The sequence below is a fragment of the Haemaphysalis longicornis genome, unplaced genomic scaffold (genome assembly GCF_048455015.1).
Source record: "Haemaphysalis longicornis isolate Haplotype H1 unplaced genomic scaffold, Haemaphysalis longicornis Haplotype H1 scaffold_5, whole genome shotgun sequence".
NCBI classification, from domain to species: domain Eukaryota; kingdom Metazoa; phylum Arthropoda; class Arachnida; order Ixodida; family Ixodidae; genus Haemaphysalis; species Haemaphysalis longicornis.
Genome location: NW_027526385.1, coordinates 208,969,952 through 209,042,040, shown reverse-complemented (window position 1 = coordinate 209,042,040; position 72,089 = coordinate 208,969,952). Strand labels below are relative to the sequence as shown.

The following is a 72,089-nucleotide window of genomic DNA, read 5'->3' as shown; positions in this document are numbered from 1 at the left end:
AGGAGCACTGCAGGTGGGTGCGAGAGGTTCAGAACAAAGCGTGGGGTGTCCTTCGCTGGTACCCCACGTCAGATAACCCCATCTCTTTTAAACAGACAAAGGCTTTTGGGAAGCGAGTGCGTCGTGAGGCGAAAAGGGTGAGTTGGCACACCTTTCTTACTTCCATCAACTCATACACTGACACACACAAAATCTGGACACGAATACGCAAACTGAAAGAATAACAGAGACACAGTCGGGTCCTGGTCAGTACAACAGGGGACACACTGGTGGACCAGGCTGACACACTCGCACAACACTTCCAGCACGTGTCCAGTTGAGCGCACTACACAAACACTTTCAATAAACACAAAACGTCTGTAGAAAAGAAGTCCCTTCTTGAAAACAAAAAGGCGCACACTTCTTACAATTCTCATCTATCAATTCATGGGCTCAAGGCTGCTCTGAGCACATGAGCCTTCAGCCCCTGGTGCAGACAAAATCACATACACATGATACAACACATACACCCAGACACTCTTGAAACACTCCTACATCTCTACAACAACATATGACATTCGGGGCACATTCCTCGCTATTGTAGGGAGGCCATAGTAGTGGCTTTAATGAAGGAAGGAAAGGACTCTTCCTCTCCCGCTAGCTATAGGCCCATCGCCTTACAAGCTGCCTGTGCAAGCTCCTCGAGAAGATGATAAACAGGAGACGTGTTTACTTTCTTGAGTACAACGGTCTTCTCGAGGGCTGCCAGGCAGGCTTCAGGGCCGGGCGATCTAAAAATGACTAACTTGTCGCTGTTGAATATACATCGAGGACCCTTTAATTCACAAACAGTTTTGCACAACGGTGTTTTTTGACTTTGAGAAAGCCTATGACACCACTTGGCATTAAGGGATCCTGAGTGACCTGAAGTCTTTCGGTGTTTCGGGCCATATGCTCAACACCCTTGCTAGTTATTTGTCCGAAAGAACATTTTCGTGAGAGTAGGTAGCGCGCTCTCAAGAGCTCATGTGCAAGAAAACGGCATTCCGCAAGGTGGAGTTCTAAGCTGGACTCTGTTCGTAGTTAGGAGGAACTGCCTTGGGAAGGCATTGCCACCTACAATTTCTTATTCAAGGTATTTAAACGACGTCAGGGTATCTTTTAAATCATGCAATATGTCAATCTGTGAGCGTCAAGTCCAGCTCGGTGTCAAAAAACGTGCCAGCTGGGCAGACAAGAATGGTTATAAACGTACCCCAGAAAAAAGCACCTGTGTTGTCTTCTCCAGGAACCGTGGGATCCATCCGGACCCAGACATTACCCTTAATGGCATATGGATTCCTGTGAGGAAGTAACACAAGTTTTTAGGTGTGGTGTTGGATGAAACGCTTACGTTCATCCCTCGCATTAAACAACTGAAACATAAACGTCTTAAGGATCTCAACATTCTGAAAATCTTGCCCCACCAGTCCTATAGAACAGACAAGAAACTCCTGTTACATATTTTCATAAGCCTAGTGGGTTGTTGATTGGACTATGGGAGTGTTGTGTGTGGGTCAGCCACAAAAACAGCACTCAAAATGCTTGACCCATTGCTTTACTTGGGGCTTCGCCTCTCTATTGGCGCATTCCGTACGAGCCCTGTACAGAGTCCTTACGAAGAGCGTGACAAATGGTGCTAATTACACCAGCTCACCTATGTTCACTTGTTATATGGCTCTAAAATTTCATCAATGGACAACCACTCTTGCTTGGCGCTGGATTACCGGGTTTGCCTATTGGAAAGTTTTTGTGAACTGTCTCCACATCACAGAAGGCGGTGGAAGAGCTGCAACTTCAAGGTAAGCAAAAAGTTTATGTGTTTGGCGTCCCGAGCTATTAAAGGATCTAATCAATTGTACAAAACAGAAGAAACTACGGTCGCAAAAACAAAGCAAAGAAGTCGAACCTAACACGAAATCGTTAACGCTGCAGGCCTGTGGTAAGTCCAGGCGAAATTTGTAAAAAGCAGATTTTAAAAGCAGATTTCATACCATGCGCTTCTCGCCACTAATACGTGGGCACTACGGTGCTGCGCCACATGGAAGCACGTCTGAATGGAAGAAGCAGGATGGGCAAGAGGATATTGTCACGTAGCGAAAGGCGAAGCAGTTTTCTTGAATGAATAACAAGTGTATTGAAGCCAACTTCTCCCCCCTAATCCCCCAAATAATACAGAGCCCGTGAAGGACCAGTACTAAAAGTGACGTGCACATGCTATTGTTGGCGAATCGAATGCCATGGGTTGTGCTTACCAGCATTTGTCTTTTGGCGTTACTGTTTGTCGAACCATCCAATTGAAATCGTGAACACTGGAAATCACATAAAAATATTCTAATGCAGTAACGACAGGAAAAACTGCCCTTAATAAATAAAAAACCTGCGCAGCATAAAAAAAAGACTGGAAAGCTGCCTTTGCTTGACCCACAGATAACAGCACCGGGTGTGGCCGGGTGTTAAAATACAGCACATACATAAACAAACCAATGTAAGGTTTGCGGTACTGCCCCGAGCTCCGTGCAAGAGTCCCCATGCACAAACAAAACAACAGTTCCAACAAACACAAGTCTGTCATGCGTAGTAAGGGTTCAGCCTAACCATGTATATGACTTCGGTTCGCGTGCGTCATCGTGATGTGCCGTAATAACGTCTGGAATAACCTTGTTGGTCAGTTGGCCGACACCACTCAATTATCCGGTAGGGTCACATCGTCTAATCGGGCTCCAGAATCAAACAAGATCACTCGAGATATACTCGGCGTCTCGACGCCGTACTTTGTAGAGTCTTGAATCCACCGCTTGCTCGTTCGTAGCACGTACTCGAGCAAGCTGGGGTGCATCCTCCGCACGGTGTTGGTATCCTTGGACGTCCGTGTGGAGGTTTTTGTTGTGTACATGTGTCAGCATGGCGCCGAGCATCGTCGTCATCGTCTTTAGTCTTCCCCGGTCTTCTTCTCGGCAACGAGGGCATAAATATGCTTTTATAGTGATTAAAAAGGTGGTTAAACGACCATTGTTCTTGCCCTGAGGGCGTCCACAGAGAGGCTGCTTAGAACGGGGCTCCACAATACGGCGGAAGAGCTGACGGATTGGCAATCGTTAAAACCAGAAGCTTCGAATGCGCAGGACTGCGGTGGGTCACCGCTTCTTTTCACCAGATTGGCGGGGCAGCACAGATTGTCTCTCCACTTGATGTACTACCACACTCGTGGCGACAAGAACAAAAGATACCACCTTTGCTTAGAAATATGAACCCCTCACATTACGATGGCTGCCGGCAAGCACGGGCTGAAGCGCTCAACCCCACCCTTAGTGGGGATCATGCAGTTATATACACTGATGCCTCCCGAGATCGAGGGCAGTAGTATGCCATTATTATAGCTACCTCCAGAACCTACCTCCTTGCGTGTCCCTTACTCAATGCCCAAGGCCTAATGGCAGTAGAACAGGCAGCCATCACTTCGGCTCTCAATTTATTAGGGTCCGGATGGTAGAAACCGATTCCCAATGAGCCTACTGGAAGTGCCAGTCGGGTGGGGTGTGCTGACGTGCACTGCATGCGCTAAATTCCTGCTGCCGAAAAGGTTTCATTTAGCTCTTCTGGATTTTAGCTGATGTGAATTTTGCTCATTGAGGGCAGCCTATACGGAAACCCACAAGCCTGCACTTTTATCTTACGCGCTATGGAGCTGCAGGCGGACAGTCACCCACTTGTCTCGTTCAGGGACATAACACAGCATTATCGCTTTGAAAGACAGATCCTACCTTTGCCTTACCCTGACCTTTCCAGAGTAAAACAAAATACCCCATGGCTTATACAATTTGGCTCCTTTCTACACGTGAAGCGTTTTCACCTAATGCAAGAGAGCGGCTACCACACTGACTCTAATGTTGCTCAGAAGTAGGAACACTCGACTACATATTCGGGGTGTGCGACTTTACCTTTGAGCACTCTCCTCTTTTCCGTCAACTACCCAACAACAGAAATGGGATGCGCTGCTGTCCAGGTGCGTCCCTCGTCCTTAGGAGTAGGAGGCATTCGACCCAATTCCTTTCCCATGTCCAATTACGAGACGCCGCAGGGCTCCGTAATCTCCTCATTTTATTTTACATTACCAAGATCAAAACCGCAAAAAAAGCTGGAAACCAATACCGACATAGGCTTTACTGTTTGTGCTGACGATATAAACATCTGGGCTAATAAAGGATTACTGACGGCAAAACAGGAGGCACTTCAAGAGGCAACAAACTTGGTGAAAAACTGGCTGGACACAGTGGATTACAATGCGCACCAGAAAAATACTAAGTTGTCCGAATTTACAGCACCCGCAATGTAAGCCCAGGGGAAATAAACATTTAGTTTGGAGGAACACAAAATTTAAAGGAGATGAAATAAGAGTCTGTGGATATAGACACAAAGTAATTGCAAGGAAACATTAACCATAGAAAAGATAACGAAGGCAACATTGCAAATTGCAAGAATAGTGAGAAGAATACATAAAAACAGAGCCGGCCTCACGGGAGCAGAAACTATGTGCATTATTCAGGCCTCGTTGGTCAGCTGCCTGGTATATATTTTCCCTTTGCACTGCCCTAACAGACAGGAGACCGATCAAGTTAACGTAATACTCCACACGGCTCACAAAGAGGCCTTAAGTCACCCAAATTATACATCAGATAAAGACCTGATAAGCTTCGGTGTATCCAACACCTCTGAAGAAATCAGAGAGGCAAAAACAACGTTTGCTTCTCGCAAAAACAACGTCTAAAAAGTACAAGAGCTGTCAGGGCTATCCTGCAAATAATGAGATCAACCGCAGACGTACACTTCAACATTTACAAAGTGCACATGAGCAGAAAAGTACAAACATGACTGAAAGTGCCCCCACCCCCCTCGAAACACGGACCCCTGCCAGCACAAAGAGAGAAGAATAGCACGAGTAGCCTTCCTACGGAAACAACTTGAAAACCAAAATGTCTTCTACACCGACGCTGCTTTCTACAGCGGCAAAATGCCTACAAAGCGTACTTGATCGCAAAGGAGCCATCAAATATTGCCTCATGCTAAAAACACCACTGCCGACGAAGCCGAAAATGATTATCTCGTCCTGACAATAAGGTGTGGACAGCACAAAAACGAAAGCCTCCAAATAGTCAGAGATTCAAAAAAGGCTCTGAAAAATATTATAAATGGCAGAATTCAGAAATGCCGAATCTGTTCCACAGCATTGTCTGTGCTCCAGGACACCAGCACCTCGAGAGAACCGAGATGGCAACCAGGCTGCGCGAAATATTACAAACCGCGCAACTAACTGTCCTGGCCTCCTGCAGCCCCTCCCAAGTGGCTTTGGTGAATGCTTCACTGTCCAAAGAGGTGAACGAACCTTTTCCCCAGCCCGTACAAGAAATTTTCCGGCGCAGAATATCAAACGCTGAGGCAAATCCAGACGGACACTTACCCTAAGAAATCTCAGCTATCCGAAATGTTCCCTCAAACCCACACAGACGTATACAATAAATGCGGCACCCCTTCCGATTTGTTTCATGAACATGAGCCTGCCCTATCATCTGGCCTTCAGTAAACACCAACACAAACATTATCGCACTATGGGAGGCAGCTCTGGCCAGCTCCAACTTCGGAATTCGGAGGGACATAATTCTCGAGGCCCGGAGAGGAGCAGAAGTGTCTGGGGCCCTGGAAGGAGGGCACCACCAATAAGACAATCGCGACATCGCCTTTTTTGTTATAAACGTTTATCTCTCCTTTTCTCTCTCTGTCATCCTACACACCTTCAGTTCGTGTACAAAAACACAGGAGGTGTGGGCTATATATGGCTTCCAGTAAAGAAAAAACCACTCCCCTGGGCTGCACTCTAGGCCGTTAGTAATCTGAATTGATGTACTTCTTTCTCGTTCTGCTCCTCGTTTTTCTGTCCTCCTGTATCGTCTCAGCCATCGATCGCTTTGCCTGTGTCCGTGAAGGCACACTTGGAGAAGGGAAATCGTTTAACAGAGAGTTTGAGCGTCCTTTTATTTTATAAAAAACTTTCAACTCATGTGCTACACCAATACACCTCAACCAACTACTGTTCATGCATCATCATTGATTTATTCTTACCTATAATATCTCTTTGAAGTAATACAGGGCGTGGTTTACTGCATTCCACTTCTCTCAGGTTTTACTATTTGTAGATGGACGTGACTGTATTTAGGGACTTCGCATTGGTAATCGTTGAGGGTGCCATTTAACAATTTGCTTTCCAACCACATTCGCATGGTGGATTGGCGGAATTTTTTAAAATTAGCTTAGCATGATTTTTTGAAATCACCATCATGCGAAACACACTCAACATCTTTTACTCATAAGTTAGATATCATTTTGAACCAATTATCAAAAGCTGACAGTGCCTATTTTGGCTTTTCTAAAGCATGTGACAAGGTGTGTACCAAAGAAAGCTACTGCACTAACTAAGCCAACTAAAACATGACGCCACCATAAAGTGGATTGACGTTTTGTTAATTACAACTCGCAATTCGTTTCAGTGTTTGATTCTAACTCTTCCCTCAGCCTGGTATCCTCCCTGGTTCACCAAGGATCTGTTCTTGGACCACTTTTGTTTCTTATTTATAATAATGATCTACCTTCTCCTATGTCCTGTATTGTTTTTTTTTGCCGATGACTGCGCAATTTTTGGGGACGGATTCACTGACAATGATTCTAACTATATCCAATCAGGTCTAACTATGGTAAGTAACTGGTACAAGCACTGGTTTAAAAAAATTAACGTCACTAAACGTAAAGTAATGCGGGTATCAAGAACTAATTGTTGTATGACCGTGGGTTACCTGAAAAACAAATCACTAGAATCCGTTTCTTGTTATAAGTACTTAGGTGTGCATATTACTAACAACTTAACCTGGATGCAACACATCGCATACATTATTACCAAGGTGAGTCTCAAGCCAGTATTTTTATGTTTAAAATAGTCCTTGGTCCCGTCTGCTTTGAAACTTCTTATATTCAAATCACTAATGTGGCAAAAATTAGAGTACGCCACGCCATTATGAGATCGGTCCATTATAATTTAAATACCGCACTTAATTTTGTTCAGAATAATTCAGCCCGATTTATTTCATCAAATTATAACAGAGCTGCAAATGTAACGACCATGTAAAGTCGCATTGACCTCCCATCTTTCGCATCACGACATGGCATTTTTCACCTAGCGTTGTTTCACAAATATATTACCACACGTGCCTGCTTTCACGGCCTCAATAGAAATCGCGTCGAATCGGCCATAATTATAAAGTTCGAGTTGATTCATATAACACGAAATATTTTGCCCACTCTTAGATTTCAAAAACATCCCGAGAGTGGGAACGCCTTTCTGCCTATATTTCTGCCATAAGCGATAATCAACATTTCAATCAATGTTTAGGTAACGTTGTATAATCAGGACAATCGGTGTGGTATTTTATTGCGACCCATGCACTGCATTCATAAGTTTGCACAAATTTTATTAGCAATTGCCCTCCTAAATGCCCACGACCCTGAAAGTAGCATAAGACAATTAAGAAATAAAATACCTTCCTCTTCATCGCCACTGTAGCAGACGATGCTATCATCATCATTTCATTGCGCTCACCACGAGCTGTCGCATGCTCATGTGGCTGCGCCGGCTCACGGCTGCTTTTTCTAGTAGAGTGTTGTTGCTGTTGTTATATGGCACATACCCAAATATGGCACATACCCAATCAGGGGACCGGCCAATCAACAGATGTTTAGGAAAGATAATTTAGGCGGTAGGAAGAAGTTTTAAAAGAAAAAAAAACAGGGAAATCAAAAGCGAGGGTGACCAATCGCAATAATAAAAAGAATCGTTTGGAATTTTCATTGTAGCGCAGGAGGGCAGAGCAGACATCCCGGCTGCAGAACCCCGATTCAGATGCCCCGAACGATAGTATAGCCGGTACTGTTAGGGATATCCCCAAACTGTAAAGCGGCACCTCCAGGGACTGACGGCTCCGTTGTGAAAAACGTCCGCATGTCAAATGTTAGTGTTCGACAGACTTGTCTTTGCTGCAGATGCTGCACTGAGCTTGTGGCGCCAGACGAGACATGTGTAAGTACCTATTTAACTGGGGTACTCGACAACCTAAGGCTGTAATAACAACCTCTATGTTGCGTGAAGGGCACCATTCAGGTTTTTATTAAAATTTAAGATGATTAAAATCTCCTACTGATAATAAAACTGATTCTTGTTGTTCTTGGAGTTTCAGCATCCTACGGTACCTAGCTGCTGTTAATAAAGGTGTCGGCTCTACGAGGTCTACCACCGGCCCAGAAAGTGCTATCCTTGCTAGAGAGTCGGCAGTCTCGTTGAATGTGATCACCGCAAGACTAGGAACCCAAAGAAGGTTAATTTCAGTGAAGTGAGGTGGCAGGAGAGACGGAAACGTCCGCAGAAGGGGAGTGTCTTTAGGGGAAGAAAGGGCTAAGGACACCGAGAAAGAATCTGAAAATATGATTGGAGATGTAAATGCTAGATGCAGCTTTCGTAGCACCAGGAAAATTGCCAGGAATTCCGCGAAGAATATAGGGATATAATAAAACAGACGAACCGAAAGGGCCCAGTTAAGGGAGAGGATCTTACGAATAAAGCCTCAACATCTTCAGATATGTCGCTTCTCTTGCTCACTATCCCGCTGCAGCTGCAAGACCCAGTGGTCCAACAAATTGTGTGGGGCCTAAATTAAGCAGTAGAGCAGTGTGCGCGCATAGTTTGGAGACTGAAGGGGCATATACCATAGTGCTGGTTTTAAGTGGAACGTCTTAGCATGCCTGAAGCCACATTAGAAGGTATACCAGTGGTCGATATTGTCACTAAGCCAAAGACGATGCAGTTGTGTTGAAGGAAAACGCGTTTATTGGAGCGCTCCCCTAAGAACTGAAAGAATACACTGGCGGCAAAGGAGCAGTCAACAAAGTGACGTGTTCAGGCGAGCATCGGTGAGTGAAACGACGCGTAATCAGCTCTGCGGGAATTTACCACCCAGTGCGGGGATTTCTCCAATAGTCGAATTGTGTCCAGAACACTACAGTATAATGAAGCTTATTCAAGGCTGCTGGCGCTAGCTCGGAGCACTCTGCCTATGAAAGGAGATAACACGTGCGGCATAAAGAATGGAACATCCGCTTCACTTGTACCAAGGATAATACCGGTAACTTTGCCCAGCACATCCAGGAGGCACAAAGAAAAAAATAACAAACAATCGAACAACTTGGTTCGTAGCATAATCATGCGCACTCTTAAAGGTGGTTGTTCCTGGTACAAGCGAAAAGTTATCTCGTGAGAACTCGTCACCGCAGCGCTCTCGGGAACAGTGCAGTTCGACACCAGACGACGCGTGGACCGAAAGGTGCACGACACGTATGTTTTTCTTGAAGTTGTGACTGCCGCAAGCTGCAAACAGTGCTTCGTAAGCAGAAGTAATATTAATGAGAAGGGCTGGGATTTTACTTACTGAGTGTAGAGTTTTTGCTGTTCTGATTCACAGTACCTGACGTAGTTCCATGCGTACCTAGTTCTAGTACTTTCAGCTCTGCTGGTACAGTGTTCTCCGGCTCCTTCGGTTCTTCGGTAAGCAGCAGGGCAATGCGAGGTATGGCAGTAGATTCGTACTTTCGTTGCTGCATACGACGTCTTGCTCGAAACATTCAAGCTGCCCCTGTGTCTTCAACGAGACGAAACGCAGTGCGCCAGCAGAACGCGGGTGCGTCGTTTTAAGTCTCATCACTGACCCATGGAATCGGTTGTGCAGTCTCGCCCTGAGGTAGAATCATTGCAAACCTGCCCATTGCAAATACCAGTGCAAAGTTCCTTAGATGGGGCTAGGACTCGCATCACGGCCGACGTAAATGGCAGCCCTCATGAAAACAAATTCGCAAACACTGTCGCCACCTCGGCGCTTTCCCGTTTAACTGTGCATTTGTGTGGCATGGATGAAGCGTGAGAAGAGGGCTGTGGCCAGTGCGAGCCCGCGATGTTATCGGTGTAAATTCTGGTTCGATGAGTTGCAAATGCTGCTCTAGAGGTATGGTATCTGGCACGACGATGGCGCCAGCGGAAGATGGTGATGGTGGGAGGGTAGAATGGGCTGACGGAATCTTGCTCCGAATAAGCGGCTACTTCTGCTGCGTGCCAAAAGACATTGTTCCTGAAGCCGTTTTGCACGATCACCGGAGTGGGAATATTGGCCACACGGGATTCAATTTGTCGTGGCGTGGCTAGGACATAGTTGAGGTCCACAGGAAGCTACTCTAAAAAGATCGAGTGCTTGAGAGGCTTTATTTTTGCGTGGTTTGTCTATAATGCAGCCTTGAGCTTGAAATATCAATGGAAACGAAGTCATGCTGGAACGCTGTCATGGCTTGTCCGCATGCGAAACTTCCCAATCACCCCTTCTAGGAAGACGCCGAAGGCTCAGTAGAGCAGGTTTGGCTTTCTACATTTTTTTTTCTGTGGCTAGAAGTGAGAGCTGTGGTGACGAGTAACTGCCCAGGCTTTAAACATGTTTGATTTCTCGTTGTGCAAAAATTAACGCTCCTGTGCACCTGCTATTTAAAATGTTGGTAGAATGTCTTTTACTAAGATTTTAATGTAGCGAATAGTGCGTAGGGTTTTCGTCACCACAATCTAAATATTGACTACATTTAGGGCCCGAGCATGAGCAGTGCATGTCCAAGATACAAATGTATCCTGGGCACATCAATTGTAAGGCACAAAACCAGTGTGTTCGGATACACAGATCTAAACAAACAGTAACTAATCTTCATTGGCGTGCTCAAAGTATACGGAAAGATATGACTAACGAAACTAAGCATCAGTTATTCTAAGAAATGTATGTTCCACGTATAAACACCCACGTGGTAAAATTGCATCGTGCGTTAGTGTATTTTGGTTTGTATGATGTATTTATGTGTCAGAGAAGTAACATATCTGTTGTTTAGTTTTGTGTTTGTGTAGGTACGTTACATTCTTTTTAAGTGAGGTGGCGTTCACAATCAAGTGTGTAGGAACAGCCTAAAATGTTACTTACAGATTTCTGCCAAAAAACGTTTGTCAGTGTATTTATTAATTTTACTCAAAAGTTTCCAATAAAGAGCTGCAAATATTTTACGTATATACGACCTGCAGAAAACCTGACATATAATTGTCCTGTAAAAACAGTTTTGCTGTTGTACCTTACATTCTTGGCCAGTTTACCAAAGTGCAGACATTGCTAATTTAGGCTAGATAAACCCAAATGTATGAATGCGGATGAGGGATGCCTAACGATTGAAACAGGGTAGGAATTTTCTGTGTCACGATTTGCTCCGCGTTCGTGAACTTGGCAGTGTCGCGGTAACCTCCAGCCGAGGGACGACGCGGAGCCTGCAGGTGGCGATGGTGGCTGACCGGGAGCTTCTGCAAGAGGCATGACAATTGTTCCCCCAAATGTACTGCTTACTGAAACGGTGGCCACATCGCATCCAATGCCGGGATCCAGTTCCGACCCAGCAACGTCGGTGACGACCACTTTGTTAGTGTAAAGGGGCAGGTTTGCCTTCCTCTCACCAAGGTGAACGCTGACCTGAGCATGGCCCTTGACCTTAGCGAGCTGTCAGTAGTAGCCGCGCGGCATGATCCCAGTAGCCTCGACGGACAGGCCCAGGAAGCTCCGCTTGAACAAATTTCCGGCCATGACAGACTTGCTGGCCCCTGTCTCCAGCTCCATCGAAATGGGCTGCCCGCAGACTTCCACGGTCAGTTATATTGTGCCACTGACGGCAAAACTGTGCCCGTTGGCCACATGTCCAAAATCTGGGAGTCGTTGGCCACGACGAGCTAGCCCGATCGTTGAGGGACCGATAGCTACTGTCGCACGTCCCCGCCGCCAACCCTTGCGCTGATGTCCGGGACGTGGGCTTGCGTAAAACAAGTGGTTAACTCAAGTATCGGATTGTGGTGTTCGCCTTCTGCCGTTCGGCACACCCCAGCAATCTTCTTAGTTCTCCCACACGCGAAGCACGCTGCTTGCGCGAACTGGAACTTGAGAGGGGAGAGGGTCACCACTGCAACGACTGCACGTAGTTGGCATCTCGGTCTTGAGGTAAGCGTTGGTCTATTCCGTGCATGAGCACGGAGCCAGTGTTTGCTGGTTCGTCGTGTGCAGTGGTTTATTTAGATGTTACAAAATCTAAAAGTTATTTATTCAGGGCACTGGATTACCTAGTTGACTGTTGGACAGGTGTCAATATTTGTTTGGCATGACTTAAGACAGTGAAAAAGCCACAGTGTTAAAGAAAACAAAACGTTTGTGCTGCAGGAACGGGAGTCCTTGAAATAGTAATCCAAAAATTTAAAGAGAAGATAAAAGAAACGCTCTATTGCAGCGAAGTGGTGGATCTAACAACCAAATGGTCAACATGTTCTAAGGCTAGGGAAGGCCACTTTACATTTGTGAAACACAGGCTTCAAACTTACAGGTACTTGTTTCGTGCGCAGCTAGCCACTGATCATACTGACATACGGGTCCACCTCGATAAGAAACACAGCTCTGTAGGGAGAAGGAGACGAGGACAGAGGATATACCAAAAAAATGGACAACTCAGGTCTGATGAGGCCTGTAGCGTGGTCAGCAACATATTTTCCCTCGAACTACAGGGAAATTTTTACATATTTAATAATATAGGATAAGTCGAACGCGTCATGTTGGGGAACAGAAAGACGAGAAGAGAAAAAAATATTCGCAGGTGGCTGGAGTTAGTTTAACGAGACTGTCACGCACGCGACAAATTAGTGGAGGACATGGTGTAATTCCGCTTCCAAGAGGTCGACTGGTGGCTTGGTGGCGTTTTTATGGCTTCCCCGCACACAGTCTATCTCAAATCTATGAAGACATGTGCTTTTCCTTTTATTTTTGCTGTGTCTTAACCCAGTCTCTGTATGTGCGACCATCTCCGGGTGTGTGTTTCCACTGCCTTTGTCCGACTTGCCGCATTCCAATGTGACGTGCTTAACGCTGGGTCTTTTGTTGTGACATGGAATGCAATGACGAAAACGTGGTGGTATGGGTAAGGTGCCATCCGTAAATTTTGCCAAAGCGTCGCACCCGTTCCTACCTCTCATGTCTGGTTTAATGGCATAGCCAGTCCGCAGTTCGCTGAGTAGGACTTCCAGGGCCGCGGAATGTTCAAAGGAATTCGTTGATCACCTTGGGGCATACTCTGATCTAGCGTTATTTGCATAATTTTATGGGGAATTCCCCTCGAAATGGCGTCTGCATTGACTTATAGAGAAGGCGATGGGTCACACAAAGGACATATACTCTGAAGGAAGGTATTGGCTGTAGATGCGATGTCATGAGCGGCCTCCTTGCCTGGGTTGTTTTGGGGCCAAGGGGTGTATTCCAAGAACATGGAGATGACCTGAAGATCGATCAGTCACTGCAGTGTATTGTGAATGGTGCCGGCTTGATGGATAGGGGTTTTGTAGGTCTTGCATTGCGCACGCGTTGTCTTTGTATATATTGATTCACTTCGGTTTGTGTATAGCATAAATTTTTGCAATGTCTCTACAGAGTAATGTGTGAGCTAAGAAAATGGCCTGCAGTTCTGATGTAGTAGAGTCCAGTTCATCTGCAGTGGAGATAGTGCCTACTTCTGAGATTGATGGCTCAGAATCATGGTTGGTGCTTCCTTCTACCGCTCTTTCCGTTAGAGACGCGTCAGTGTAAATGGCATAGTTTCCTGGGTCTGTGCAGCGATATAGCCTCGAAAGCGTGGGTTTCTGATGCCTGTATCTGCTCTTTTTCTTGCAAAATCGCGGTTCATGCGCGAAGTGCGAAGCCCAGGTTAAGTGGTGATGTGGCCGGGTTCGTACGGATCGGTTCTCTGCTGATGTCGCAGGTATTCTGTTAAAGATCCGATTCCTGGAATTTCGTCGTAGGCATATTGGGGATCAGACTTGGTATGTCTTGGAGGACTGGTACTGGATCTGATTAGCATGTGGCGGCCCATTGCGGGTTCCTTCAGTTGAGTGTGAGTCAACCTGCAGGTCCTGCCGTTTGTGATATTGGATGTAAGAACACGTCGACCTGAGAGCTGCATGAATTGTGTGTCGGCCACTCTAAATGTGTTGGGTATTTGTTTTAGAAGGTGCAGTTTGGAGTCTCAGTTTTTCAGTAGGTCTTGAATCTAAGTAGTGGAGTTGCCTTGGCTGTTGATTGGAATGCGGAGAAGTTTGGTGTAGCTATATTGTGGTTCACAATGTTCATGATCACCGATAGAATGGTGATGTTTGTTGTGTTTAGAAGCAGTGCGTTCTATTTTCAGTACCGTAGGCTTCGTGGGGGATATCTTTATGCCAGTTGAAGTTAGGAAGTATTCCAGGATGGGAATAGCAGCCTGCGGTTCTGTGCATGATAATTCAGTGGTGACGTATTCTTCTTTTGTTCAGATGGTGATGTCATCAGCTTTCATCATCATGGGCACACCGCTCCCTGCATAAATTCCCATAGAGCTTTCTTAATGGTTGAGCCTTGGTACGCCTGTATTGGTACCAAAACATGAGTGAGAAGCGTTACCAGACGTGAGCTCCAGAGTACGATTTTTGAGAAAACCTGCGATGTAGTTGTACAGCCACTACCCTGGATAGCCGGAGTCTATTTTTTCTGGAATTGCGGCGTGTGTGACTGCGTGAAATGTTTTAAATGCAGAGTACTTCTTTAACTCACGATGTCACCTGGCGTTGACGTGCCTCGGCGTCCGCAACAGCCATTCCAGGTGCGCCCTTTCCCCCATTCCTCCTATTCCACATCGTGCTACCCTCCTCGCTCTCAACAACAGGTCCGCACCCCTCCTCCTAAACTATATAAAAAATAATACTTACCGGCGCCTGGTTTCGACCCCACGACCCTGCGGGCGGAATGCAAGGTACATGGTGCTCTACCCATTGTGCCACAAAGCCGACACAGAATGGAAGACTACGAACGCGCCTTATATCCTTTACTCATTCAAACTACGTCAAGAAGCTGCTGCTACAACGCACTCACTACCACCAACTCCCCAAACACTAAACGTTAACGCAATACACCCACCCCCTATGCGACGTATTTACTCGAGCCCCCTCGCGGGGTGATGGGCCCTTTTTATTTATATTTCCCGGGCAAGCAGGATATTAGGTATACCGGATGATCTGCCTCTGGTCGTGGCGTTGACAACTCCATGGACAAGCCATCGGCTGCCATGAATACCCATATGAGGCAAACCCACGTTTGGGCTGCGTGAAAGTGTTGTATGCCTTCTCTAAACAATCGGTGAGTCGGCTAGTGGCCATCCGTTCGAGCAACTTCCCAATTGTGGGTGTTAGGAATATGGTCCATAGGTTTTAAATGCGGTCTGAAGGCTTGTGTGGTTCGATATTGGAGAGAGAGAGAACGCCTTTAATGAAAGCTGAAGAGGTCAGCCCCACTAACGGTAGGGCTTGCTACTCCAGATGGGGTGAATACAGTGAGGTGACAGCGAAAAATGGAGAGAGAAAGAAAAGGAAAGAAAGATAGAGGAGGAAGAGCAGAAATGCACACATACAAATTGTAAATGCTCAGAGAGTTCACAGAACCTCTTCTAGCCCTGTTTCCGCAAGAAAAGTAAGCAGTTCTTTTGTACCCAGCACTGCTTCCTCACGATTTCGCCAGGGTCCAAGGGAGTGTGAGAGTTTCAGAGGACATCCGCGCCGTAGTCTCACAAGCGCTTTCGACGATGTTGCCCGCTGACTGTCATATCGCGAGCAGTGGCTTAAAATGTGCCCGACGTTGTCGGTAGTAGAGCACACTGTACACAATGGCGACTCTACCCAGCCCAGCTTAAACAAGAAGCTTCGTGTGTATGCAACATTAAGTCACAGCCGGTGTAACACGCCTTAAGTGCGCTTTGGCAGACCCCTTGGATACGGGGAATCGCACTGAGGGTTATACAGCATGAAGAGGCGCATAACTGCTCAGAGGATCCTGCCAAGCCGGTTGCTGCAGTAGCCATCCTAGGTCAATTGCAGCTGCTTTGCTATCCTCGTTTGAAAACGGGATTTCAACAGTGAAGTTGAAGTCGTGAGCTTCTCTGGCAACCGCATCGGAGATCTTGTTGCCCGTTATACCAGAATGACCTGGTATCCACTGAAGGAAAATTTCATGTCCAGCGCGCACCGCACTTGAAAATATTTTGTTCATATCGCGGACAAGTTGACTGCGACAATCAGGCGGCTTATTTAGTAGTTGCAAGGCTGGACGGGAATCGGAAAGAATTACCCACCGCCGAGCGGGTCTTCCGCTTATGTAAAGAAGTGCTGCTCTGACAGCTGCTAGCTCAGTGGCCGTGGAGGATGTTCTGTGGCTGAGCTTTTCTTTAATGGACCGTCCCGCTGACGGAATCCATACGCCGCTTGCCGAAGACGCCGAAGTCACGGATCCATCCGTGTACACTTGAATGTGGTCTGGATAACGGGTTTGGATATGCTCCAAGACAAAATATATCAAGGCAGATGCGGGCATAGACGACTTTTTGCCTATTCCAGGTACAGTGGTGCACACAGCCCACGCCGCGTACAACCACGGGGTAGTAGCAGGCAGCTTGGGTCGGAGGTAATTAAAAGGCAGGACGTGCACCACGCGAGATGCAGAAGCGGAAGCCAGTGGATGAGCAAAGCATCGAGAAACATGTCGAAGGCCAGTGCGGAGCAACTCTTGTGAACGCAGAGTGGTCGCAGAAAAGCACCTTGCTCACATAAGGTTCCTATCGTGGAGGTGCATTTTGGAAGGCCCAGGCATGTTCGCAGTGCTCGAGCTTGCAAGCCTTCCAGAACCTTCAAGTTCGTCCTGGACACAGCATGTAAAGCTGGAAGGCTATATCGCAGTAGGCCTACGAAAAACGCTTTGAACAGTCGCAAGAGTGCTGCCACTGAGCAGCCCCAGGTGCTGCCTGTCATCATCCGCAAAACGTGAACGAACGAAAGGAGTCGCTCCTTTAGCCGCCTGATATGGGGAGCCCAGGTCAACGAACGGTCAATTGTAATGCCTAGAAATTTGTGATTGCAAACATAGGGTATCTGGACGCCATTTATCTCCAGTGGGTATCGAGATACATCGCGCTTGGTGAATGCCATGGCAGCGCACTTCTCAGGAGACAGAAGCAGCCCGCAGCTGCTGAGGTATTTTTCAATGGTGAACAGAGCCTTCTGCACTTTTGCTCGTATGTGTCTGCGGTTCTTGGCCGAAGCCCAGATGCAGATATCGTCACCATACACCGAGTTGTGAATTCCTTGAGGTAGTACCTTTGTGATGCGGATGAGGCATACACTGAACAGTGTCGGGCTCAGAACACCACCTTGTGGGACTCCCTGCGTGATGGCATGTCGTGTCGTGTCACCGTCTTTGGTTGTCATGTAGACATACCGATCCTTTAGTTAATCACCGATCCATGCTTGCATTCGACCTCGAAGTCCTACAAACGCCACCTCCCTTCGAATTGCTTCGTTGGAAACACTGTCAAATGCTGCCTTTATATCCAGGAAGACAGCAATGGTGAACTTTTTCGCAGCCTTTTGTGCACGAACATCTGTTACCAAGACGATCACATTGTCGATGCTGCTCCTTCCTTGCCTGAATCCTGACATCTCTGGCGGGTAGACATTCCTGTTTTCGAGGTCCCAGACAAGCCGCTGTAGTACCAATTTTTCCATTACCTTACCAATGCAGCTTAATAGAGCAATTGGTCGGTAAGAGTTTATGTCTGTGGGACATTTTCCCAGCTTGAGAACCGGTATCAGTCGGGCAATTTCGCAGCTTGCCTCAACAGAGCCAGTCTGCTACGATGTGTTGTATATACTCAGCAACTGCAGAAGAGCCTTGTTGCCGAGATGTCGCAGAGCCGAATAGCTAACTCCATCAGGTTCAGGCGAGGTGGACAAATTAACAGATTTTAATGCTGCAGATAGCTCATTGATGATAAAGGGCTCATCCATCATCACAGCATTCCTGCTAGGAAGCCACTCGGTCAACTGCGCGGGAATCAGAGAAGGGCTCTGGGGAGCACTGACTTTTATGCAAAATTCTTCTGCGACGTCTACTTCACTGACTCCACGCTTGAGGGCTACTGAAGAAAATGGGTGAATCTGACTAGGTGGGGCTCTCAGGCTGTGGAATACCTGCCATATGCGTGTCAATGGCTCGCGTGGATCTAATTTAAAACAAAACTGGGCCCAGCGGTTTTTGGCAATTGTGGCCATGTGCTTCTCAACGCGCTTCTGCGCGCGCCTGGAAGCTCGTATGTCGTCTGGCAGTAGGGTTTTTCGGGCCCGGCGATCGGCTCTCCGGCGAATAGCGCGAAGATGTTCATAGCCCCCATCAAATGTAGACCATGGCTTGGGAAGTAGAGTTTGCCGTGTTGTTTCTGATTTGGCCCGACCAATGGCAACTGCGAGCTCCTCGCTTGTTGAGAAGGCTCCGGCATTATCTCCTAATAGGTTTTCGTAGGTGTCCCAGTTCACACAGTATGCCTTCCGCTTAGACGGTCCTCCACAAATTCCTTCAATTATTGTGTATGTGGGCACATGGTCGCTACCAAAGCTTTCAATATCGGAATTCCAGGACACGGACGGCAGCAGGGAAGCAGAAGCCATAGTGACATCCAACACACTTGAAGTTTTGCCGCGGAAAAATGTTATGCATTCAGTGTTTAACACGTCCAGGCAGGCTTTGTCGGCCACATGGAGCAAACTGCTTCCCCTTGATGTAGTCTTTGTGCTGCCCCAAGCTGGGGGGTGTGCGTTGAAATCACCTGTGGCCAAGTGTGGTAGAGGTGTAGTGGACAAAATGTCTTCCAGGAGCTTCGTGTTGAATTTTGCCCTCGGTGGGACGTACCCGGTTATTATGGTGAAGGTTGCATGGCCACGCTTTACTGTTGCTGCAATATATTCATTGGATGCGTCTTGTGCGACAGTGTGAAGCACAAAAGTAAAGTCCTGACGAATTCCGAGTAGCACTCTGCTCTGGTCGTAGGTGGTCGAAGACTGATGCAGTGTGTACCCCGACAGACGAATATCCGATCGCAGGCGGGATTCTGAGATGGCAATGACCGGAAATTTATGCTTGTTAACTAGCTGACGCAGGTCGAACAAGCGGGAGCGCAGACAACAGGCATTCCACTGAAACACAGTTGCCCGATTTCAAAGAGTTTGCATGGGCACTGATTCGTTACTCCCGAAATGGTTTACAGCCATTCCCGTAAGAGCGGAGTAATGTTTTTTAGGAGGGTTAAAATGGCTTGAGCAACAGGAGACGAAAAAGGCGCTAGGATTGAACGCACAGCTTCAATGAGCGTAAGAAGGGAGGAGTTTGAGTTTTCCGACGGCTCTCTGTTGGAACGACCCATGCGCAATTGGTTGGAGCGTTTCCAGGCAGGCTGCTGTGGGCCTGCGGGCCGAGCAGGACTTTGAGGAACTTGGTCTGACGACTGGGGTTGTAGCGGCGGAAAGTCAGTAACGTCAAAGGCCATATCCTCAGACACTGGCTGACTTGGCTCCTTTGTGTGAATCTTGCTCGCGTTACGCTTCCCACAGCGTTTTTTAGAGAAGACCGCCGCTTTCGCAGCCTTGTAGTCAACCTTGTTCTCGCTCTTGTACCGACATATGCCTTTCACTTGCAGGAACGTTGGGCAGTAAGGGAAATCAGCTTGGTGTGTTTTGCCACAGTTTGCACATAGCTTTTCAGCAGATTTACATGCCGCAAGCTCATGATCTCCCCCACAGCGCGCGCAACGCAGCTTACGGGTATTGGGAATACCACAGAATGTGTGCGATGCGAAGGTAGATTTCTGGATTTTCATTTATCCTTTAGAAGGCTGAGAAGGTGGTCTTTAGGTGAAAAACACAGAATGCCTAAAAACATTTTAAAATTCCAACAAAGTAGCAAAGGACAGCAAACATTGACAATTTAGTGTTATGCGGCGAAAGCTATACCTAGGATACACAAAAGATAAGTCAACTTTGTCGTCTTCCATATCCTTGCCTGGTTTTTACAACCTAATTTGTGAAGTAATGGAACACAGGGCTACGTAGACGCTGCAATGGTGTATAGATAAACACAGCGTCCTACACCATGGGCAAATATAATCTTGTTCTGGCCTCCGCACTCAGGACATCTGGCTCGAAGTTTACTTCGGCCTACTATAAGCACCCAACAGACATAAAATATGTATGGTCATCGGCGCGTACCATGCCATTCTTAAAAAGCTGCATACACTCTCCATTAGAGTACTCGTGCTCACCTTCATCAAGACATTTCTCAAAAACAGGACTTTCCCGATGCGCGTAGTGGGAGCTGGCAGTCTCTAAAATGAAAATAGCATTGGACTGCCTAAGAGAACTTTAACCGTATGCAGTTTACAGTTAACATGGCAGGCCTACAAATCTACTCGTGCAACTTCTTAACGTGCATTCGGAAAGCTACAAATATGATGTCACCTTGTCGTCTAAAGGATCCGACACTAAACAAGAAGGTAAAAGTAACACAGAAAGAGAACTTCCCTCCGAGTCTTCGGCCAGGTGGTAGTGGAGGCCTCTGTGAGGAAAGGACACAAGCTTCTTTTTTACCGTATGTTTTTTTTTTATACATCAACTGTTCCTTGGGGAGTGAGTGAACTCGAGCTACTGTTGCAAACTGAAAGAGAAGACAACGGGCTTGGCGCAGGTGGCACTGCATCTGTGCAAAAAGCAAGTGAAGGAGTGAACGAAGCCGGAAGGGGTACGAATGGCACGTGTGAAGGGGGTCGTGCCGCGATGTCACGGGTTGGGCGACGTTCCCGAAGAAGGGGTCCTGCCGTCGTTCCGGCTGCATGCCTTCGGCCAAGGCGTACCTACCTTATCCGGTTCTGAGGGGGCTGTCACAGTAGCAATTGGCGGCCTGTCGAGCAGCTCCTGGCAGGCTGTAGTTTCAGAGTGCGGGGCCTTCACAGACGCTACCGAGATGCTCATCTCCGGGATCGTTCTTAGGAATTGCTCTTCGTGAGGTGAGCTGCGAGCAGACACATGCGCGATGTCCCGTGGCAGGAACCACACGCTTTAGAGCAGCCGTGGTCCGGCGACGTTCCAGTCAAAGCAGTCGTGCAACCCCACGCCCTCGCTCTCTTCGACGGCCACTTTAACTAACGACGAGAAACCTGAGAAGGCGTCAGGACCTGTCTGTCAGACGAGCCTTAAAAAGTCCGAAACCCTACTCGCGACAAACGTTGGTGTGAGGCAGAATTGCCAGAAGCCCGAGAATTGTTGAACTGCCCTTCGTAGTCAAATGTCATATGAGACTGACGTGAAATGCAGATGTATTTTTTATTCCCTCCCCGTAACTCACGACTAGTGGGGCAATCATACGTTTTATTTTCGTTTTCCCTCTTCACAGTCTCTGTCGCCTCCTTTCTCGTGCGACAGCAGACAGAAGCTTGACGAACGTCCGTTCTTACTCACAGCCTTCTCTGAAATGACTGAGCTTGCTGTCGTCCCCTGGAGTCCAGAGGTTTCAGATTGTGTACGCAGTGGATTGAGGTCCCAAATCAGTTACCATCCAATTCTGTGAAAATCCAACCTCTGGGTTCTCAAACTGCGCGCAAATTAAGGGGCTAGATCTAAAAAAATGCATGCTTCGTTCGCATTCAGGGTAATATATGGGCACCTCTAGATTTGTATCAGGGCACAGCAAAAGGACTAGTTGGAACGAGACAGTTCATAGGCCGAGTGCATCGCAAAAGGTTTACTCAGACATACTAATGTGCCGCAAGTGCCAATGTGCAACAGTCCTAATTAGCCAGAGCATTTGGAAGGGTGAAGATCCAAGAGCAAATTATTCCTCTTGGCGCCGCGAAGGCTGGCTGCAGCACACTCCAGGACATCAGTGGGGCAAGGAGCCCATGCAGCCTTTGTCGCACCCTCTGAGGTTGTGGGACTCATGGACCAAACACTTTGGGTTTCTTTGGAATCGTTTCTGCAGGCGTACATACTCTCACCAAATATACATTTACGTATAGACGGGGCTAGGAAATCATGTCATATGGGGTATCAAATCATAAGGCCAACACATTTGTTAGACACTACTATGGGGCTTTGCCTAATCCGGAAGCGAACCTCACACCGTATACCTGAGAGGATAAATCAGGTAGCTTCAACCATGCTGGAAAACCACTTTGGTACACTATTAGCACTCCCTTACCATAAAAAGGTTTGGACACCTTAGTATTAAAACTGGCTGACACCTCCCGAGAAGAACCGACAACAGTCATACAAATAGAGAAAAAGAGTGGATGCCAAGAATTAGATCTTGAAGAAGCGGAAGGCCAGCAACACGATAAAGGTACGAAACACGGATTTCGGGGCCAACAGTAGACTCGAGCGGCGAAGGACAGGCGGTCGTTTCAGTTAATAGGGTGATTTCACGACAGAACGAACATGCATGTACCCGGCCATTTTTTGTTCATTCTTGTTTTTCATGATACATGCGTGCAATAAGGAATCCCGCGAAGATCAATTTTGCTCCTATGGTGCGTTAGGGAGAAAACATTGTTTGAATGTGCCCGGAGCGTAGCGGTGGTTCCGGCAAGTGCAGATTTTTTTACGTTTCCGTCTTTGTGTACGGCAAGGAGTAAAAGAGGTGTGTATAAAATGTTTCGAGCCGTAAACTAGACCACAATTCTAATCAGTGTAGCGCAAACGCAGCGTGCAGCAGCGAACAAAAAATTAAAAAACGTATCCGTGAATTTGGCCCAGACGATAGTTTTTTACTGTTTTTGACGCCCCTATCTACATTTCTTTTTTACTAGAAAACTTTTAAGGCAGTCATTTTGTTGGCCATACGTGTCTGAAGGCATCAACAAAAGATAAGGTTTCAGAGAGTTTATAAGTACGCAAAAAAAACTGAAAAACTTTGCCTCTTTTTTAGAAATTGCGCAAATTCAAAACTTACTATAAAAAAAAGAACGAACTCCATTTTCTTCAAAATTGCTTAAGCAAGACTCCTTTACGTGGACAACAAAACTGTCGAAACATATGTTGCATCATTTTGTTGAGAACAAAGTCATAAGGTGCCAAACTTTGGTCTCGCGTGACGCATCTCGGTGCGCAAGCGGAAAGTTCTGGCTGCTGTTGCCAGACATTGCATGGGTGTACACGAGCGGTAATTCACTATACACTACCACATGTCGCACGGTCAATCTCTTTCCAATATTCCCAAACAAAATACACTATTCTGGTGATTCGTCTTCTTTTTTTACCGCGTCTGTTTTCCTACTCTGTTCTTTATCGATCTAAGTTTCTTGCCGATTCCAACTCGAAAGCGCTCCTTTGTGAACGCCACTCTTCTTATAGGGAAAGGAAAGAGGGATGCAAAACCACACGAAATTTTTTTACGGTAGTTATATCGAGTAGAAGTTGTAGGAATGGTCTAAATTGTCTAATATTATGGCGCTTCGGTCAATGCAAGTGTAAAAAACTGAAGGGACTTCACATTTTCTAAACAAGAATATTTATTCAAATAAAAAGACACAAGTTTGGAAATAGGCTGGCCGGCCACCGTGAATAATTATTTACAACCAGGAACACAGCAAAAGGCATACACGTGGGAATACAACTCAAATAAAGTGTTTGTAATATCTGCACCAAAGCTCCTCTCGGGCGCTCATACAGGAAGCAGAGTCAGCAGGCACAAGCGTTCTTGATAAGATGTCGACGCCTCTAAAGCTTCATTAAGGTTTCGCAGCCAATTGGCGCACTTGTGGGAGTCATCGTTTGGAAGGGTGGGATTGATCGCGTTTTCGTAGGCGGTGCTTAGACTAGAATGTGTTTCTTCAAGGACGACCTTTTCCATTTTAGCGCGTTTCCTTTTTCCATAGGATTTTCGGCTGCGTTGAGGTAGAGCAAAAGGCGGTTTCAAGGACGAAACTTCGGAAAGTTGAACATACCTTTTCACTTGGAGGACTGATTCATCTTCTCGGCGAAATGTATCGTCGGCTTCGTCAGGAGAACCACCGGGAGAACACAGTAGTTCGGTCAGGTGACGAAAGCAGTGCTGGCAGATATCATCACTGTCATCAATGTCATGGCGCAGACGTTTCACCAAAGATTCAATGTGTAAATCCTTCACGGTGCGGAAGTTTCTTTGCCGAAGTATATTCTTCTGGTTGATGTGCAAGTAATCCGCACAAACTATCCTATCGGAGTTTTGAAGTTGGTACATTTCTTGCGCAAACCTGACAGCAGCAACCACTTATCGACTTGTTCAGTTAAGTTTTGGACGGGAATGAACTGTGGGTGGGTGAACGGGTCACTATATGTTTTCAGAACATCCGCTACGCTTCTTCTGCCACATCTATCAGGAGAGGAGTGTGCTGGTAGTCGAAGAAGCACACACACGCACAAATGAACGTGCAAACACTTAGGCCCACATGAAAGCATCACCCCATGAAAAAAACAAATTAGGGGAAGAAGTCAAATGCAAACAAAAATATGACAAGAAGCAAGCAAAGGGAAGCATCCGTTGAGAGCCAATCAACCTGTGAGTTGAAGGTCAGAAAAGAACGGGGCAGTATAAGCCTCCTCTTAAAGCAATTTTTGTACGCAAGCGTAGAAAAATAGACAATAATACACTAATGTACGCTTCACCTTTGTGATATGTGAATAAACCATAAATATACGCCAATATTATGACAACAGATTGTAATTAAGTAATACGTCAACCAGCCATGTACCCGGCCGCACCTTATTCTCATTCCAGCAAAATAGGTTCGCACGCACGTGGCGCCACCGAAAAGCCTGCTACCGCCTCGTAAGGAATGGTGCAGGTGTTTGTTTCTTTGTTATTTATTTGTAACGTCGTCCTCTTATGTCTGCTTCAAGAAAGGCGGTAGGAAACTCTGTACTGACACCTACGCACCATGCACGGACACCGGAAATGCGACCGTCGTGGTGAGGCACTGATTAGGATCTGAAGGTTAATCGAATCCCTTCCTTGTAACAACCCGTGCGTAACCTGTTCCGGACGCCTGTGCATCGAAAAAAAATTTGTTTTTGTTTTGCGTCCCGCAAAACACTGGCGCTCTAAAGGAGCGCTTTCGAGCTGGCATCGGCCTGAAATGTAGCTCGTTAAAGAACAAATTCAGGAAACAGAGGCGGGCAAAAAAACAAGAATCTCCAGAATAGTGTTTTTCGTTTTGGAATATTGGAAAGAAATTCACCGTGCCAACATGTGGCAGTGGACTATGAATTACCGCTCGTGTACACCCATGCAACGTCTGGCAACAGCGGCCGGAACTTCCCGCGGCGCGCGGAGACGCGTTATGCGAGACCCGAGTTTGGCATCTTATAACTTTGTTCTGAACACAATGATGCAACATGTTTTCTACCGTTTTGTTGTTCAAATAAAGAATTCTTGTTTCTGCAATTTTGAAGAAAATCAAGTATGTTTTTTTTATTTGTATTGAATTTGGCGCGATTCCTGAAAAACAGCCGAAGTTATTCAATTTTTTTACGTACACACATATTCTCTACAAACATAATCTATTGCTGATGCGTTCACACGCGTATGGCCAACAAAATTACTGACACAAGTTTTTCAGAAAAGAAGAAATGTAAACAGGAGGCGTCAAAATCAGTAAAAAAGTATCGTCTGGTCTGATTTTACGATTTTTAATGTTCCTTTCACTGCTGGAAGCTGAGTTCATGTTACACTGATTAGCATTCTGGTCTAGTTTATGGCTCGAGAGATTTTGTGCACACCCCTTTTACACCTTGATGTACACAAAGACTCAAACGTGAAAAATCTGCAGTTGCCGGAACCACCGCTGCGCTCCGGGCACATTCAAAATTTTTTTTCTTCCTAACTACCCACCTTAGGATAAAACAAACTTGATCTTCGGAACTTTTCATATTGCGCGCATATATCATAAAAAACAAGAATGAGCATACAATGGGCGTGTACACGCAAGTTCGGTTTGTCCTGTTATCCCCCGATAGTAGGAGTGGCCCTCGTCCTGCAGTGGGGCTGGGTAACCCATTGAAGATGGCGCCGATAATCAGGACGATAAAAAAAAATTCCCCGCATTTCTCCGAGGGGATGAATGTGAAAGTGCGAATGCACGAGTTGAATTTGCGCGGTTCGGTAATGTTCGCGAAAGAGAGTTCACACACACACACACAACTACAAAGAAAGAAAGATGCATTTATTCACAGACACCTATTTGTGTTGTCGTTGTACTTGATTGCTAGAGCGGATCTCAGCTTTGAAATTTCGTGTCAGTACTCCTTTAAGCGGGTGCATTAGCCCTTCTCACGCCCGATTCCTGGCCAATCCCCCACGTGGGTATGTGCCGTGTCAGCGGCCAGGCAGCGCGCGCCCATCTCCCCCCGTTGCTAGGGAAGACGAGGAGCGCGCGCACCCGCAGCTGTTGCTATGCGGACTACGGCGGCGAACGATTCAGGCTCGCTTAAGAAGTGCATTCGCACTTAAAACTTACACCATCTTCCCGTGGGAACCCTGATGAGGATGCGTAGCATCATGGGGGTTCTGTGTGGTTCCATTTTGGTGCGGTTACATTGAATTGTCTGGTGTTTAGTAGCGCCAGAGGGAATTCCGCGTCCAGGTCCGCACAGGCAGCAAAGTCACGCAAGTACTGTTGTGTGATGGTGAGTAGGCGGTGGTTCTAGAGACTCCAAAACTCGTCCATTCTATTATTGTCGATGTTGTCGTCTCTCTGGTAGAATCGCAACTTTTCGTAGGCGTTGGTGAGGTAAAGGCTGTTGACGTTGGTGCACCGGCTGAGAGCAACATACACGCCCTACTCTTCACAGCTTAGTCCTTCTCCTTCTTCTTCAGTGGTTACCCTACGGGAAGATGACGACGGTGCTTGAACGCGAAGCTGTCTCGTGATGGATTCTTTGGTTGGTTAATCCCTACGGGCATCCGGCCACAATCATCATCAGAGGCGCCGCGGACGGGGCACAGACAACTGGCATGCCCTTGAGCAAGACATGCTTCGAATTTAAAAGGCTATGTATTCAACATAGCGTCGCACAATCTGTACAAGGCGCACAATGAATAGCTAGGCGCCGACTAGCCAACAACTGTTGGTGGTGTCAAAACTTCTGGCTATCTTCCATGATGAAATTGCATCCCAAGAAATGGCGATAGGAACGAGCAATATAAACTTTGTGTAATAATAATGTGACGACTATTGAGAATCCCAAATGAAAAACATTGAATACAAGACATTCGTGTTAGCAAAGCTGTACACAAGGACATGTCTCTCACTACATGGGGTAGAATGAGTAAACTCGGGGAAGGTGTTGGCGATACCATGGACACAGAGCCCCCATACTTAAGCTGTTACCTGCTGGGATGAGATCTTCGAAGGAGATGAGTTAGAACCCTCGATCGGTAGCTGTCGAAGCACTGGTAAACTTCTAACAATGGACGCCCCGTCTGTGTACCAGCACGGAGGTCCGGGACCTCTGTGAATAACAAGGAACAGTTACAGAAAGAAAAAAGAAAAAAGAAGAAAGAACTACCTTCCTCGGGTTGTTCTTATGCTGTATGGAAAACTCAATGCCGCCTCACAAATGTGATCGATGCTCCTTTCTCGCGTTTCCAAAGCATAAAAATTTGTCGTGCTTATAGATTATAGATTATACAATCTGATTACAAATAAAGGCCCATGTTTGCACAGTTAGGTTTTCTGATTTCTATGTTCCTCGAGAGCGTTTTCGTAATGTCGTTGAAAACCAAGAAACTCAAAACAGAAGAAAGCCTGGTGTAAACTAAAAACAAGCAGCAATCCACCACCCTAATCGCGTAAACCCGCATGGTCAATACAGACATAGAGATCACGTCCCACCAGATGCTGAACAGCTGCCAGGGCGTCATCTCCGTTCCTGATCCAAAAAGGAGATATTCGAGAAAAGCTGCCTTCGAGAGAAGGTATTACGGCAGTGTGAACTTTAACGATGCGTCGAAATGACAATGAAGTACACACAAAACAGTTGATCTTGACATATGACCGCTCGACGTTACCGGAGTCGCTAAATGCAGGCTTCACCGTAATTCCAGCCTGACCGTGTATACCAAACCCGCGCCGCTGCTTAAATGTGTGTTGTCCTTTGTGTTGTCCACGCAACGCGTTGTCCTTTGTTCTCACCAGGAGTACGCGTGACGCACACGGGCTCTTTATTGGCTGGATGACGTCATCCATGAGTATTTCCCGCACGGGTTTGTTGATTGCTTCCCTGTCTTTTGGTGGTGCTCTGTATTTGTGCTGGCGCGTTGGTTTCACAGATTCTTCTGTAATGATGCCGTGTTGCGTCAGTTATATGCGGCACTCACGGGATGATCATTCAAAACATTGAGAAAATTATATTACCAGTTCCAGTAGTGACTCCTTCTGGACGAACTTTAGGTTAGGGTTGGCTTCTAGTGGTAGAAGCAGCACATCTCGGGCCTAGAACTCTGATGCTGATTGCTCCAACACACATATGTTCGTTACGCCAGCAACATTCTCTATTAAAGCCACAGTCGCGTCTTCTGCGCTGTTTCCACTCTATGACGAAGTTTGTCAGCAGCACCGTCGTAGAGTGGTTTTGTAGCTTAACCAATTCACTTGCAATGCAAATGCCTTTGTCAAGCCAGAAACCGACGTTTCGTTCTGCAATTCATTCGTAGTTCTCAAAGGCGTAGTTATTGATTGAACATAGCCGACACTATAAGAAATCAGGGGAGCATTTTAAGAGTTCAACAGTAATTGTACTCTTTTGAGCGTGGCGCGCTCCCCTCAAAAGGTTCGGGTAGTACAGTGCAATGTTCGCTGCATATGAGGAGTAGGAGTAAAATTAACTGCGTATTCTCCTCGTGTGGGGCAGAATCCAGTCCCAGTTCCACTCCTACCCCATGGAAGAGTAAACCTGCGCATCGTCTCCCTCTATCTAGTGGGAGTAAATTTGCAATTTCATTTTTGTTCAGTGCTGGAGTAAGCATTGAGAAGCACTCCTGCCATTTACACACCCCAATTAACCATCGAAGTTTTATTTGCATACGTATGTATTATATATAATGCACTTGGATCAAACAGCGTCCTATTAGTCCCACTCCGCATTCTAAACCTGAAAAAATAAGAATTCATCCGAGCATTGCACGCGGTGTTCAGTGACTTGAATGGAGCAAGATTAAGAAAACAAAATAACAAATATGCAAGTCTTGATGGTTGTTTTGTTTTTTCTCTGCCATTGGTTCGTTGTCGACATTTAAAACAGGCAGACCATGAACAATAAAAGACGCACCCAGTTCAGGGCAGTTGCGGTCAATATCGACACACGTCGCACGCTGAACCGTGCACGCCCCACATGCATGCGTGCGCTAGACGCCGCCGGTGTTCGGAAGGATCTCGCATGCCTACGGAGAAAACCGACACAGGTCGCGTACTTACCAAGACACGGCGAGCGAATGACCGATCGCGCGAAACAGTGACGTTCCACCAACGAGGGGTACAGGGCTGCAGTTTGAAAACAATGTGCTACGCACGAGCAATGGTGAAATAGTCGCTTCGTACAAAATGGAAAGTTCTACAGCTTTTGTTTTAAGTGCGAATGCACTTCTTAAGCGAGCCTGAAGCGTCCGCCGCCGTCCGCCGCCATCCGCATAGCAACAGCTGCGGGTGCGCGCGCTCCTCGTCTTCCTTGGCAACGGGGGGAGATGGGCGCGCGCTGCCTGGCTGCTGACATGGCACATACACACGTGGGGGATTGGCCAGGAATCTCCTCGTCTTCCTTGGCAACGGGGGGAGATGGGCGCGCGCTGCCTGGCCGCTGACATGGAACATACCCACGTTGGGAATTGGCCAAGAATTGGGCGTGAGAAGGGCTAATGCACCCGCTTAAAGGAGTACTGACACGAAATTTCAAAGCTGAGATCTGCTCTAGCAATCAAGTACAACGACAACACAAATAGGTGTCTGTGAATAAATGCATCTTTCTTTCTTTGTAGTTGTGTGTGTGTGTGTGTGTGTGATCTCTCTTTCGCGAACATTACCGAACCGCGCAAATTCAACTCGTGCATTCGCACTTTTACATTCATCCCCTCGGGGAAATGCGGGGAATTTTTTTCGGATAGAAGAGCGCTTTTCCAGCTAGCTGTTCACCCCGACGAAGTAGCGTTTGTCGTTATGATAGCAGCTAATTCCGAGATTTCAAACAGTATCAGTGTTTGGTAGTAGATGGCGCTACGAGTAACGCGAGGTTGTGGACGGAGTGCACGTGCATCTGAATACCCTGCTCGCGGAGGGCGTCGGCTAAGTGTAACTGGAAGGTTTTCAAACTACACGTGCGTGAGTTCCGTCTACTTTTGAAGTTTACGTATGCGAACTCTGTACGCGTGTGTGCGTGCGAGTGTGGAACTTGTTTTTTTTGCACGAAATTGAGAGCCGCGGTGGAGCGAGCGCCGATACCGGGGCTGCATGCACTATGTAGCAAAGCGCTATGAGATGAGTGATACGCGCGCGTGTAGCAATATATTACAATACTTGTAGTAACCTCCGTGCGTAAAACATTAGATTGATATGCTTTCCAGACAGGTTTTTTGTGTTTCCATGAGGGCCCCAAGGTAGGAAGCGGGATTTTTTTGGGCGTACGCTCCGTACTGTTAAGGTGGTATTACATGAATCTACGGCATCCAGAGAAAGCGTAACATAATGGGTACAGCAAACAGGTATTGTGGGCGAGACATACCAGCCAAAAAAATATACAAAGGACACCGGCGGCGGCGACACTGGCAGACGACGTGCCGTCGCCATCGCGGGCTTTTAGGGCCGAAACTGTTTATCGGCTTGGACTTTCGGCATTTTATGTCATCACATCATTAGACGCCCTTCTCTCAAGTAGTCACGCTGGTAAAGTAGTGAGACGCTCGTTTTCTAACACCTCGCGCTAGAGAGTTTCGTCTCCATGCGAAACACGCGCACTAAGTAAACACACTGGGACACTCGTTTTTCGTTCGCGCTTGCTTCTTTTTTCATTTCGCTCTGCTCTCGCTTTACCTATATTATTTGCCGATCTCCATTTTAAGTTTCTCTAATCCTCTGTTTTTTTAATTGGGATGTCGCGTATATCAGCTAATGAATACAATGAATACAATTTTGGTCTTTTTTTTCATTTTATTCCTGTCTTGCTTCTAGCCGTTTTAGACAAGCCAAGCATCTGCCAAGCATTTAGACAAGTCAAGCCAAGCATCCTCTTAACATCTGCTTTACACACACGCGCAAAAAGGAATCAGGAAAAGGAAGGAAACCGACAGGAAGTCTTTCAAACTAATGCAAAGCACCCCGCGGATTCTACCTGCGGATTCCACTTTTATTCTTGTACGAACACTGGCCTCCCTACCCTGAATTATTCGTATTATACGAGCCGTTGTTGCTTACGAGTTTTCTCTTGTACACGCATTTCAGTAACCTTGCAATCGCAACCGAAAGACGCTCCCATTTTCTCCAAACTTCCCGGAATCCTCCTTTGAGGTAGCCTGGCACCATCACATCCAAGCTTAAACCATTCCCCCCTGTTTCTCCTGGCCCTCTCGTAGTCTTCCGTCTTTGTCTCTTGCAGGGTCCTGTCTCAATAACAACACCTCCGTTTCTCTCTCACTGTTTCGCAACTTTAAACCGACCGTTGACCCACTCTGCTTTCCTCCTCCGAGAGGCGTCTCTCTAAACAAGCTCCCCCCTCTCTCGAACTCAATCTTTATTCATAAAAAAGTGAGCCAGAGAGGTACCCTAACGCCTTGAAAAGGGCACGTAACCTTGTTGAAACGTTGGCAGAGGTGTGATGCTACTACCTTCTCCACAATATATATATATATATATATATATATATATATATATATATATATATATATATATATATATATATATATATTTATATATATATTATAGAAATATGTATAGATATATATATATTTATATGGGTCTACGCCTATTCGTCAAACGGACAACTAGCCTTACGAGCTTGTTTTGGAACGTGAAAGCGCTGCTTCCGCCTGCTATACGTCGGCCATCTAAAAATGATGCAGGCGAGTGAGTATTCTTTTAAAGTTTTTGACGCATAGATTTAGGTAAATATGGCGTCATACCGAGTTTATTACATTTACATTATAATCGCATATGGAAATTTGTATTACATGGGAAGCATAAAAAGTAACCAAAATGTTCCAAATTACGCAGTGAACAGGTTGTACATGAAAGAGAAACATGTTTATTGCATTCCCTCTGTACTGTTGTACTAGTTTTAGGATTGCCCTGTTGTCTCGCTGTGTTGTAGAGTAGGCATCTTCCACGCTTGGTCCGATGTTGTTCACTGTATCAGTTCAGAAGCAGGTGTTGCGGGCAATATTCCGAAGCACGTTGACTGGGGCTACGCTGTCGTGATCAGCCAGGATTCTTGCGATGCATTCGTGGACATCTTGGTATTGGCGCGCGAGCTTGGGCGGGGTGTGCTGTTCGACGATGACTACTAGTACCACCGCAAAAAGCGACAACGGAAAATATTAACAATTAGCCACCCTGTGGCGCAGTGCAATAGTCGTTGTGCTGTTTAGCCCAAGGAAGCGGTTTCGATTCCCGGCCGCCGCGGCCGCTTTTCTGATGGAGGCTAAAAGAAAAAACGCCAACGTGTTAGAGATTTCGACGCCCGCACAATAAACATCCCCAGGTGGGCAAAATGCATTCGGAGCCCTCCACAACGGCGCACCTCGTAACCTGTGTATTATCGGCGCGTCAAACCCCACATTCAATCAAATCAACAAATCAACAAACCTTATAAAATGACTGGTGGTGTGTCCTTCAGTGTTTACATAAAAAGAAATCCTCCATCTTAGCTATTGTTCAAGCCTTGCAAGAGTTCCTGCAAGCTTCAATATTTTTTTGTATTCGCAGACTGAAAGTAGGGGTGCGGGTTGTATGCAAGGGCAGGTTAAACATGCGCAAATACGGACGTACCCCATCTCAACACCCCAGACGATCGGTACTTGAAGAAGTGCAGGTCAAGCTGACTTCAACTCTTCCCCCTCATCCCATAAAAAAAACAGCTGTTTATGCACAGCTGCTGGTCCCACACACCTCCACATGCCCCCTAAACAGCCGTAACGAATATACTTTTGTAGAAACCAGCCTTAGACCGAGTTTCAACGCCAAATTCCTGTCAGGTCTTCTAGGCTTATGTTCACACGGCCGCAATGTAACAAAAATTCGCAATTTGTACAAGTGCGGCACGCACACACACAGCTGGCTGGCGCCGCATCTTTTCAAAGGGCTACGAGTTGTGCCGCGCCTCCGCCAGATGGCGCCACGGACCCCGCGACCGAGAAAAGACACAGTGAAACATCCCCCTCGCGAGGGGCACGATGAAATGCAGAGAATTTCCGTAGGCGCACGACGTTAAGTAGTTTGCGTTACGTTAATTTTGTTGGACTTGTGGCAGCAGTAATTTGAATGAGTCAACGATATAAGGCGCGTTCGTAGCGTCCCATGCTGTGTCGGCTTTGTGACGCAGTGGGTAGAGCACCATGTACATTGCGTTCCGCCCGCACCGTCGAGGGATCGAACGCCGGATAGTATTTTTTTATATAGTAGGGAGGGGTGCGGACTACGGACGTCAACGCGGGTGACATCGTGAGTTACTGAAACGCTATGTATTTAACAAACCATGCGACGAAAAGGCCCCTTGCACGACAGATAATATTTCGAAATGGCACTGTACCAAAGCACCGGTGTGGCAAGTTGGCCTATGGTAAGTTTTCCGGTGACGAGTGGGATCGTTCACATGTAAATATATGCATGCACACACACACAGATATATATGTGTATATATATATATATATATATATATATATATATATATATATATATATATATATTTATATATATATATATATATATATATATATATAGAGAGAGAGAGGGGTATATATATATATATATATATATATATAAATATATATATATATATATATATATATATATATATATATATATATATATATATATATATATATATATATATATATATATATATATTTATATATATATATATATATATATATATATATATATATAGAGAGAGAGAGAGAGAGAGAGGGGTTAGTAGAGAATGAGACACATGAGAAAGACGTTGAAAATCAAAATAATTTTACTGACGTTTCAGGAAGAGGACTTCCTTTCTTCAGAGTACTTTGGAGAACGGAAGTCCTCTTCCTGAAGCGTCAGTAAACCTATATTTATTTTCTATGTCTTTGTCGTTTGTCTCTGTCTCTACTAACCTTATTTTTCGCGCTCTGTGTTAGTTCTTATCTTTCCAGACTCTCTCTCTTAATATATATATATATATTATAAATTATAAATACGTTTGCCAATATTTTATGAATCCCCACCAGATTTAGGATATTGTCGATGTAAAAATATTGCAGGACTACGAATTTCAATACACATAATATCTCAGAATGGCGAGCTCAATTTATTTTTCCCGATAAAAGTATGAGAGCGACAGAATAAAAATCTTTATTTGAATCTTTGTGGTGGAGGATACTGAGAGCACAACCGGTGCTCTCTTGCGAAATCCACCGTTGCGAAATCCACCGATGAATGGATCTGGCCACATAGGAAAGAAAGAGAGAGAGCCTTCATCATCTCTAGTGACGTTGACGACGCGAAAGGGTACGATTGGGGGTCACCGAACATAGACAATAAGATTGTGCCGAAAATTGATGTCACCAAGTACATGAACAAATACCGTACTTTTATTGCTCGGTTCAATGGTATACCGTGGACGTATTGTGCAATGTAGAATATGCAGAGGCGTTTCTAATCGGTCGTGCGCGCTGCATGAGCTGAACGAAAATAACTGGTTTCCTGAAATATAGCAGTTTTAAAGTGCGCGCAACGTTTTTAGATGCAACGCTGAGAGGAGCATCTCTTGCCGGCGGCCCTGTCCTGCGTCCATCGTCGTCGGCGTCTGCGTCCGCACAGCTGCGTCTCTCGTTCACTTACCCCCCTCCTCTCGCCGTGATAGCGCGCCCTCTCCCCCAACATGTGTGGCGCCTGGAGTGCGGCGCGCGCTCTCACTCCGCCGGTCGGCGGCGCTGCCCCGGCGCAATCGCGCTGTGCGCATGTGCAGCGCCCGCTCTCTCCGTGGTCTTTTCTCCTTCTGACGCGCTGCGCATTAAGCGGAGTGCCGCGCTCCGGCCGCTCTCTCAGTCGATGGTCGTCGTGCTACGCTTGTTCTATCTCTCCCTCTCTCACACATTGCCCGACAATTGCACACGCAATTCGAGTAATCAACCAAACACTAACGTACAATGGAACCCCCTTCAGCATCGCATCACACCAGGGTTCCCGCGTGGGGAGGTAGGCGTAATTTTATTTGAGAGTTCGCCAGTCCCCATATGGTTTTACTGCTAACACACGTCATTTTCATAGCCATAGATGCCCTCATTGTCTTCTTCCAACTGTTCCATGACACAACCCCGCCCCCACCCCCCCGGCGAAAGACGCCGCCACGGCGTCTAAGGACATAACGTTTAGGTGTTGGGGTGGTAAGGCTTGAGCCGGGCCACGTGAACAAGGTTCGTGTGAGGCTGGGCAGAGGAGGGTGGGTGCGGCGTGATTTCGTACGTAACATCGGTGACGCGGCGCAACACGCGATAAGGGCCGGTGTAAGGAGAAAGTAGTTTGGTCGAAAGTCCTACATGACGCTGGGGTGACCACAGTAGCACCAATGAACCTGGATGGAACTGGACATCAACGTGGTGCTGATCATAGAGGGACTTCTGGGATGCTTGTGATGAAGTGAGGCGTGTGCGAGCGATCTGACGAGCGAGATCAGCCTGTGCAATGGCGTCGCTGACGTACTGACTAGGAGGAGCTGAGGCAGGCGAGACAAGGGTATCTAAGGGTAAAGCGGGTTCCCTGCCGAAGAGCAAGTAGAAAGGGGAGTAACCAGCTGTGTCATGGCGGGAGGAATTGTAGGCGAAGGTTACAAATGGCAAGGCGGCATCCCAATCCCGGTGGTCGGAGGAAACGTACATAGAAAGAATGTTGAGCAGCGTGCGGTTTAGGCGCTCCGTAAGGCCGTTCGTTTGAGGGTGGTAAGCGGTAGTCAATTTATGCTTAGTGGAACAGGAATGAAGAATGTCGGCAATGACTTTAGAGAGGACATTGCGGCCCCTATCGGTCAAGAGCTGGCGAGGTGCTCCATGATGCAGGATGACGTCGTAAAGGAAGAAGTCAGCGACGTCAGTGGCGCAGCTTGTGGGATGGGCCCGCGTTATGGCGTAGCGTGTTGCATAATCTGTTGCAACGGCAACCCACTTATTGCCAGAAGAGGATGCAGGACAAGGCCCCAGAATGTCGAGACCAACGCGGGCGAAGGGTTCGTGAGGGATAGGAAGGGGCTGAAGAAGTCAAGCACGTAATTTGCTGGGAACCTTTCGCCGTTGGCACTGTTCACAAGCTTCAACATACTTCTTGACCGAACGGTACAAGCCAAGCCAAAAGAAACGGTGGCGTGCGTGAGCGTATGTGCGCGTAACGTCAGGGGACCAGAAATTGGATGGTCATGAAGTTGTTCAAGGATGGTGGAACTCAAGTGAGGAGGTATGACAGGCAACAGGTCTGGGCCACCATTTTGAAAGTTCTGGTGGTATAAGACGCCTTCCTGCAGTACGTAATTCCGGGAGGTTCGATCAGGACCATTTGTACGGACGCGATCGATTATTGATCAGAGGTAGGGGTCCCGGTATTGTTCCGCATCGATTTGCGGCAGTGCGGAGATGGAAAAAATACAGGCCTCTGTGTCATTCCAGGCTGCGTCTGGAGTATCCACGGGATAACGCGACAAACAGTCGGCATCACGGTGCAACCTTCCCGATTTGTACACGACTGAAAACGAGTATTCTTGCAAACGCAAACCCCAGCGGCCAAGGCGGCCCGTAGGATCTTTTAGTGATTGCAGCCAGCACAGGGCGTGATAATCCGTGACCACAGAAAACGGATGGCCAAAGAAATATTGGCGGAACTTCACCACTGCCCACACGTGAGCAAGACACTCGCGTTCGTTTAAGGAATAGTTGCGCTCGGCGGCCGAATGGAGGCGGCTGGCGTACGCGATCACGCGGACTTCGCCAGACTGGTGCTGCACTAAGACCGCTCCTATGCCGTGACCACCGGCGTCAGTGCGTAGTTCGGTTTGAGCAGAAATGTCAAAGTGGGCTAGAATAGGAGTGTTAGTAAGCCTATCAATAAGTGTGGAAAAAGCTTAAGCTTGTGCAGGTTCCCACGTGAATGGAACGTCTTTCTTGAGGAGGTCGGTTAAAGGCCTGGCAATATGGGCGAAATTTTGTATGAAGCGGCAGAAGTAGGAGCATAGCCCAAAAAAGCTTCTGACGTCTTTGGCGGTGTGCGGTTCGGGAACGTTGTGGACTGAGTGTATTTTGGCGGGATCGGGCTGCACGCCGCGGGCATCCACGACGTGACCGAGAATTTGAAGTTGACGTTGGGCGAATGGGCATTTGGATGAATTCAGTTGAAGACCTGCGCGACGGAAAACAGACAGGACCGTAGATAAACGTTCTAAATGTGTTTCAAAGGTCGGAGAGAAAACGATGACGTCGTCGAGGTAACACAAGCGGGTGGTCCATTTAAGGCCGTGAAGGAGAGCGTCCATCATTCTTTCGAACGTGGCAATCACGTTACATAGCCCGAAAGGCATTACCCTAAATTGGAAGAGACCATCCGTTGTAATAAAGGCGGTTTTTTCTAGGTCCATTTCATCCACAGCATTTTACCAATAACCGGAACGTAGGTCGATGGAAGAAAAATAGTTTGCTCCGTGGAGGCAATCAAAGGTGTTGTCAATTCGGGGAAGATAGTACACGTCCTTTTTCGTTATGTGGTTCAGGTGACGGTAATCGACGCAAAATCACCACGTGTTGTCCTTCTTTTTAACCAGTAATTCCGGTGACGACCATGGGCTGGAAGAGGGCTCGATGATGTCCTTAGCAAACATTTTGTCGACTTCCTCTTGTATAATGCGACGTTCAGTTGCGGATACGCGGTATGGCATGCGGTGGATCGGGCGGGCGTCACCCGTGTGAATACGGTGCTTGACCATACTTGTCTGGCCGAAAGGGCGAGTGCCAAAGTAAAAAATGTCGCTGTAAGAGAGCAGGAGGCGATAAAGGGCTGCAGTATTCCTGTGTTAGAGATAGGGTGAAATCATTTTTCTGAAGGCATTTTTCGGTGAAGGGGAGGTACAGGAACCGGCAGCGGATGCAGGCGAGGCAGAAGGTAGGGTCAAGAGGTCGCACTGATCCAATGGGTGAGCCGTTGCGATGGTCATGCCACCAGGAATAACTTGCGGAGAAGCACCAAAATTAAGAAAAGGAAGAGTACTGAGGTTGCAAACGCGCACAACGGTGTGCGGGAAGGCCACGTCTCGGCTGAGTATAGCGTCAGTTTGTGGGGCAAGGAAGTAGTCACCGTCTGGAACAGGATGCGATTTTGAAAGCAGGACATTAGTAGCAGCTTGCGGGGTGAGACAAATGAACTCCGTCGAATGTAAGCCACATTGCACTTCCTCGGGCACACTTTGGGGCAAGGTAGATCAAAGCTGATGGAACCTTTCAAACAGTCGATAAGCGCAGAATGTTCCGAAAGAAAATCAAGGCCCAGATTGAGGTCATGGGGGCAGTGGGGCAAAACAGTAAACATAGCGGGGACTGGGGGATCGGCGATGGTGACGCGGGTGGTACACATACCGACAACGGTAGGGGAAGTTCCATCAGCAACACGAACAACACGGGATGGGGCAGGAGTGAGCACTTTCTTGAGTCGGCTGCGAAGGTTTGCACTTATCACAGATATGTTCGCGCCCGTGTAAATTAGCGCTTGGACAGGAACTCTATCAACAAGGACATCAAGAAGATTGCAAGGTGCAGGTAAAGTGGGCCGAGGATTTTCGGTCGGGGTCATCGATGCAGCGTCACCTCTGAGAGCTGCACGATCTAGTTTTCCGGGAAGAGGCGGCCAGGGCGGGACGGTGGCGTCGCACGGTGAGCTTCGGGAGACAGGGACTGGCGACGATGAGGTGAGGACGAACGGCTAAGTCTGGGGAACGAAGAAGGAGCGTCGGTGCTGTTGGTGTAACGATCGGGTGAAAATCGTCGGGGAGCATATTAAGGTCGCCTGGAATACGAAGTACGGACAGCATCGTAAGGGTGATTGCGCTAGTAGCGGGAGACGTGTCCGATACGATGGCAACAAAAGCAAATCGGACGGTCGTTAGGCGTCCGCCAGGCAGCGGGATTGCGGAAACGACGAGGTGCGGTATGATAGATGGGTGCGGAGCTTTGCAGTACCGGGTAGACGTCCAGGCGATTCATGGCGCAAACCGGGTGAAGGCCCAAGTTGTCAAGTTCTTGATGGACGACAGCTTGAGTAACAGAAATGGATGGGCTGTCACCGCTTGGTGTTGTGAGCGGGGCTGGCGAGATGGCCTCAATTTCTCGACGAATTATTCGGGTGAGTGTCTCAGGTGGAGCGAGTGGGGGAACGTCGCGTGGGCGAAGCAGCACATCGTCGCAGGACGAAGTAGCAGCCGTATTCGGAAGGCGGACTACGTTTTTGGCAATACGGCGGCTTTTGGCTTGCTCCAAGCGTCGGCACTCTGCAATGATGTCATCCACGTTGGAGCTGTTCTTGAAAACTAGTAAATTGAAAGCGCCGTCCGCAATGCCTTTTAAGATGTGCCCAACCTTTTCTTCCTCAGTAATTGCCCGGTCAACCTTGACACACAGAGCAAGTACATCGTGAATATATGCGCTGTACGATTCGGTTGAACTCTGGACACGAGACGCGAGGTCGTTCTTGGCGGCAAACTGATGGTGAGGAGCGTTTCCAAACGCTGCCCGTAGCTTCTCCGTGAATACGTTCCAGCTGGTCAATGTCTCTTCGTTGGTGTCGTACCATGTCAGTGCTGTGCCTTTCAAGCAACACACAGCATTGCCCAACATCACTGTGGGATCCCACCTCTAGAGTCAGCTGACCCGCTCGAACATACGGATCCACTCATCAGCGTCGACTCCATCGTTGCCGGTAAACTTTCCAGGTTCTCGAGGGTGAGACACGATGATGGGGGAATGGCAGCAGCGGGAGCAGGGTCGGTGCTGTTAGGCATCCTGAATGGCGGAATTTGACGACCGCTGCGGAGTTCCGTGGTAAATTGGAAAAGCCCGCGCCCTCACCAAAATGTTACGAGGGAGAAACACGCAAATGCAGTGTATTGACAAAAATTACAATGCTCAGCAATGCCAGCGAGAGAGTACAGAGACCGGTAGCTGTAAGCCCTTCGTCCTCTTCTAAAGTTCCGCCTAAACTGCACATAGCCGCAGCTGCCCTCATCGTCTTCTTCCAACTGTTCCGTGACAATATGTTTTCCAAGTTTCGCGCATGAAGCAGGTACAGGCAAATGGAGGGTAATTTTTACAGAACACTTGCGATAAACTGCACTAACAATAAAGGCCTTGTCAGTTTACTTATGGTTACGCAGGCCAAGAACTAACTAATGTCGATCAGTTTATATATCTCGGTGTCCCTTTCACACGAGCCCTGGAATGAAGCAAACACATTGAATTTATTTGAGGGTTCTCCGGAAGCTTGCCTACTTTAAACGCGCTCTCAACAAATTAAGTGCACCTTGTAAAATATGTGGTTACAAAACCATGATTCGTCCTGTATTTGAGTGGCTGCAGTTGTATGGTAGCCTTACCCTAAATGTGGTATTGCTCAGATTTAATCTGTTCAAGAGAGGCAGTCAGGTTTATATACCGTCCCTACGATCGCAAAATTTCCACGACGTTTCACGCAGACCAACTGTCACTTCGACCCTTATCTCACTGGCGCGAGTGTGACAGGACTGATTTGATGCCCAAATAGAAAACCGACAGACACGCAGCAGCATTTGCACTTCCAAAGTAGGCCTGTCGAACGCTGCAAGAGAGCTATATTTTACAGTCAAGCCCACCGTTTTTAGGAGAATTCGCACGAACCAAGCCGACTTTGACTTTCGAGAACTTTATGCACCCTTCTGAATAAAAAATACGCGGATCAATTTACTGACGATGCTATTGGGCGAGCGAACCAATTAAACCGTAACAATATCTTTAAAAAAAGCCCCTACTGTTGACCCACAGACAAACTTAGTTTGAACCCACTTAGCCTGTGCTCCAAGAGTGTTAACCATACTAAAAAAATATCGAAATATCCTAATTCAAAGTGAATGCCTAAAAAGCAATCATCATCCGAGTTCGTTCGTTCGGCTAGCTGCTTGCTAAACACCGCAGGTATAAACGCCGCTCTGCCTTAGGTCTGCTTCACTGCTTTCCTGTCTCAAGCGGTAGAGTTGCTCGTCCATCCCGTCCTCTGCTGCTCCCAGTTACACCGTGGGCTCAGTTTCGGTCGACGTCTCCGCTACGCACCCAAAGATGCAACGATAAAGGGCGTCGGAAAACAGCGCTCCACCGCCCTCGGCATGGGTGATCACAGGCCACCAAGGCGACCCTCCTTCCTTTTCCTGTCTTCGTGGTGAAGACGTCGAGGATTGCCTGGGCAAGTATTTTCGCGTCAGCCAATTTAATGGGTCGGATGATGCTTTTAGCTGCGCAATGTTTCGTTCCACTTAGACCTGGTAACAAAGACATGGTACTTCAACAACGAGGTTACCGTCGAGAATGGGACCAATTTTACTGAGTGTTTAAGCCAAAGTTTTAGCACCCCGTCAGCTCGCGCTGATGGCGCCAAAAAATCTGCGTTCTCCCGTTCAACGTCCCGACGAAACACATGCGGCTTACATAGAGGACTTACTCGCCCTCCACCGCTGGGTGTACCAAAGTATTCCAGAAGCCGAGAAGAGGGGCACATCTTGAAGGGCATTGCTTCATTTGCATTTAACCCCCTCGGCATCAAGAATCACCTGACAGTCAGCGACGTGCGGGTGACATGCCAACACCTCCATCAGTTGAAGTCTCTTCGCCGTCAGCGAGAGCCGGTTCGTCTGGATGTGGACCAGATTTGCGGACTCTGATGCACGCAATCATTAGTGAAGAGCTATGCAACCGTAACTCATCGTGTCTTGAAAGTGATCACTGCCACTATGGCCCATCTCTGCTACCGGATCTAATCAAGGAAGACCTGACATCCATGACGGCGTCTGCACCGGCAAATTCGACTTTTCCCGCCCCTCACGTGACGACTTACGCAGAGGCCACTTCGAAACACCCCTTTTTTGTTGAATCGCCTCCGCTTTCGAGATATCCTGGACATTTGACGGTCATTACCTCCTCTAGGGATGCATGCCCAGACGTACTACGCAAACGTACTACCACTTGTTCCCTCGGGACCGCCCAGTGTTTTTACTACTGTGAAGTTCGGGGCCACATTTCCAGCTTTCGCCGAAGACGCCAGCAGGATGAACACCGAAAGTACGCTCCTGATGAGCGGGTTATCGCCTGATTTCATTATTCGCTGGTAGAAGCACATATGTCCCCCTATTCGCCGTTCTTCCCCGCCTCGTGATTCTCCTAAGTTTTCTCAGAGTGATACTCCAACGCAACACAGACGACCTTCCCTATACCACCACTCTCTGTCCCCTCTTCGTCCTGCCTCACTTCCCAATAACCACCCTTCGGAAAACTAGCGCCTGCAGTTTTTGAAGGGGACACTGCACTGTTCCGAGGCACCAGAACTCATGAACTTCTGAGGAACCTAATAGAGGAAGTGGAAGGTTTGTGTGTTGAAGCTATTCCTGAAACAGTGGCCAGTGTGTTAGTTATTATTGTACAGTGCACTTCTGAGGAAGGTGAGAACTGCTTAGGCCGGGCCATCCTTGCGTGGGGCAAATGGTGATGCGATTCGGACGCCTGGATATTGTACAGTGCGGGTTACCATAGATGGGTTCCTACATTATATTCAGTGTGCAGTGCTGTCTCTGTGTTCTCATGAAATTATTTGGTGCTAAGAATTTTTTGTCAGCGCCGTCTGTGGTAATCTTCTGGCGCCAGCCTGCGATTTACCTCACCGAGACAGGATTGGCCTTGGCATCACATGGATTTGTACTGCAGTTGGTCTCTGCCAAAGATTGTGTCTTTTGTCCCTGCCAAGAAACGGTGTTTTCCGTAACGTGTGTCAGTACCGCCAATGGAGATTTTTTTGCTATACTAGTTGGAACTTCGCTAACAAAGGAGTCACAATACCGCACTGAGTCCTTCGATTTTCACAGGGATAAGCTTCTAACATTGCCTCTGCGCCGATTCTGCTTCCCAAAAGGCACTAAGTTTGCTTCTATTCTAAACGGGGGCGTTGGCCGTGTTGCGCTTTGCTCTACAGCATCACTCCAGCGTGCCTGTGGGTAAGCGATTACGTTTTCGAGCGTTACATCCAGCATCAACATTGAGCTAAGCGAGGAAGATAACTACTTGCCCATTTTAAAAAGCACTTGGAGTTGTTTGAGAGCCATTTTCTTACTCTTGGACGAACATCAGCAGTGACTAATTTGCATAGAAACAGATGGTTCTGGTATCGTCCGCCGTCCTTCCTATCGCGGATCATCCGCAGAACAAAAAATATTTCAGAAAATGTGAGCAACATGCTTCAGCAGGACATTTTTCTCCCTTCGGACAGATTCTGGTCTTCGCCGGTTGTCCTGGTCCGGAAAAAGATGGCTCAGTGCGCTTATCGTGGACTACCGTGCTCTTAACGAAATACTCCAGAAAGACCTCTATCCTATGCCCCTAATTGAACACGGTCTCGACACGTTACACTGCACAGAATACTTCTCGAGTCCGGAACTTTAGTCAGAATCTTGGAAAATCCCAATGGCCGAAGCCGTTAAAGTTACACCATCTTCCCATGTGGGAACCCTGAGGGGATGCGAAGCCGTGAAAGTCGTCGACGTTAGGAAGCGGCTTCGCTTTCTCGCAGAGTAGGTTCAGCCGCTCAAAGTTGGTGTGTCGAAGCGGCTTCTCGTTCTCGAAGCGAGGAATCCGCTGTTATACGCTGGCTTATCGAGGCGTTGTCACGTTGACGAACGCCATATGGATCAGCTACTCGCCACTGGCATTTCAAAGCGGCTTCTCGTTCTCGAAGCGAGGAATCCGCTGCTCGGCACTGCCCTTTACGTTGGGCGTCGCGAGCTCTCCTCGGTGCAGTCTTTTCTTCGGAGGGGCTCGCGGTTCTGACAGTGTGCTGCCTTGCGATGGTTGAAGGTGTGCCAGCAATTTCGCTGACGGAATCGTTGCCGTCCATTTATAGTCAACGGAAGGCGCTGTAGCGAAAAAGCAACTGAGCGGAGTGCGGACCCGGTTTATTTGCAGTGCAGGGGGAGAGGTTAGGAGGGGGATGGCGCGTGCGGGTGACTGAACAGCTGTTGCGTAGATGGGAGAGGAGGAGCAGCGGGCGTAGCGCGCGGGTGGTGTGAAGAGTTTGAGCAGCGCGCGCTAGTGTAAAAAAGGTGGGAAGAGAAGGAGCGCAGAGAGTGGTGTTATGGCAGGTGGTATTGAGGGGAGGAGAGGTGCGGACGCCGGACGCCGACGGACGACACAGGGTCGACTAAGAGATGCTTTGCATCTAAAACAGCCTTCGCCACCCCAGACAGCGTGTACGAGTTCAACGTGATGCCGTTAGTACTTTGCAACGCTCCGGACACCGTGGAGGGCATGATCGATAGTGTACTTCGCGGCTTGAAGCGGAATACTTGCCCATGTTACCTAGATGATGTCATCATTTGTTGTCGAATTTCGTTGAACACCTTCAACGTGTGGTTGAAGTCCTCACTTTTCTTTGTTTACTGGTGAACGCCAAGAAATGTTGCTATGCCAGTAACCTAATCAAAGTCTTCGGCACCGTTGCACGCAAGAAAAGGATGTGCCCCGATCTAGGGAAGAACAATGCGGTCCTCTACTTTTTCCGGCCTCTTCGTCAGAAAGAGCTACGAAGTTTCCTCAACTCGGTTTCCTATTTCCATTGCTTCATCTGATGTTTTGGAGCAGTAGCCTCACCCCTTCACAAATTACTCACATCCGAAACTCCATTCGTCTGCACAAAAGACTGTAAAAAACTTTTCGAAACCCTGAAACAATTACCTTCTGGACCAGTGCTCAGCTATTTGCATGAGTTGGCACTCACTAGTATTCACGCCGATTCCAGTGGACATGGTCTTGGTGCTGTCCTTCTTCAGCGTACGGATTCCTTGTCGGAGCGAGCCGCACTTTGACTCCCTCTGTGAAGAACTACGCCAGAAGTGAGAAAGTGTGCCTAGCCGATGTTTGGGCAGTGCAAAATTTTGTCCTTATTTGTATGGCCGCCATTTCTCAGGGGTAACAAACCATTACTCTTTCTGTTGGTTATTCTCCCTCAGATACCTATCGGAGTGCCTTGGCTGCTGGGTACTCCGTGTACTGGTCCATGACTTCACTGCGACTTACAAGCCAGAGAGAAAGCACAATGATGCCGAAGCTCATTCCCGTTACCCACAGCCGACCGCCCACTACTCACAGCCATCGTCCCAAAGTAACTCATCGCCTTCTCTAACTTCGCTGGCGTTGCCCATGGCGACTTTGCAAACCGCCCGTCAATACATCATACGAAACCTTCTTTCTCTCCAACCAGCCGACCAGTACTGCGAAGACGACTACTGGACCTTCTCGACGGTTCAACATTACCACCTAACAGCTGAACACGCCGCAAAGTAACAAAAGTTCGCCTTTTAAAAGGTGGAGCCCTTTTCGGTCACAGTTAGCACCCTCCCGGAGACCGATGGGTTCCAGTCGTCACTCGCTGTCTTCGGGCCCACATCTTAGAAGTTTTCAACGATGGCGCCACAGCCGGCCATCTTGTTTCTACATGACCTACGACCATATCAAAAGCAGATTCTTTTGGCGAGGCCTTTCCTTGTGCGTCGCTATATATGTTGCGTCCTGACCTTCAGGACAGCGTCGTAAACGGTCGACCTCAGCCGCTACCGGTCTGCTACAGCCTCTGCCTTGTCTTTCTGCCCAATTCGAAGTTGTGGGCATTGATTTGTATGGACCTTTGATTTTCACTTCGACTGGCCGTCGATGCATTAGGACCGGTGTCGATCCCTTGACGCTGTATGCAGAAACTGCACCTCTAAGTACCGGCTGCGCTTCTGAGGTCGCAGATTTATTCCTGCAAGCAATCTTCTTACCGCATGTGCCATCTCATACGCTTTCAAGTGATTTTGGCGAAAACGTTCTCTCTGCAGTCCTTGAAGAAGTTCTCCATGCTGCTTATACTGCCCTCAAAGCCACGTGAAGGCAGACACGTGAAGGCAGACGTGAAGGCAGATTCCACAGACAAATGGGCTAACAGAACAGTTCCAACGTACTCTTTCAGATATGATTTCTCTATATCAACCCCGACAACAGTAACTGGAATGCCATATTACCAATTTTTGTCGTGTTATCTGTTATCTCTGTTGCGGCTGCGCACCAGGGTGCGCGGGCCGTGGTGACGTCACTGGCTGGATTGTATAAAACGCGGCTGTGAAATAAACACGGGGCTTTTTCTTGTTTGCGGCTACATCGGAGTGGCGTCAGTCTTTTGCTCGCATTACCGCTCCCAAAGGAGCGGACTCGACATGGTGTCAGAAGTGGGATGAGCCTCCTCTCCCTCGGTGGCATTGCGGCATTCACCCTGCACTCGTTCGTACGATGACAGACCAGAAAGCGGCAGCCAGCCCACCAGCGGCCGCCCTGCCACCGCCTGCGCCGTTCAACTTCGACAGGACTTCCGAGTGGCCAGAATGGATTACGTCCTTCGACGACTACCGCTACGCATCGGGGCTCAACGACAGAACGGAGGAAGCCCAGGTGAGGACGCTGTTGTACACCATGGGCAGGCAGGCCAGGAAAAGTTTTGAAACGTTCGGCCTGACGGAGAAAGAGTCCCGAAGCTACGAGGTGGTGAAGACAAAGTTTGACGCTCATTTCGTGGCCGCCAAGAACATAGTCTACGAAAGCGCTAATTTTCATCGCCGGAAGCAAGAGCCCGGAGAAAGCGTGGACAAGTTTGTGACAGCCCTGCATGAGCTAGCCGACCGCTGCGAATTTGCAGAATTCCGGGAGCGCATGATCAGGGACAGATTTGTCGTAGGCCTCCGAGACGCACAGCTGTCAGAAGCTCTCCAGATGGATACCACTCTTACGCTAGCGACCGCTCTAGCGAAGGCCAGACTCAAGGAAACAGTCCACCGACAGCAACTGGAACTTCGGGCCGACAGCAACGAGGCAACGACTGGAGAACTGGGCACCATTCAACGGACACCGAGCGAGCCGTTTATCAACCGGGAGGGGCGCACCACCGAACAGCAACGACAGTCGCTGCAGCCATGGTCACGAGAAAACCGCCGACTACCAGGGTGCCGGTTCTGTGGACGTGAGAATCATGCGAGAACCCGGTGCCCCGCACGGTTATCACGGTGCCACCTTTGTGGAACCAAAGGACATTTCGCCGTGGTCTGCCAGAAGTCCAAGGAAAACAACCAGGTGGGCGTGTCTGTGCTAGAAGGCGAAGGACAATTTTTTTCTCGGGACACTCGGCAGCTGTAATGCCAGATACGCGGAAGTGTGTATTAACAATGTACGCGTATGTGCAAAAATTGATTCGGGAGCCGAGGTCACTGTCGTTCCGCCCGATTTCCCCGGTGTTCCGCCTCGCATAGACAAATCACAAGCTGTGTTGAGAAGCGCCGCAGATGAGCGCCTTGATGTTAAGGGTTCCTTTCCTGCTGAGATAGTTTGGAAAGGCAAAACCGTGCGACAAACAGTGTACGTTGTTGAGTCACAGCAGTGTGTTTTGCTAGGGCTCCCAGCAATTGAAGCCCTCGGTGTGGTCAAATTTGTTGATGCTGTTGATGATAAACAGTACGAGTACTTGTATCCGCAGCTCTTTCGTGGCCTGGGCACGATGCCCGGCGAATACACCATTCGCATGAAGGAGGGCGCGGTTCCCTTCGCAATTTTTACACCTCGACGAATACCCATTCCGTTAAAGGACCCTATCAAACTAGAGTTGGACAAAATGGTCGAAAGTGAGGTCATTCGGAAGGTTGACGGTCCGACTAAATGGTGTGCAGGAATAGTGCCAGTAGTAAAACCATCCGGGGAAGTGCGAATATGCGTGGACCTAACCCAGCTGAACAAGAGCGTCCTACGTGAACAGTTTGTGTTGCCAACTATAGACGACGCCCTTGGGCAATTGGCGGGGGCCATGTACTTTTCGAAATTGGATGCCAATTCCGGGTTCCACCAGGTTAAGTTGGCAAAAGAAAGCCAGGAGCTGACAACTTTTATCACTCCGTTCGGTAAGTACTGCTTCCAGCGACTGCCGTTCGGTATCAGCTCGGCTCCGGAATACTTCCAAAAGCAAATGGCTGAAATCTTGGAGGGCCTCCCAGGGGTGGTGAACCTAATGGATGACATTTTGGTTTACGGATCAACGGAACAGGAACACGACGAACGGCTGCACGCAGTACTCGAAAGGCTCGTAAAAGCTGGCGTGACACTTAATCGGGCAAAGTGTTCTTTTTGTGTCACACGGGTAGCGTTTTTAGGATACGTGGTCGATTCTTCAGGAATCAGGCCAGATCCCAAAAAAGTTCACGCCATAAACGAGATGGCTACGCCAAAAAGTGTTTCGGATGTACGCAGGTTTTTGGGCATGATAAACTATCTGGCAAGGTTTGTGAGCAATCTTGCTGACGTATCAGCACCGCTCCGCAGTCTGCTCTTGAAAGACAGAGAGTGGCATTGGGGCCCGCCTCAGCAAAGAGCATTCGAGGCTCTAAAAGCATTGATCACCTCGGCGCAATGCGTCGCGAAATTCGACCCCAAGCTGCGCACCATTGTGTCGGCCGACGCATCGTCGGTAGGTCTCGGCTGTGTGCTGATGCAAGTGCAGCCGGACGGCGAAAGGCGGCCCGTTGCGTATCACTCTCGGTCATTAACACCAACGGAGCAACGATACGCGCAAATAGAAAAGGAAGCGCTGGCGCTGACGTGGGTGGCAGAAAGGCTCGAGTGTTTTTTGATAGGGCTGGAATTTCAATTTGAGACAGACCACAAACCGCTTGTATCGCTGCTGGGGCAGTCGCCGATTGATGTGCTGCCCCCCAGAATACAAAGGTTCCGATTAAGGCTCTTGCGATTTTGCTTTTCGGTATCTTATGTCCCAGGAAAGCAGATTGGTACCGCCGACGCTCTTTCCCGGGCACCGTGCAAGGAAGCTGGTTTAGCGATTGGAGAGCTAGGTTGCAGCGAAGTGTCGAGCCACGTAGAAGGCTGTATTGGCGAACTCAAATTTTCAGCACACTGGGACAAAATGAAGAGGGCGCAAGAAAAAGATGAGACTTGCAAACAACTTCGCTGGTATTGTAGGGCAGGCTGGCCCCGTTGCACAAAAGTAAGCAGTTGGCTGAGTTCTTACTGGTCGCCAAGAGCAAACCTCACGATATGTGGCGGTGTTCTTCTACATGGGTCTCGTTTGGTGGTGCCTCGGAGTCTAAGGAGCGAAGTTCTCCGTTCATTGCATGAGGGACACCAGGGCATTGTGAAATGTCGCGAAAGGGCTCGGGAATCGGTGTGGTGGCCAGGTCTCAGCGCCGAGCTGGCAGCTTTGGTTAATAGTTGTCAGGACTGCGCGACGCTGCGCGTTCAAAAAGCCGAACCGATGATGCAATCAGGGTCTCCCAGCTTGCCTTGGCTAAAGCTAGGAGCTGATCTTTCCCACTTGCGCGGAAGAGACTACCTTGTGGTCGTAGACTATTTTTCTCGTTATCCGGAGCTCGCCCTATTATCTTCCACAAGCTCTTCGGCGGTCATTGTACAAATGAAGAGCGTATTTGCCAGGCACGGGATCCCAGAAATTGTTGTGACTGACAACGGTCCTCAGTTTGCGTCTGCAGAATTTGCTGCGTTTGCGGCCAGTTACGGCTTCCATCACGTCACATCCAGCCCCAGGTATCCGCAATCAAACGGGGCAGCCGAGCGTACGGTACAAACTGTAAAACGGCTCTTGGAAAAATTGGTTGACCCGTACCTAGCCCTCCTGGCGTATAGAGACTCCCCTGGGCCGTTGGGCACAAGTCCAGCCCAGCTACTGATGGGCAGGCGCTTACGCTCTACGCTCACGGTGCATCCGAAAAAACTTGTACCATCAAAGGCTCGGGGTTTCAGGAGCCTTCAAAGCAGAGACGAGGCAGTTCGGAACAAGCAAAGGATCGACTACGACCGTCACCATGCGGCTACCCCCTTGCCACCCCTCGCACCAGGAAACCGGGTGTGGATAAAAGACTTCAAAAAGCCGGCAACGGTGTTGAGTTCAGCCCTGAGGCCTCGGTAGTGTAGGGTGCGGACCGATGACGGAGCGGAGCTGGAGAGAAACAGGAGGACATTGGTTAGGTACAGTGAGCGAACCTGCGGGCATGCCCCGTCTTACGACTTTCCTGCCACTCCCAACGCTACGGGGCAATCCGAGGAAGGCAACGCTTCTTCAGAGCCTTCCACGTTGAATCTAACGCCGGCCACTCCGCTGAATAAACAAAGGCCGGGCGGTTATGTGACATGTTACGGCCGCGAAATAAGACCGCCAGAGCGATATGGCTACAGTTGATACGTTCACTTGTTTCTGTTGGGGCTTTGTAGATTACTTTTGTGTTGTGTTGAAAACCCTTAAAAAAAAAGGGAGATGTCGTGTTATCTGTTATCTCTGTTGCGGCTGCGCACCAGGGTGCGCGGGCCGTGGTGACGTCACTGGCTGGATTGTATAAAACGCGGCTGTGAAATAAACACGGGGCTTTTTCTTGTTTGCGGCTACATCGGAGTGGCGTCAGTCTTTTGCTCGCATTACCGCTCCCAAAGGAGCGGACTCGACAATTTTCACATACGGCTCTATTACCGCCGTTCAATTGGCTTCTCGGCTAGTTCAGTGCCGGAAACTCGCACGATGGAACACCAACTCCTGCCAAAATGATTGGAAGTCTCGCTATGACGCGGACTGCCGGGAAGTTACATTCAACCGTGGGAATGAGGACTCTGAAATGTTTATGCTGCGCTTTATTGGTCAACGGTGTTGCCCCGAACATCTCGCGTCAACTACGTCGTTGCTCCCACTTCTCGCTTCACTTACCGACGGTGCTGTGGCATCAAAACTGTCCATGTTTCGCGCCTAAAACCCTTTACACGCAGATTATCCTCTTATTGACGGCTAGGATGGCCATTTCAGCCACCAGGGAAACTTGTATGAGCACTGTCTTCACATCATGGATGAAAGAAAAGGTTAGGAGAGGCCCTGACGTCACTTGTGAAGCCACAGCCACCATGACAATAGCACATTGAGCCCCGCACTTGTTCCCACTAACATCTGCTGTTTCGGTTTGATTTGAATAAAATGGCGTCACACTGCCTTCCAATTCGCATCCAAAACAGCTTCGTCGCTAATTCCTCGGCGCGAAATCTTGTTCTAAGCTGTTGATTTTGCCTTTAATCTACCCATTAAAACCCTCACCCAAGGTTTCAATCGAAAAACCGTCTTCGTTTTTGAGATGGATTAATGATTTTTGACCTCTTAAGCCTTGCAAAGTAGTGCTTGTCGTCGCCATAGCAACAGGCTCCCGGGATCCCGAGTGGGTACTGGGGTGTCTCCTTTTAGATCGCGCTAGGAACCCAGGCACGCTACTCGCGGCGAGCGTCGCGCACGAGCTGCAACCTGCATGCCGTGGACTACGCAAGCTTTTCACGTTTGCGTAAATGAACTCTGTACACTCGTGAAACTAAAACTGTTGTCTAATCTCACTTCATGTGAATAAGTGGCTGCAAAAGTTTGCAATAGGCCTCACTGTTGCGTGCCGGGTGGCGGGTCGCACTCTCGGTTCGCAGGTAAGTATATCTCCCATGTGGTATTTGTTGAGCAAACCTGAAGCACTACGTATCTGCCTCAGTTTGTTTTTGGTTCGTTGAGAAGCAAAACCAAACTGAAGCAAATCACCGCAGAAAGTCGGTCGACGCTTCCGAAGGCGTCAACGCGCACCTTTTCAAAGGCAGACCGATAAGGTTGGAAAACCACTACGCTAATCGAGGAGATATCGCCACAAGATAACGGCAACTATGCTCACCAACCACGCCAAATATTATCCATCGGGTGTTTTTTAAAAGAACATTAAACCACAAAGAAAATGGCAGTAGAAGAAACGCGGCGAAATCAGCTCTAGTGCACAGACAGGAAACCCCAGCGGCTGCCGCGCTCTTTTGCCAACGTAGCGAGGAAGCCAGAGTCAAGCGCCGTAAAAAAGTGCTCCGTGGCATTTTGCCAGATTTAGCCACCTCAGCCGCAAGAAACTGGGCAACACGGTCTATGAGCTAAAAAGCTCAAGAGTTCACTTCCTCCACACTTTTTGCAATGCATTGGGATGCTAGGCGCCTCTCCTGAGTATTCTTTCCTCCATGCTTTACCGTAAGTCGTTGAGTAGTCATTCACTCTTTTCTGCGCAAATAGACCATCATCAGTATCATCTCACCCACGCATCATTTGATGACATCATCGTATCCCTGGCCTCGCGCGATCCCAATCATCTTTGCGGTTTGTTGGTTCGGCTGGCTGCTTGTTGTATTTCGAAAGGTGTGGGTTCGGTCCCCAATCTGGGCGCGTGTTTTTCTTTCTTTCTTTCACACGTAATTAATAGAAAATAATATTGTAACGTCACTAACGGTAAAAAAAATATTCTAACCATTCCCCTATGCCTTCTTTGGCATTGTAGACTGCCGGCATTTCTTTCTGTGTTTCCTAACGAGCCCCTCATTTCCAAACTATATAGATATATATATATGCGAAGATGTGTGAGATGCGGATTTGTGGGTTCGACTCCCACTTGCGGAAAAAAACAGCGTATTTTTTCTCGACTTCCATTCCATTTTTGCCTATTTTTCATTGTATAAAAGAAATACAACAAACACACGTCATTCCGCACTAATAAATGTTTCGGAAAAATATTGGAAATAATGACTGCAACCTTGATACGTGTTTTTACCGAGTCCCTTATCCCGTCTATATACTTATATATATATATATAGCGAATCATAATACGAAATGAGGGGTTCTTTGAAAATAAGACAGAATAAGGATTGCCAGTCAAGAAAACGTCGGAAAACAAAGGGGAGGATATGGTAGGTCAGTGAAACACGTAAAGAATTTGGAAAGAGAGAAAGTGAAGAAAAAATGCCCGCCAGGTGGGATCCGAACCCACGACCTCCAGAATATTGATATGGTGCGATAACCATTACGCTACCGGCGGGGCTATGTTTTCTCTTCACTTTATGGGGTATTTATGTCAATCAAATTTTTTCCTGCGCTTGGGGACTGTAGCCAGCGCCACTCCGACTTTTCGGGGTGAAGGGGACCTTCTTTTTAACCCCTGGGCCGTGACTCGAGTGTCTACGACATGTCGAGAGGGGTCGACGAGCGTCGTGGGTTCGTGGCTTCGGATCCCACCTTGTGGGCATTCTTTCTTCACTTTCTTTCCAAATTCTTTATCTGTTTCACTGACCTACCATATCCTCCCCTTTGTTTTCCGAGGTTTTCTTGACTGACAACCCTTATTTCTATATATATATTTATATATATATATATATGTGTGTGTGTGTGTGTGTGTGTGTAATGAGGTTCATTATACAGAACGTGGTAACAAGTGGTTGTTGTACCAGAGGCAAAGGTAGCTCAGAAGTCCAGGCACAGATATCGTAGCAAGAGCGTTCTCGATGGGCTTCTCCGATGCCTGAGCTTTGCACATAGACCGAGTTTGGTATTAACGTCCCTTTAAAGTCAGCCTGGCCTCAGTTGAGCACATACCCCTTTGGCCACACTGGTTCGTCTTCTAACGGCCACTATTTCTGTTCCAATTACCCCCCGAGGGAAGAAGGAGCCATTCTTTGCGACTCAAGGCCAGGCGATGATGAGCGAGTCGTAATACGGCATAAGGCGCTGAACATGAACGGTCTCGCAGCCACGGTGACGACGGTCTGTAGGAGTGACCTGCTCAAAGACGTAACTCGCGAGTGAAGTTCACTCGACGACTGGGTATGGTCATTCGTATTTAGCTTGTAGTTTGCTGGAAAGGTCATGGGTATTGGACGGTGTTAAAGCCAAACGAGGCGGCAAGCAGCGTATGCAGGAGCCTCGGTGTTAGCGTGGTTTCGGGACTTTCAATGGCCAAGGTCTGCGGTCCTGAACGATCTCGCCAGCTGCCGGCCCCCTTTTGCATGCTAGACGATTTCCGAGATTGGTGCACACTCGGACTATGGCTGTGTTGTGCTATATGAAAGTATAGTGTCCAATGTACACGAGCGCTCACGTCAGTATACTAAAAGAATTGCGAGAACCCGTGGTTGTCTCTGTCGCCATATTGTAGGCTTAAGTGACGAAAGTCGGGACTAATTCCCAGTTGGAGTAATCGGGACAAGCGTACATTGAAATCATGTCGCTTAATGTACAGTTGAAGCGCACAGTCAGTCCGTTACTTTGGGGAGATAGAAGGAGCTCTTTCTATAAATAACACGGCATTCTGTCAGCAGCGCCTCCAGAACGTCTCAAAAGCAGAGGCATCCCGTGTCACTCAACAATTCTCTCGGCGCTCTATCGTCACCCTCATCATCATCATCATTAATCATCTCCAGCATATAAACGCCCATGGCAGGGCATAGGCATCTCTTCTAGTAAACATGCTGTTATAACATTGGAGAGATTGTGTCTCCTTGTCTGACGACCTTTCTTGTAGTTATTTTGCTGCTCTCCTTATGAAGGATCTGTGGAACCATCGTAAATACCTTCTAATATTCTTACATGATGATCACATACACCCAGATTACCTGATCCTTCTATGGCTGCTTACGTTTCGACAGAGTCAAATGCTTTCTCAAATTCTATCAGTGCTCAGGGGTTCATAGGCAGCGCACTCCTTTCTTACCTGACTAATCTATCATTATCTCTATACCCGCGCTCCATGGTGAAGTATGAAACATTAAAGGAAAAAGGATGCGACGTGGGGGGGGGGCAGTTTGTAGTGCGGCTGTTTCTGTATACCTCGTGAGGTGGTCAACCGCGATGATAATTCCTCTGTTGCCTGAGGCCGTGGTTGGAAGCGGACCAACTATGTCGATGCCGTCATGGTCCAAAGGGTTAGCCGGACATGATAGCGGCTGCAATGGGCCGGTTGGGTGTTCATCAGGAGACATGCGACGCTGGCAATCTGCACACCAGCCAACGCAATTCGTTTCAAACGTATCCATTCCACGCTAGTAATAAATCAAACGCAAGCGCTGGTACGTTTATAGCACCCCAGCATGCACGCACGCTGCATCAGCGTGGATATGAGGAAATAAACCCAATCGCAGATGGCCAGGGACGATGAGTAACCACTTCCGGTCCTTAAATGAATAGTTGCGACGGCAAAAAAGGTCGTTCAGAAGGACGCAGGGTGAAGCCTGGCGCCGCAGCCTACGAAAGACCAACTCTTGACCCACTCGACAAATATTGACGGGTAGGGTCAAATATCAACGGCTCTTTATGCTGCTTGGCAGCCATGTCAGTGGTGTCTAGGGACGACACTCTACTATCTGGCGTATAGGAACTCTCACCATCCGACCCCACGGGTGATCTGGACAGGGCATCAGCATCCGTGTGTCGGCATACGGACCGGTCTATGACTAGAATGTTGTGCTCCTGAATTCGGAGAGCTAAACAACGATTCCACCTCAAGGGCCCTTGAGTGAAGACAGGCAGCACAGGGCGTGGTGGTCCGTGACGACGTTGAATAAAAGGCTGTAGAGTTAAGTGCAAAGCTTGTTGATTGCACAAACGATCGTCAAACATTCTTTATCTGCTACGGAATAATTTTGTTCCGGCTTCGTCAGAGTCCGGCTGGCGTAGGTTATAACCTATTCATGGAAGCCAGTTTTCCGCTAAGCGAGCACGGCGCCAGGACCGACACCACTTGTGTCAGTTTGCACTTCAGTAGGGACAAGCTGGTCAAAATGGCGCAGTATTGGGGGCGTTGTAAGCATGCACCGTATGGTCACAAATGCGGTGTCACAAGCAGGCAACCATTGGAGACGTTCCTTGTGTCCTCTGAGTAGGTGCGTTAAAGGGGCGATGATTAACAAAATTCGGACGAATCGGCAAAAATACGAACACAATTCGGTAAAGCTCCTCAGGTATTTCAGAGTGGCTGGTGTAGGAATCTCTGCCACCACATTGTGGTCTCTTCTTCCTGCAGTACACATATATAGTTAAAAACGTAGTTGTGCATCTCCGCTGTGATTTCGGTCACTCCAGCAATCTCGGCACACGTGAAAACTCTCACACCAGCCACCCTGCTAAAATATAAATAACTGTTGTCTCGCACCATTCTTCATTGATTTGTGCTAGTGGACGTAATTATCGAGAGGAGGGGTCTGTGACAGGCAGAGAATGCGCTTCTGGAAGCCCCATCTCCATATCCGCACGACTTGCAAGCGACCATTGATGTGTTTTCAAGCAAAGATGCCGCACTGTACGAGATCGAAACGAGAATGGTAGAATTGCTTGAACATGACAAACTGAACCAGGACTATTTCTACGCGTTGGCATGCCGAGGAGAGATATGCCGCACCATCATGCGCCTGCGCGATACTTTGAAGGTAACAAACTGCTTGAGCGTGACCAACTGGACCCGGACTACTTCGACGCGTTGGCATGTTGAGGACAGATATGGCGCAATATTATGTGGCTGCTCGATACATTGAAGGTCACAAATTCCTCCGGCACGACCATTGCAAGTTTGTTTGGACATTTGACCATTATGTCAAACGGTGTTCGCCGGGCAATCCGTAAGGTGACTCCTCTCACGTCGACCTACATACATCAACGTTGCAAGTTGGACCACCGATACTGCAGGTTAGCATGGCTAAGAGTGTGTCGCGTCAACTGTAGAGGCGGGGGAACCATTTCTCACAAAGACTTGTCCGACATGCATCGGCAAGGGGCAATGGCGTTAACGCCCATTTCTCATGAAAACCTACCGAGAACCCATTTTGCCACTTCCAGCACATCACAATGTCCGCAACCTCGACTCCTACTAACGGGAGCCCAAGAGCTCGCCCGCAGAACTGCTCCAGGATGGCACTTCAAGATCCCGTTCTGTCCAACGCGACGTGTGACGTTCGGATGCGCTTTTTGCCTCTAGGAGAACGCGAGAATACGATTGAGCCCAATACCCTGAACATTTCGTCCACTAACGCCCCTGCAGTGTACGTACAGGAAGAAGACATCGTCGCTGCGCAGCATTCTTTATACCAGATGGCTGAACACACAAACGTGCAGGTGGGACTAAATACCGAGGTAGTGCTGAGTGTCTCAACTAAAGGCAAGGGTGAAGATCGCGAGCATACGCGTTCCACAGACATTTGATATTTGATATTTGATATATTTGACAAGGACGACTCAGCTGCTTCCGTCCATCTGGAAGGGGAAAAACATTAGGTTAACGACGGGAAAAAAGGCTAGAGCCTCCGCGATTTTGGTTTGATTACATCTTTGTTCCCGACTTCTTTAATGATCAATCCTTACCAGACCTTCCTGGAAGCCAGCTAGCTGCGTTCCTAGACGTAGTGCAGGAAGGTACAGCTAAGCGCGAGTATGAGTCCTTTCGTGTTGCTGAGCGTGGAAAGTCAAAACCACCATTGATGACCTTTCTCGTCAGAGCAAGCACACTGAGGCCTGGTTCAAAGGTAGCCGAGTCATATGCTGACTTGGTTGCCATAAAAAACGTGCTCGCCAGTACGGAAAACTGCAGCTAAAACAACTAGCACGAACCTGGCAGAAGACTGACCATAATCCACTAGCCGACTGGATGCATTACAGCTGCAGGTACAATGAACAGTTGAGACTTTAACGGCAACAGCTTCAGCAAAATACCTAGTTGATTGAACGACGGGAGACGTCGCAGTGCGCTTGGAGCCAAGTTTGGATCTCGGCCGCTGCACCTTGGCGGTGTTTGTCTGTAGTGAAAGCTCCGAGACGGCAGATGCTCCGCTGGAGAAAAAAGGACAGCGTTTACGGACAGTTCTCTCAGGATGGCCTTATCGACCGCAAGCCAACCTTTTAGAATTGTGGGCTCATTCATCCTCGTAGCGATTTTCTCGCGGGCGGGAACGAGAAGCCAGCAGTTCTTGAAACAGTAAAACGGAAGATCACAGTGACTTCTTCTGGTGACTTTTAATAAAATACAGCAGGCTGTATTTTGACACCGTCTCAATCTTCTCGCACGACGCCTCAGCCGAGGCCACGGGCCGCCAAGGAAAGCAGCGCTGTCGTGAGGTCCGGGAAGAAAAGTAACTCGCATGCTTCTAACAAACGGGTAAACAATCTGCGTTGAAAGCTGGACTACAAATGAGCGTATGCGAGTTAGAAACGAACAAGGAGCGGCGCATCAGCTCGCAACGCAACGAGGAGTTGAAGGTGTCACTCAACGGGGCTCTTTGAGCAGGCATCTTCCATTAGGAATGTTTTACAGGACGCAGGAAAGAGTCTGCTTTTGCCAGAATATTCAAGGATGATGCTTGTACCCCTTAATAGCAGACGTGAACGTTGCGTGCGCATGATTGTGTTGAATGTCCCGATGGGTATGTGTCAGTAATATTCAGCATCATCTTGTAGATTGCCCGTGCGAGTAATGTTGTTGTCCCCGATAAGGGCCGCCAAGGCTCACGTTTTCCTTCCGTCGTTCTTCCACTATAGTTCTGACACGGCAATTCTATCGCGTCCGTTTGGGGTAACATTGGGTTTGATACGGAAAAAAGGTGATACCTGCAGAAGCGTTAGCAGTTTCTTTTATATGTTCTATTGCTGCAAGAGCACTTGGTAAAATGCAGGATCCTCCGTGAGGCGGACGGCTCGCGGCGTACCTTAATAAGCAGCAATTTCGGTGTAGTTAGTAGGGAAGCACCCTCAGGGCCAACTTAAAAAAAGCGTGTGAGAACTAACCTTCAAAAATGTTTTCGCTCTAACAAAAAGGTGCAAATATTTTTTATCTGACGGTAACGGCGAACGTAAAGTCTCTCAAACAACCTACTCCACGTATTTTTATTGCATTTTCCGAAGACACATGCTACATCCTAATGTACGGCAAAAGTACGTTCTGGCCAATTGTAGAATTTGTATTCAAAAACGGCTCTACTTTACAGGTGAAGTTATTTTTGAGACAATGTGCATCAAGTAGTGTCACTTCAAAAACATTATCAATCCAATCCACGTTGCAATACATGTTGTTATAAATTCCTAAAAAGGCACTATGCCGGCGTTATCGTACCAATAAAAACAATGATAAAAGAGCTCTTAGTAAAATTTCATTTGAATTGACCCAAGAGAAGAACCAACACACTTGCCAGAGAAACAGTTTCGCCTTTCCGTCGTAACCAGAATAATTGAAATAAATTTACAAAACCAGCACATGTTTCTCGGGTAGTCCATCTTTGCAGGGAGACTGAAATGAATTTGTCGAGGTCCTGTTTTTGCTTGCACTGCGTAGCCTGGCTCAAATTAAAAAAAATTTCATCGTTTACCAGGTTGATAATTCGGTAAATATTTTTTAAGCCCGAAAGAAAAACCACAATGCGCGGTCTGCGGTGGCTGCACCAAGTAGAGGCTGTGATGTCGGGAGGCAGTGCACCGTGATTGGACGATGTCCAGGATCAGCATACAAAAAAAGTTCGGGTTTCGGTTACGTAAAACAACATGTTTGACATCCGACGGTATCGTTGGACGGGCATTCTTGATATCGCAATAATCGTCCTACCACGCTTCCGCCATATTGTTGGCTGTAAAAAGCCCAAGAAACCCCCCCCCCCCCCGGTACGGCTTGTAACTGTGGAAATCACTATTCGTGGCCTACGCAGTGAATAAACGACCTCCGCGTCACCGAAGACGCTCGAATAGCATGCGCGTTTCCCCAATATTTCGAGCTTGCCTGACTTAGGCCTGCATTGAAAAGAAGCACGGCGACAACCAGGACGAGGGTCCGCTGATTTGTGTCTGTGCCCACGGGGGACAAGCAGTCGGTGCTTATGGCAACCGCACGCAAACGAGAACTCGCTAGCGCGTCAGTGTCAGTATGCGCGCGTTCGGCGAATTCCCTCGTCCAGCATTGAGCGTTATTGTGCAGCAATGGTAACCTTAGCATAGAAAGAAAAAATACACTTACAAAAAAAAGAGAAGGTACTCTCGGGGATTCGAACTTGCGACTTTTCAAAAAAACATACCGAGCGCCCCAGACCACTTGACCACGTGACTTTCTATTCTTTACGGCATGAAAACCTCTTCTTATTACACCCTACAAAAGTTATGAGTCATACAAGAAGGTGCACATCACTGCAGCTAAAATAGGCCGTCCGTCAAAACTCCGGCAAGCAGACGCACGAGTCCAACAGATGCAGCCATACTGGTGGGTCACTTTGCGCCGCATAAATGCTCCGCGCCAACGCAGCTTGCTCCCGAAAAATGAATTTTGTTGGCCAGGGGGTTCCGCGTTCCTGTCCGTCATGTGGCACTTCCACAAACTATAAAATCCAATCACAACAAATATATCGTAGGGAACTCCAGCAACATCATGATAAGGCATGAACAGAGTGGTACAAGGCGTTATGTCCATGTCCTTTTTAAGAGTTCGTTGCAACGCATCCCAGTAAAACACCACACCGTGGAACGGGATGGGAGAGGCAAGAGAAATATGAGGTATATTACTTATCACCAGTGTACTCTTTTATTTGGTTTTAGCATTTCAAGCAGCTTAGGTGACTATTTCTTGTATAGCACTAGGGCAGTAAGCGTCCCCCAAATTTCCACAATATCTCACGTCTAGCAATTGCAGTGCTTACACGAACAAGCGTTCGCAGATGTGTGGGCGTGCTGCTGAGCACTCTGCTTGTTCACCCAGCGCAAAATCGTGCTTCCTGCTCCCTAACTTTGCGCTGTACAGTAAAAGATTCAGTGAAGTTGTATTCCTTCGTTGGCACTTCGTTGGCTCTTCTCCCTCCTTCAAGTGGCCTTAGATTTCCCTACTAGCGTACCAGTCAGCGAAGCTAGATACTTGAAGCTAGATACCATGTAAAAACTAACAAAGTAAAGAAAGGCACATTCTTCCATTCACAAACTTGTCGTGGCTTCGTTTCAACTGAGCGAATGAATTGCGACGGCCCGTAGGCAGCCGGCGGACTAACCGCTGTGCCTACTGCCTCGGTCGGAAAGTCGGCGACCAGTGCAGTTGCGCAGTCAAGCCAAGTCCTCTCCTCTTGACGGCACACGAAAACGCCCAAAAAATGGGCGACGATGCAGAGAGGAGGACAGCATTTTTTAACTGATTTTTTCACTAAATAAATTGGAGTAAACGCGCTCAGAGGGGTCGTAAAAAGGCCTTAGGGCTCTGTACTAAAATTTGCGCTGGTAATCTCGCATTGTTTACAAATCACTTCGGTGCCCATTTAAAGGGTTGCGTGAAAAAAAAATATTTTCGATTGGCGAGTTGAAACCAGGCCATTTGGGTGACGCAGCAATGAACAAAAATGTTTAAAAAAAATGATAGCATCGAGCGCCGAACCTGTAACGTTTGGCGTGGAGTGAGCCTATACGGCGCAGATTTCATCGAAGTTCTTTGTTACCAGTTCTTTGCGCTTTAGTGATAGTTCGGCCTATATTACTCTATGACTTGGCTCAAAGACTTTGAAACAAAAATCTGATTGTACAGTGGAATATTTTCTGAAGACTGGCTTTGGTAGTGAGAGTATGGGGAGAGAAAATTTAGTGTTCTTTGCTGACGCAAAACAAAACAAGCGTTTACAACTCAACAGCAATAGATTTGTAACCAGGAACAAAGACGAACATGTTCTCACTAAACCGGTATACTTATTATGTGAAAAACTATGTTTGTAATGCCGTTATCACTTATGCATAGAGAAAGTGACAGAGGCAGATGCTATCTGACACATTTTCAAGAATCACATAGGGCTACTTACACACATCTGAATAAAAATGCAAAATTTAATATAAGTACGTATGTTCCCGTGAAAAATGAAATGACATAAGTCTGTGCAATCACGCGGCCCTTACCAGACTGTATGTAGCAAAAAATTCGGCCTAACACCTCTACCTTGGCACTTTTTCTCCACCATGACAGAAAATTCCTAGAACACCCTGCGGTACTGAGTGGCTGAACGGCTTTTATAATTGAAGTTTTGGCGGGAAGTACAATTACTATGTGAGGATGAATTTTTTCATTGGGCGGGATAGTTGACGTCAAAGGAAACGTACGAGGAGAGAATATATTTAACAGTAGAGTAAAACCTTACAAACACCAATTTAAGTACCCCTAGGAGCAAGAGTTCGAAATGTAAAAAAAATGAGGCAGAGAGATCACATATTACGTGAGGTCCATATTGTTGATATTGTTTTATTTTTGCGACTATGTCATGGGGCTTGTTATATCAAGAGTAGGCAATTGCGCCTCTGATGCCTTCAGGTAAAAGCTGGTATAAGAAGTCGTTGCTGACAATGGGAACCCATATTTATTTTATTTATTTATTGAATACTGCGAGCCTGAGAGGCAGGCCTTGGGCAGTGTGGAATTACATGTTTACATTCACAAGGGCGCAATAGTTAACTGGGTACATATTAATAAAACAGAAAAATAACAGGACACACAATAAACATTTGTCAAAGAGAAAAATGAAAAAAAATTAAACACAAAAAGAGAAAGCACATACCTTCACACAATTTTTCACTCTTGACATTTAACGCGCGACTGCAGAAGAGTGAGCCGATACCAACTAATTGAATTAGAAAACAACGGCACGATGACAAAAATAGCTTCACAGGGAATAATTTCAAAAATTTACTGAAAGAAAAGCGTTCACACATAACTGAAATAAACAAAAAAATGGCAACAATGTTCACATAAAATAAAAACCCGATACGCGCACAACTGTCTGAAAAGCCACCGATTAGAGATTTGAAACAACTACGGCACAGAGAACGTGTAAGTCAGAAGCAGCTATTAGCCCACAGCAGTATTAAATATACCCTTGAGGAAGAAGGTTAGCGAGAACAACGAGACAGCAACTTAGATAGAGAGATTTTTTATGAATATTTCCGCTGTTGGGTATATGACGTAATCTGGGTTAGGAAATTTTAACTATTGACTGTTTAAGGAAGAGTAGAGTGTTTAAATACGTTTGTGCGAAAAGACCAATCTGTAACGTTTTTGCGTATACGAATCCGTCGGGCGGCGATCGGTTATTGTGAGGTAGTTTGCTTTGTGTATGCCATGTTTATCATGGTATAATAAGTACAATAACTTTCGCTTCTCGCGGAGACGTCGCGTTTGTAATTTCATGTTTGCGGCCTGAAGGAGACTCGATGGGGATATGCGCCAGCTATAAGAATTAAAAATAAATCTGACGTCTTTTCTCTGTAGTCATTCTGGTTTGTTGATGTTCGTTCACTTAAACGAGTCCCATACCAGCGCGGCATATTCTAGTACTGGTCTAATATATGTTTTGTAGGCTTGTAATTTCACTTCATCTGTTTAATTTCCCAATGGTGTCCTAAATACCGGAGCTTTTCTATTGCCTTATTTGTGATATACGTCGTATGCTCATTTGACAGTCAATTAGGAGTGAAAACAACACCTGAATATTTGTAACTGGACACTGCGTCTGAAAAGCAATTACCTACATGATATCCAAAATCAGTGGATGTTTTTACGGGTTGTAGCCATTGAAAAAAATTTTTGATGAATAGACATTTACAACTTTAGGCACCATTCCTGTATATTGTTCAGTGACATGTTTAAGACTTCTTGATCGTTAGCAGATTCGATTTCTTGGTATACCACACAATCATCGGCGAATAACTTAACTTTATTGGTATGTTGCTAGCGATATTGTTATTTAAAACTAAAAACAAAAAAGCCTAACACGGATCTTTGAAGGATTCAGATTGAACTACTACAGATTTGGAATTGACGTCGTCAATATAAAGACCTTGTTCTCTATATGAGAGATATGCATCTAACCACGAAAAAAATGAATCGTTTAGTAAAATGCCTTTTAGTTTCAATAGAAGATTTGGATGCGAAAAACGATGAAATGGATTTTCGAAATAAGGTAGCTGATATCAAACTGCTGTTGCCTGTGTATCGATGATGCTAGGTCATGAGCGGTTTCTAGCAGCTGTGGTACCGTGGAAACGTTCTTGCGGGAACGATGCTGTCGGTTGTCAAGCATATTATAGTGTTCGAGGTAAACGGCGATGTGCTTGAAACTAGTATGCTCTAATACGTTGACGCAAGTACACAGAAATCATATAGGCCGGTAGTAACTGGGAGCGATTCATTTAGGAATAGGGGTGATTTTTGCATACTTGCAGCTCTTCGGCAGTTCCGCGAATGAATTAGATGTATTAAAAAGTAAACATAATATTTAAAGCACCACTCGGCATATCTGAACAGAAATTCGTTAGAAATTGCATCAATTCCAGGCGGCTTCATTCGGTCCAAGATAAGAAGTAAAAACATAGTAACTTCTTGTGTTGTCCAGCACCTAGAGGTGTAAAACGGTGTGAGAAAATTGTTGCAAGCAGTCCTCTGTTGTCGCATAATCACAATAAACCTGTCGGCGTACGCGGAAGGCTCTTAGTTTTTGTTTACGAGGATACCACAAACAAAGACCTGAATAACATTAAACCTGTAATCTAGTGCTACATTTATTACCAACCTCTAAGTCAGCCGGATTCTTGCAAGTTCTACATACACCCAAACTTTGGTTTGAACAGGTTGACATCAATTGGTTCGCATATTTACTGAGTAATCAACTCGAAACAAGGGAATTGTGGTTGATTGCCCCGAACGACTATGTAAAGAAATGCCCTAATTGAAAAACAATTAGCAGAAATTGGGAGATATTTTCTCCGCAGCACCTTCCTTTGACTTGGTGACCCAGAAATTCTCAACGCGAAGTGGGCACAGGTGATACAGGTTATGAATACAAACCACCGTCTTGCAGCTGTATACTATACCCAAACAAGTCGGCTGATGGAACGACTCTCCAAAACCATCACAGACACAATTTCTACGGAGACAGAGATGAACCCGCATGGAAAGGTCATGAGGTCAGTGGCCAGGAGCCCAGGCTGCGTGTGTGAACCCGCCACTCGGTCTGGCGGCTCAGCACTGTCGACTCTACGCCGTGGTGGACAACAATTTGTCACGGCACGTACGGAAACGGATGGTATGGTCGAAGGAATGCCGAGGGGTCAGTCCCCCATTGAGAACGCTGACGGCGCAACCGGGTTCCACGAATCGTCGACGTGGCGCACATGGGAGATGTAATTACCGGTGTCTGAATGCGCGCCGTTGTCTGAACGCGCGCCGAGACACCATTGTCAACGCGCTCCAGTAGGCATGGTGCACAGTCGCCGCCTTTCGCGTCACCCCTCGGGGTCGCGCTTGCTTGCTCGCCCGCGCGTGGTCTGTTGTCCCAAATGTGGTTGCGCCTCATTGAATATTGCGTAGTGCGCTGAGTAACAGCTGTCTACGTGAACATGGGCCCTCTCTTACGCGCGTATGAACACTACAGAGGCGTTCCCGATAGAGCGTGATATTGAGGCGGTATAAGGCCGAACTTGGCCGTTAGAAATAGGTTTTGTCAGAGCGTTGAGATGGACAGTTCCCGGCCCGCCAAGGAGTCTCGACCGTTAAAGATTGGTTGGGACTTGGGAGCCTGAAAGGCTACAGGTTAGGATCGCGTCGGAAGTTTAGGGTACAGCACCGTACCGGGCGACTAGACGGATCCTGCGGCGAGCACAGTCTCGGCCGTCGTTCCTCGAGTGGGTGTGCACGCTCCGAGGATAGGACAGCTAGACGAAGCTGAGAAGCTCGAGTGACTTGTACGCACATGGAGCTAGCGTCTAGCGGAAGTTTGAATTTTTTTCTTTCAATTATTATGTACCCAGTTTTCCTACTGTATATAGCTGTATATAAACTTTCGTTTCCCTTCTCCCACTACAAACGCCTTGAGTTCGTCAATATGACCACCATCTCCAGGAACTTAAACACCATCGCTCTGCCAGCTTCGTGCCAAATCTACCGGAGCCCGGGCGATTGAGTTCCTGTTCGACCCCGGACTTCGGCGAAACGAACAACCTACAATCATTACTCCGCACTAATAGGTGATGTATTACATTGCGTTGCAAACGCATACTATACGGCGGTGCGGGAAATCACAGCCGTCATGTATTTAAAAACGCTCAGGGGCAACTACGAAAGCAAAATCAAACACAATGTACAGCTCTGAATAACAACTAGACCAGCTGTATGGTTGTCTGCACTATATACACTAACATCAATGACGTCTCAACACTGAGATAAAGAACAAGCCAGAAACGGAAAAAACAAAAAAAAAAGAAAATAAGAAAATATGTACACGATGGTGTATGCAAGGGCATTATACTGCACTCACTGACATGCGCCATCAATCGACGCAAGTTCCATCTCGAGCAGTGCAGTCTATAGAAGGCTACGACAGTTTTCACCCTCTTTACTATCATGTATGTCTCAAAACGCTCACGCATTGCGAGCAGAACTTGCGCTTGATAACTTTTGTGCTTTGAAAGAGTGTTGGTGTGCTACCCCCGGACGTACAGCGACAGACAAATTTGCTGCACGTTCCGACACGTAAATAATACGAGTTATTATGTAAGCGTTTGTGTAAACGTTTCCGGTCGCTTTAATGTACCCGGTACATCATATGACGGGGATTTAAATCAAGACTTTGTCATGGAAGAGAAAAAACGTGCAGAATGTTATATCGTGCATGCCACTTTTTGTGGAGTCAGTTCATTCACAGCTTTACAAGCCTTCGCAACCTTTTTAGGTGCTGACAACGCAAGGCCTTTTCTCTCATCCTGTGTGATCTTTAGCCTATGTAACAATTTTACACCCCAAGAATGGCGTTTATGCAGCCATCCTTTGCCTGCTCCTACGGCTACACGGACTTCTATTTCATCGAGTTTAGTGTTGGTGTGCTACCCCCAGAAGTACAGCGACAGACAAATTTGCTGCACGTTCCGACACGTAAATAATACGAGTTATTATGTAAGCGTTTGTGTAAACGTTTCCGGTCGCTTTAATGTACACGGTACATCATATGACGGGGATTTAAATCAAGACTTTGTCATGGAAGAGAAAAAAACGTGCAGAATGTTATATCGTGCATGCCATTTTTTGTGGAGTCAGTTCATTCACAGCTTTACAAGCCTTCGCAACCTTTTTAGGTGCTGACAACGATAGCCTTTTTCTCTCATCCTGTGTGATCTTTAGCCTATGTAACAATTTTACACCCCAAGAATGGCGTTTATGCAGCCATCCTTTGCCTGCTCCTACGGCTACACGGACTTCTATTTCATCGAGTTTAGGACACTCCCCTCGACAATCGGATATAAAGCCCATGCAAAGTAAAGCTCGCCCTTACCAAGGAGTTGTTTTTCCAAATATATCCGTTAACCAACTGGCATATACTCAAGATTTACACAGCCTTCGCTCTTTTCCACCTAGCTTAGAGGTGAAAACACGAGTATGCTAGACGCCGTGCTCCTTCCTATGAAAATTGAAGTGGTACCGCCTTGTGCTCTAGTATTTGCGCACTGTGCCGAAACAGCTCGGCATCGTGCTGCATTTAAAATGCAGAAAGAACTAGTTGGCGCGTGCCAGTCAAACCAAAACGACATGAAGGTGAGAAAATTGCCCGAATACAAACTGTGGGTTTTGTCATCATCATCACCAGCCTATATACGCCCAATGCAGGGCAAAGGATTGTCCTATTAAATTAAAATTATCCCAGTCCCGTGCTACCTGCGACCAACTGCGCAAATTGGTCTTCTTGTTCTCGTCTGCCCATTTAATTTTCTGCCGCCCCCAGTAACAGCTTGACTTCTCTACAGATCCACTCTGTTACACTTAAAGACCAACGGCTATCTTGAGTTCGCATTATATGCCCTGCCCACGTGCATTTGTTCTTCTTAATTATACTAATATGTAATAAACAAGCGTTTGTTAAATGGCCCACTCACTCCGCTCTCTTCTTGTCCCTTGGGGTACACGAATCAGCTACCGTTCCATTGCTTGCTCAATTTCAGTTGAATCCTCTTAGTGAGTCTCCAGGTTTCTGCCCCATAGGTTAGTACCAGTAACATATAGCTGTCATACACTATCTTCTTCAGCGATAATGGTAGCTACCACTCATTACGTGAGAATGCCTGCCGAACGCAATCCATCCGATTTTTATCCTTTTAATTATCTCTTCCTCATGGTTAGGATCCCAAGTCACAACTTGGCCAAAGTGTATGTATTCGCTTACCCCTTCCACAGCCTCGCCACTTATCTGAAATTGCCGTGCTGTGCCGAGGTTATTCGTCATTACTTGTGTTTTCTGCGTATTGTTTTCAGGCGCACAGTTCAATTCTGCTTATGCAGTTATGAAAGCATTCTTTGCAATCTGTCCATGAGTTACTTGGCAAGGCAGCATCACCAGCAACTCGGAAGTTACTCAGTGGTGCTACACTAACCCTTACTCCCATCTGTTCTCAATCCTATGTTCTGAGAACTTCTTGTAAACATGGTCTGAAAAAATTTAAAGGGATTGTGTCGCCTTGTCTGATGACCTTGTTTATAGGTATTTTACTTATCTCCTTATGGTGGATAATCGTAGCTGTGGACCGGTTCTAAATATCCTTTAGTATTCTTACATACTGCTCATCTACATCCTGTTTCTATAATGCCTGAATCACTGCTGAGGTTTTGACCGAAACACTACATTGTCACAGCCTTTAAAGGCTATATATAGGGATTCAGTATACTCGCGGCACGTTTCTATCACCTGATTGATCGTGTGAATATGGTTCATTGTTAAATAGATTTTACGAAACCCTGCTTGTTTTTTAGGTTGACTGAAATCGGCGGTGGCAGAAATTGTGCAAGTGATTACAAATTTGAAGTCTTTCATACCACTTTTCTTAGGGATTACGATTTTGTTCGCGTTCTTTTAAGATCCTGGAACAATTGCGGTTATTAGGCATTGCGTATACGGGTTTGGCAGTTTTTCAAGTACAATTTCCCCGCCATCATTCAAGAGGTCTGCTTTTATATAATCTTAACCAGGTAATATGCCCCTGTTCATTACTTTCAAAGCCTTAATTACTTATTCAGTCGTTATTGGTGGGATCTCTATCTCCTCTGAAGTAAGTTCTCGTTCGTTATTATCCTTGATGTCCCGGCTAATCTACATACCCTAATAGAATTCCTCGGCTACTATGACTATTGCGTTTCTATTTGTGATGACATTGTTCTGCTTGTCTTTAAGCTAATAAATTCGATTTTTCACCACGCCAAGACGCCTCCTCATTGCTTTCAAGCTGTGTCAGTCCTGTACAGCATATTAGATCCTCTTCATATTATACTTCCGCATCTGATTTGTTTTAGATGCAAAGCATCTCTTGCTCTCTGCTCCGTCGTCCGTCCTCCATCCATCGGCCGGCCCAGGAAGACGCCGGCATCGATGCCGCTTCAGGAGCCCTTTAAGGGGAAGTGTGCTCATCTCGTGCCGGCCCAGGAAGACACCGGCAACACTGTAGCTCCAGCATTTCATGGTCGGGGCTATGTCCCTCCCTTGTTGCGGCGCCGTCCATAGCCCCGCTGCGCGTGTCCGGCACATCTCGGGCAGGCCTAGGAGGACACCGGTAACACTGTCGCTCCAGGAGCCATTAAAGGGTAAGACATCACCGGGCGTTCAGCAAGCCGAGCATGCCTAGTGGGGGTGCGGATGGCGCAACAAAAAAGGAGGACATAGCTCTGTCGCATCTAAATAAATTACACCATCTTGAAGTAGGGGAACCCTGAGTTTTGTACGCGAAACAGCCTTGGGCTGAATGCAATTTCCCATTTTGTAGATCCGCTAAGTGAAAAGTGTGGTATTTTTCATGGAAACCAAACTGTAAAGATAACGGTAGCTACGTACCTCAACCCAATGAAAACGACGAACTGAAAACTATTGCGCACTTGAATCGACCCAATGGCGGCTTTGCATACTGCTCAGGGTTCCCCTGTGGGAAGATGGTGTAATTTTTCGCTTACTGATTAACTTCGATGCTCCGCTAGTTCTATTCTGCCACTTGGGGTGGAGATTGTAATAGTTACCCGTTTACTAAGTAGATTTTTCTCTCCTGGGAAGGTTTACATGTATCCTGTCCTGCCATCGTGTGTCGAAAACTCTGCTTCCTCAGTATGAGCTGAGTATGGATTCGGCAGCGCGATCCTGAATTTTTCTACTTTACTTCTTGCTGTTAGCTTGTTATTCGGCTTTTGTACTAGCTTGATACTTTCTCTCCTCAAATTTAGCCTAATGCGAGATCTTACCATTTGGTGGTCACTGCATCTTACCCATCCGAGCGCTTCCATATGCTGCACGACGCCAGAGTTATTGTATCATATGAAGTCTGTTAAATTTTTATGCTCCCCATTTGGGTTCCCCCAAGTCAGCTTCTCGCTTTTACGTCTGCAGAAGCAAGTGTTCATGATGCGTAGATTATTTCGTGCTGTAAACTCCAGTTGTAGGTCCCCCCTGTTATTTTTACAGCCGAGACCATATCTCCCAACTGCCTTGTCTCCAGCCTGATTTTTGCCTTCTTTAGCATTGGTCGCCCTTAACTATGTTATATTATGTTTTTACTTCACCCATTGCCTATACCACATATTCATATAAGCATTCGACTAGTCCGTCGTCGTGCGTGAATGTGGGCGCGTAGCCCTCTACAACCTTGACCTTGTATCTATGTTCAGCCTAATTACAAGACATGCTACTATTTTCTTACCGCTATAGTATTCTTCAATGTGGCCCGCTATGCTTTTATTGACTAGAAATCCCACTCCCAGTTGTATTCTGCCCAGAAGGCCGCGGTAGTGTGGGTTTGTGCCCTGCGCTGAAGGCGCGATATAAAAAAAACGTGGGCGTTTCAAAATTTCAGCTTTGAATAACTCATATTACCTAACCAAATCCCCACGTAATGAGTCCGGTCTACTTCTAGCTCTTACGTCTGCAGAAGCAAGTGTTCATGATGCGTAGATTATTTCGTACTGTAAACTCCAGTTGTAGGTCCCCCCTGTTATTTTTACAGCCGAGACCATATCTCCCAACTGCCTTGTCTCCAGCCTGATTTTTGCCTTCTTTAGCATTGGTCGCCCTTAACTATGTTATATTATGTTTTTACTTTACCCATTGCCTATACCACATATTCATATAAGCGTTCGACTAGTCCGTCGTCGTGCGTGGATGTGGGCTCGTAGCTCTCTACAACCTTGAGCTTGTATCTATGTTCAGCCTAATTACAAGACATGCTACTATTTTCTTACCGCTGTAGTATTCTTCAATGTGGCCCGCTATGCTTTTATTGACTAGAAATCCCACTCCCAGTTGTATTCTGTCCACAAGGCCGCGGTAGTGTGGGTTTGTGCCCTGCGCTTAAGGCGCGATGTAAAAAAAACGTGGGCGTTTCAAAATTTCAGCTTTGAATAACTAATATTACCTAACCAAATCCCCACGTAATGATTCCGGTCTACTCTAAGTACTCTTCCCAAACTCATGCATTTCACTTGATCGAAGTCATATTGCTCGCGTTCAGCTATAGTAGAAGTTTGGTTTTCAGTTTTCATTAAGCTAATGCGTCCAGATGTTTCACCGAAACTCGACATGTGCAAGCGGATATCTCATACAACTAACGAA

General features: G+C 47.3%; 1 protein-coding gene and 1 non-coding gene across 2 annotated transcripts; one reads left to right on the top strand and one right to left on the bottom strand.

Moving 5' to 3' along the window:
- Window positions 1-46,697: 46,697 nt before the first annotated feature.
- LOC144138931 (uncharacterized) lies at window positions 46,698-48,274 on the top strand. Its single transcript, XM_077671447.1, has one exon. The coding sequence runs from the start codon at window positions 46,896-46,898 to the stop codon at window positions 47,790-47,792; it is 897 nt and encodes a 298-aa protein (XP_077527573.1). The 5' UTR covers window positions 46,698-46,895; the 3' UTR covers window positions 47,793-48,274.
- Window positions 48,275-53,457: 5,183 nt separating this feature from the next.
- On the bottom strand, window positions 53,458-53,530 carry Trnai-aau (transfer RNA isoleucine (anticodon AAU)). Its single transcript has one exon. It is a non-coding gene; the product is annotated as a tRNA-Ile (tRNA).
- Between the last annotated feature and the right edge of the window lie 18,559 nt (window positions 53,531-72,089).

Excerpts from the sequence above, each read along its gene's own strand:
- LOC144138931 (XM_077671447.1), top strand. The coding sequence starts at position 46,896 with ATGACAGACCAGAAAGCGGCAGCCAGCCCACCAGCGGCCGCCCTGCCA.